General features: G+C 41.7%; 1 protein-coding gene across 4 annotated transcripts; it reads left to right on the top strand.

The window, feature by feature from the left end:
- Positions 1-15,314: 15,314 nt before the first annotated feature.
- On the top strand, positions 15,315-49,268 carry INIP (INTS3 and NABP interacting protein). 4 transcript variants are annotated; one of them, XM_032240375.1, is made up of 6 exons: positions 15,342-15,559; positions 16,119-16,273; positions 16,678-16,758; positions 38,523-38,625; positions 43,663-43,753; positions 45,608-49,268. In XM_032240375.1, exons 3-6 carry the CDS (start codon positions 16,734-16,736, stop codon positions 45,701-45,703), a joined length of 315 nt encoding a protein of 104 aa, XP_032096266.1. In that variant the 5' UTR covers positions 15,342-15,559; positions 16,119-16,273; positions 16,678-16,733; the 3' UTR covers positions 45,704-49,268. The 4 variants fall into 4 exon arrangements, with proteins under 4 accessions (XP_032096264.1, XP_032096266.1, XP_032096265.1 ...); XM_032240374.1 differs by having other exon boundaries at positions 16,087-16,273; XM_032240373.1 differs by lacking the exon at positions 16,119-16,273 and having other exon boundaries at positions 15,315-15,559.
- Positions 49,269-59,758: the final 10,490 nt, after the last annotated feature.

Genomic DNA, 59,758 nt, shown 5'->3' with positions numbered 1-59,758 from the left:
TTCCATTCCACTTGCGTTTACTGATGCGCCCACCGGCAGCCAGGCTTGGGGCTGGGGGCTTCGAGGACACGCACAGGAGTCAGGGTCTTCTGGCCTCTAAGGCACGCGCAGAAAGAACCCGAAATAGACGGAATTACGACCCATATCAGAAGACTAGCATAAAAGGCGACGAGGCTCAAAGGAGCTGGAGGACATCGGGTGGGGAACCTGGAACGGACTTCAAGGAGGCGGTGTGGGGAAGCTTCAGACTCACTCTGAGGTCTCCATTGTGTCTTGCTTCTGCAGCTGAGCTGGGTTTGTGTAAAGTCAAACCTCAGAACAAATGATATGCGACTCTTCAGCTCACACTTTCGCCAAATAGACTTTTGAAAGAACCATGAGGTTCGAGTTATTTTTCATGTATTTGTGCTTCCTTTCCAGGCCTTGGGCTGAGCTGATTCTCAGCCTTATTTGCTGGCGTGGTGCAAATAGTCAAGGTGTTACTTCTTTGGGGTGCAAGTTCACCTCCTTTTTCCGCCTTACCTGTGCTTATATCTTCTGTTTACAAGGCCAAGTCTTTAAAGGGGTCTCAGTCCCTTTAGCAAAGTAATGGGTAGGAAGACTCATTGTGAGGGACTACATTTTCCCTACCCATTCCAAACTCAAAGGTTTCCCTAGTTTTACCTGCTAAAAGGTGGTGACAGATGTTGACTCTGGAATTCGCTAAGGCCTCTACCACAGTTTTCACTAGAAACCAGTGGAAGAGAATTCAGAGAGTTGAAACCTACCCAAAATATCAATCAGAGACTCTGAGCTTCAAAGACCTTCCCCTATTTCCCCCAATGTAATTTATATAGGGTTGGACCCTTAGTCCTCAAGGGTCCAACCCTATATAAATTATCTCCTCCACATGAGTCTGCCTTGACTGGGAAAAATAGCATTCAAAGGGCACTGGGAACAATTTTAAATGCTGCATCTAAGGAATGCCAAGGTCTGGTCCTCTTGGAGTTGCATTAAAATTAACACTTTCACATTCAAGGGCTGCTTACAACTACTACAGATCCTATTACCTGTTCTTCTTAATTAGCACGAAAACAAATAGCACAATATAACTAGAAATGAGTGTCTATAGATGTATAACATAGGTTTTTCTTATTGAATGGTGCTGCTTATTTTAACAACCAGGCTGTCTTAGATATGATGGTGATCTGTATGAAGACCCCACACAAGCTTCTTCTTTTGGACACCTGGGAAAGTGAAAAAAGAACCACATTTCAGTTCTGCTTTGTCATTACAAGTGGGTGACCATGAGCAAGTTACCTCAGTGAACCTGTTGCTAACCTAAAAAGGAGAATGGAGAGCAGGTTAATACCTTATGAGATGGTTGTGTGAGTTAAACAGCATTCTTTATGTCATAGTCCTAGCAAAGTGCTGGTGTGGAATAGGTGCTCCCTAAATGTTAATTACTTTCCTTTCCCTTTCTGTCAGGTTTTCTCTACTACTCTTATGAAATAATAATCAAAGAGTTTTCATAATTAAATATGCTTTACTATTCTGAGTAGGATCTGGTTGAATTTTTATATATATATACACACATATATATATAAATATAGATATATTTATATATACATACATATGTATTTAAATCAACCGGATCCTACTCACAATAGTAAATATATATATATATATATATGTGCCAAGTAGGGTGGCTCACACCTGTAATCCCAGCACTTTGGGAGACCAAGGTAGAAGGATCACTTGGGCCTATAAGTTCAAGACCAGTTTAGGCAACATAGTGAGACCCTATCTCTACATAAAATGTAAAAATTAGTCCGGCATGGTGGCATGTACCTGTAGTCCCAGCTACTCAAGAAGCTGAGGTAGAAGGATTGTTTGAGCCTGGAAGGTTGAGGCTGCAATGAGCCGAGATTGTAGCACTATACTCCAGCCTGCGTAACAGAAGGAGACTCTGTCTCAAAATAAAATAAAAGTATCTATGTGTATGTATATATATATGCTGACCTCCAAAGTCCTCCATTTGCTCAATTTAGATTGGAGTACCACTTTTCTATGCTCACACCAAAACAAGGACCCAGACCCAGAGTTCCTAAAAGGCCATATGAAATCGTTTATTACAGTTTATTTATTTTCCAGTTTCCTGGTTGGTCAATGGCAGCTGGCCACAATTATCCAGTGGGTAGTCATCAAAACTAAAGAAAGTGAATTTGTATGGAAAGTATTTTGGTAGAAAGTTTCCACCACGAAATTTAGCCCAGCCCTGCCCGTTCATATTCACCATTTCCTGTTGTATTTCAGTGTTCCTTGTGGTGGGAAATTGTCGCTGAAATAACATAAGTGTCCCAGAGCATGTGACTTTGCTTCTACTAAAATGTTTTGTTTCGTTTTGTTTTGTTTTGTCTTGTTTTGAGACAGGGTCTCGCTCTGGAGTGCAGTGGCATGATCTCAGCCCACTGCAACCTCCGCCTCCTGGGTTCAAGCAATTCTCCTGCCTCTCAGCCTCCACAGTAGCTGGGATTACAGGCATGAGCAACCACACCTAGCTAACTTTTGTATTTTTAGTAGAGACGGGGTTTCACCATTTTGGACAGGCTGGTCTTGAACTCTTGACCTCAAGTGATCCGCTCACCTCGGCCTCCCAAAGTGCTGAGATTACAGGCTATTAAAACTTTTTAAAGCAGCATTGCGGTAAGGAGGAAACATGTAATGTTTCTGCATCAGAGCAGAAGGCTACGGTGTTTGTTGGAATTTATGGAGGGAAGCTTGGATTTCTAGAGTTGAGCTCTGAGGAAGACAGTAGATGTATGTGTGTGCATGAGGGGCAGGGGAGGTCCCCAATACCAACAGAACCCAAGAACACGGCATGGGGCCCTCCCAATCCTTAGGGAATCTTAGACACTTCGGCTGGCACCTTTCAGGAGACAGAGCTTTGGGCCCCAGAATTTAGTACGTTTACCAAACTGAAATCCTGTCAACCTCACTAGCAAGCCTATCAGGGCTGCATGTGAGTGCCCAAACCTCAGAAACAAAGCAGTCTCAATGCATCATTCGCTCATTCTCTCCCCTGGTACAGCGTGTGCTTAGGCCTTTTTCGTGTTTGTATTAGCCGCTTATCCTCTGGTGGTTTTTAGTACAATCATAGCTTTATTCTATATGGCATCCCAAGCCCTGCCTCAGAATAACACCACCACTTCTGAAGTGGACGGCTGGTGAGGACAAAGGACGTTTTCAGAGAGCATTCAGAGTGACATGTCGCAAGCCACAGAGGGCTGTCTCAAACAAGGGGGGCAAGTGAGAAGGCACAATCCCCAACAGAGACAAAATTGTGTAGACAATTTAATTCATCCAATGATGTCCCGGGAAAGAAACAAGGTCCACTTGAGTCCAGGATCTGAACAGTTTTACAAACAAGAAATTGGAACTTGCTACTGAACCAGCAGAGGGGTTTGTGGGTGAATGACAGGATCATTTTATCTCTCTGTGTAGCAAAGCTCCTGGCTTGCAAAGCATGGACACCTCGATGCAGTGAGTAATACAAGACAGTCATGCAGTCAGTGTTCTGAATCTCAAACTTTGGGTGCCTAACAATCACTTGTGAGCTTGTTAAAATGCAAACTTCCAGGCCCCACATCAAGAGATTCTGCTTCTGGAATGAGGCCTGGAATAATTTTTAATTAAAAAAAATGTTAATAATCTCCTAGGTGATGCTTATGCTGATGCTGGTCTATAGACTATATTTTGAGAAACACTGTTCTTTTAGCTCCTTCCATTTCTCTTGCTTGTTCTTTCTTTCTCTCTCTCTTTTAACCTCCTAGCATCAATCCACCAAGATCCTTCCTTTTTTTTTTTTTTTTTTTTTTTTTGAGACAGAATCTCACTCTGTCGCCCAGGCTAGAATGTAGTGGTGCAATCTGGGCTCACTGCAACCTCCACCTCCCGGGTTCAAGAGATTCTCCTGCCTCAGCCTCCTGAGTAGCTGGGATGCCCCACCATACCCAGCTAATTTTTGTATTTTTAGTAGAGATAGGGTTTCACCATGTTGGCCAGGCTGGTCTCAAACTCATGACCTCAAGTGATCTATCAGCTTCGGCCTCCCAAAGAGCCACCGCTCTCAGCCAACAGGTGCAGAGAATCAGCCTGGCAATCCTGGGCAGCATCTGGGTGGGCACTGTTGTAGTTAGGAACTATGGTGCTTGCTGGGGTGGGATGCATGGCGTGGCAAGGACAGCCCAAATGGAAGGCTTCTTTGGAAAGGCTTCTCTGAGCTAGCAGGAGGATTTGGACAGGGGAAATGACTTCTCACAACTCCTTCCTGACCACCCACATAATTGGTTCAAATTAAGCACTAGGTTGTAGAGGTACCAATTCTTTGTTTCTGGAGGCAGGACGCTTTCTTGGCATAGATATACTCCCAGAGGAAGGATGTGGCTAGCAATAATTGCCTTCTCTCCTTTTAATTTTAGAATAGTTTGGACTTCCAAAAAAGTTGCAAAGACAGTACAGAGCGTTTTTGCATACTCCTCACCCCGCGTTCTCCATTGTTAAGATCGTATATCATTCTGGTACATTTGTCACAACTAAAGAGTCAACATTGCTGTCTGTATACTTTATTCTTATTTCACTAGATTTTCCCCAAAGTTCTTTTTTTGTCCCAAAATCCCACCCAGGATACCACATTACATTTTGCAGTCATGTTTCATTAGCCTGCTCTGGACTGTGACAGTTTCTCAGACTTTGCTTGCTTATGATAGTCTTGACAGTCTTAGGAAAGTTATTCATCAGGTACGTTGTAGATTTCCCCTCAGTTTGTTTTTGTCTGATGTTGTCCTCATGGCTAAAGTGGAGTTCGGGGTTTTTGAGAGGAAGACCACCGAGGTAAGGTGCCATTCTTTTTTTTTTTTTTTCCTTGAGATGGAGTTTCGCTCTTATTACCCAGGCTGGAGTGCAATGGCTCAATCTCAGCTCAGTGCAACCTCCGCCTCCCAGGTTCAAGCAATTCTCCTGCTTCAGCCTCTGGAGTAGCTGGGATTATAGGCATGCACCACCACGCCCAGCTAATTTTTTGTATTTTTAGTAGAGACAGGGTTTCACTATGTTGGCCAGGCTGGTCTCAAACTCCTGGCCTCAGGTGATCCACCCACCTTGGCCTCCCAAAGTGCTGGGATTCCAGGCGTAAGCCACCACACCTGGCCAGTAAAGTGCCATTCTAATCACATCATGTGTGTTAATCTGTGTTGCATTGCTATAAAGGAATACCTGAGACTGGATAATTTATAAAGAAAAGAGGTTTATTTGGCTCATGGTTTGCAGGCTGTACAAGAAGCATAGTGCCAGCATCAGCTTTTGGTGAGGCTCAGGAAGCTTATAATCATGACAGAAGGCAAAGAAGAAGCCAGCATACCACATGGCAACAGAGGGAGCAAGAGAGAGGAGGAGGTCCCAGGCTCATTTAAACAACCAGCTCTCTTGCCAGGTATTTTGGCTCACGCCTGTTATTCCCAACACTTTGGGAGGCCAAGGTGGGTAGATCACCTGAGGCCAGGAGTTCAAGACCAGTTCTGACCAACATGGTGAAACCTTATCTTTACTAAAAATTCAAAAATTAGCTGGGCATGGCGGTGCATGCCTGTAATCCCAGCTACTCAGGAGGCTGAGGCATGAGAATCATTTGAACCCATGAGGTGGAGGTTGCAGTGAGCTGAGATCGTGCCACTGCATTCCAGCCTGGGTGACAGAGTGAGACCCTGTCTCAAAAACAACAACAAGCTCTCTCATGAATTAACAGAATGAGAACTCACTTATTACCATGGGGAAGGCACCAAACCACTCATGAGGGATCCACCCCCATGACCCAAACAGTAGGCCCCACTTTCAACACTGAGGATCACATTTCAATATGAGATTGGAGAAGATGGACATCCAAACTAGATCATCATATAAAGAGCTCATATCGTCAACATGGCTTATCACTGAGGGTGTTAAACTTAATTGCCTTGTTAAGGTAGTGTTTGCCAGGCTTCTCTACTGTAAAATTACTCCCCATCCCTACTTTCCAGATTGTAGTCTTTGGAATCACATCACTAAGCACAGTTTGGCTCATTTTTGACAAATGCTGTTCGGACCCATTTTCAACACTTTATTCAAAAAAGAAAGTCATGTGATTAAGGCAGGTCTCAAAGCATCATCTGAGCAAACAGGATACACCCGGCAGCAACCACACATGGGTTAATCAGGATTCTGCCTTCTGCTTTTTTTTTTGAGACAGGATCTCGCTTTGTCACCCAGGCTGGAGTGCAGTGGTGCAATCTCACTCACTGCTATATCCTCCTTCCAGACTCAAGCAATTCTCCTGCCTCAGCCTCCCAAGTAGCTGGGATTACAGGCGTACGCCACCATGCCAGGCTAATTTTTGTATTTTTAGTAGAGAGAGGGTTTCATCATATTGGTCAGGCTGGTCTCAAACTGTTGATCTCATGATCTGCCCTCCTTGGCCTCCCAAAGTGTTGGGTTTACAGGCATTAGCCACCGGGCCTTGTAGATTTTCTACAAGAATGAAAGAATATGCACCCAGACTTAAGGTTTTCAACTTGGTGAGGGTCAGGGAGCAGAGATTAGAGAAGGGGACAGACCAGATTAATGTTTCCTTTCTACAACTTTATGTTGTTTACTTTCACAGGGTACAATAAGCATTTATTTATTTTGTAATTTAAAAATTAAAATAAAAATTTTAAAAATTAAAACATATGAAACATTGGAGCTAAACATATTTACAGTGCCTCCCACTCTTTTTCCAAGGTTTAGCATATTCTTTGTAAAGCCAACCCTGTGCTTACCTTTCTCCACTCCTGAAGTAATAGAATTATATGAAGACTTTTGAGAAATCTCCATTGTACCCCATGGTATAAAAGTTCATGTCCATGATACATTTTTTTTCCTTCAGAGTCTCTCTCTTTCTTCCAGGCTAGAGTGCAATGGCACGATCTTGGCTCACTGCAACCTCTGCCTACCAGGTTCAAGCAATTCTCTGCCTCAACCTCCAGAGTAGCTAAGATTACAGGCACCTGCCACCACGCCCAGCTAATTTTTGTATTTTCAGTAGGGACAGGGTTTCACCATGTTGACCAGGCTGGTCTCAAACTCCTGACCTCTAATTCGCTCACCTCGGCCTCCCAAAGTGCTGGGATTATAGGCTTGAGCCACCACACATGGCCTCCTTTTTTTTTTTTTTTTTTTTTTGAGACAGAGTCAAGCTCTGTCATCCAGGCTGGAGTGCAGTGGTACGATCTCAGCTCACTGCAACCTCCACCTCCTAGGCTCAGGTGATCCTCTTACCTCAGCCTCCTGAGTGGCTGAGACCACAGGCACATGCCCCCACACCGGGCTAATTTTTTGTATTATTTGGTATAGATGGGGTTTTGCCACGTTGCCCAGGCTGGTCTCAAACTCCTAGGCTCAAGTGATCCTCCCGCCTTGGCCTCCCAAAGTGTTAAAACTATAAGTGTGGCTGCTAATGAAATTCTTAAAGCAATATTTAGATTCAGAAGTGAATCACGAATTTTACACACTGTATTAAAACACTGTCTTGGTCTGCTCAGGCTGCCAGAACAAAAGACCACAGACTTGGTGATTTAAACAACAGACATTTTTTCTTACAGTTCTGGAGACTGGGAAGGAAGGTCAAGGGACCAGTAAGGCAGATTTCATTCTGAGGCCTGTTCTCTTGGCTGACAGATAACCATCATCCAGCTATGTGCTGCTGTGACCTCTCGAGTGAGTTCTGGGAGAGAGAGCCAGCAAGCTCTCTGGTGTCTCTTCTTATGAGGCCACTAATCCTATCAAATCAAGACCCCACCCTTATGACCTCATTTAACTTTATTTCCTTGGAGACCTCCATCTCCAAATCCAGCCACACTGGAAGTTAGGACTTCCACACATGATCTTTGGAGGTGATGGCCGTGGCTGCTGCCATCACTCTGACAGCAGCAGGGAGGCGCAACTGGGGCTGCACATTCCTTGGAGCTGGTGGGAGCCCCGCCCTCCTGGGTGGGACTACAGCTGCCCAAACTGCGGCTGTAAGTCCTAACCTCCCTGTGCTCTTGGAAGGGGCTGGGAGCAGCAACCTAGAGGTTGCAGCCTGCCCTCCTGGGTGCAACTGCAACCACTTGACCCGTGGGTGCAGACCTGGGCCTCCCGCTTAGAGCAGGCAGAAGCTGAGGACAAGCAAGAACCCCAACCATTCCAAGTTGGCTGGGCGGGAGCTCTCTGGGTGCAGCTGTGGCTCCCCTCCCGGGCAAAGGACTTGGGCATCTCTGTAGCCTGCATCCTTGGGGCTTCGGAAGGGCCCCCCTTCCCCCTCCCCTTGAACCCCCTACCCCCTGTTTCAATCCCTGCTGGCTCGGGGATGTTTGTTCTCCCTGCCTGCCCTCTCCTCTCTCCTGGAGCCAGCTCCGATCTTGGTGCAGGTTTGGGGCTGAGCCCCAGGGCCTTGAATGGCAGTGGGAGGCAGAGTCCGGGGTGGAAGGGGGTGAGTCCTTGGTAAGGCCCCACCTTCAGGCCGAGCTGCCTGTCCAGCCAACCAGAGTGGGGACTCATGGTGCCTCTTCTGGGTGCCCATGGCTACCTGTGGACCAATCAGCATGCACTTCCTCTTCTCTGAGGTCTATAAAAGCCCTGAGCTCAGCCAGAGCAGGGCAGAGGTCCGCAGAGGACTAAAGAGGTCAGAGAGACTATGGACGACCAGCTGCAGAGAGGAGCTGCCTTCTCCACTGAGAGCTGCAGAGACAACCTGCCAGCAGAGAGGAGCCACCCTCTCCAGCGCCTCCTCTCTAGTGAGAACTGAATACTGGACACATGACCTGTGTATAGAGAGGAGCTGCCCACTGTGGGTCTCCTCTGAGCTGTTGTAACACTAAATAAAGCTCTTCTTCGTCTTGTTCACCCTTTACTTGTCTGTGTACCTCATTCTTCCTGGACACAGGACAAGAACTCGGGCAAAGATGCTGCACCCACAGACGCTTCTGGCCAGAAAATCAACACTCCAAAGATCCCATAACAGAGGGACACAGTTAGTCTATAATACACAAGATAAATTATCATCACAAACCAGTAGGATATTTTTTGTTTTGTCATAAATTACATGTATTGCATTTTATTATCTTAATACAATATCTTTGTTACTAGAGAATCAGTATCATGCTTCACTTATGTTACTTATAAACCTATATATATACAAATACAAATGTTTAATATTACAGAAATAATTATTTAGCCAGCAGTACAGCTGCTGTGAATACTGAACTAATTCTGACCAGCTACAGAATCACAAATGAGAATATGAAAGGCAGGAAAATGGGCACTCACTAAAGGGAAACCATTCTTGGTTGTGCACAATTCCACTGAATTCCTCTGATCTGAGAGGAGGTATTTAGAAGTTAATAATTTGCCTTTTCTCTTGCCTAAGTTCTGCAGCTCAGCGATTCCTGGCACTAGAACGCACTGTCCATTTCTGACCTCAACTGAGGCATAACCCGTAAACCTTCACAGCAGTCCAACCCAGCAGCCTTTTCTTTCAAGAACACGGGGCAAGAGGTGTTTCCCACAGGGTATAATGGTGTTAGTCACAGAAGCTGACATTCAAGGTTTCAGGTCGTTCTGCGCCAGGGCCAAATGCCAGATCCCAAGCACAGAGGTTCTCATCTGTCCTTTAAGAAATTTGTGTGTGTGCTGGATACTCTAAAATGTGGCGGGGGTATTGAGCCTAATAAAGGCCAAATGACTTTATACTATACTATATAAATAAAGAGTTTATAGTCTTTTGAATAGAGGAAACTGGTGGGAGAATTGAGTTACCCTGGGGTAACTCAGTGACATAGGCAAGCAAACCCAAAGGAATGCATGTCGTTGCTAAGGGCATCCTCTTTACACTGTGAATAGCAATTGCATTTGCCAAAACAACAATTGTCACATTAAATTTAATGTATTAGCTAGAATGTATCTGTTTTGTGGGTTTGGTTGTGTTTAAGTTGTAAACCTAAATTACAAACAATTCTTAATTTTGAGAAATATCATCTAGTTTATTTTGGAAATCTTATAAAGGTGAATAATCTTTATATCCAGACACAGGACTAGTGTTGACTGACAACTGTTAGAAATGGATGATAAAAAATTATCATTTATGTTGTCAATTATTAAAAGATTTTTCAGAATAAAGCTGGACATAGTGGCTCACACCTGTAATCCCAGCACTTTGGGAGGCTGAAGCAGGCAGATCACCTTAGGTTGAGAGTTCAAGGCCTGCCTGGCCAACATGGTGAAACCCCATCTCTACTGAAAATACAAAAATTAGCCAGATGTGGCACTGCACACCTATAATCCCAGCTACTCAAGAGGCTGAAGCAGAAGAATCGCTTGAACCCAGAAGGTGGAGGCTGCAGTGAGCCGAGATTGCACCACTGCATTCCAGCCTGGGCGACAGAGCAAGACCCTATCTCAAAAAAATAAAAAATAAAATAAAATAAAACATTTCTCAAAATGAGACGATTTATTTTTAAAATGTTCCAGAAAACAAGCCATATAAGTGGCAGCAAGAGAGACAGGCATGTTATTAAGTCAAAGCTACAGTCCCACATTTAAGCATTAGAAGGTATATACTGAGCAGGAAGCTTCCTTTCAAACAATGGCAGTGGGGACTCTCTGAACCTATTCTGATTCAGGGGCTTCCCAATACAAAATTAAAGAATTTTTTTAAATTTGAAAATAAAACAAAGGGAAAATACCTGTAAAAGACTACACTTTAAGCTCCTCTAAGAGGCAGCATTAGCAAAGGTCAGTGCAAAATTTTCTGAGATGGAGTTTTGCTCTTGTTGCCCAGGCTGGGGTGCAATGGAGCGATCTCCACCTCCTGGCTTCAAGCGATTCTCCTGTCTCAGCATCCTGAGTAGCTGGGATTACAGGCATCCGCCACCACCCTCGGCTAATTTTGTATTTTTTACTAGAAACAGGGTTTCTCCATGCTGGTCAGGCTGGTCTTGAATTCCTGACCTCAGGTGATCTGCCCGCCTTGGCTTCCCAAACTGCTGGGATTACAGGTATGAGCCACTGCACCCTGCTGTAGAGCTGTTAACAATGCCAGTGCAATAGTTTCAGAAGAGCAAACCCTTTGAACTTTGATAGCCCAGTAATGCTGATCAGCATATTAGTTGCACAGCGTGCTGTAGTTTGAATGTTTTTGTCCCCTTCAAAAATTCATGTTGAAAATGCAACAGTGTTAGGAGGTGGGACCTAAAAGGAGATGTTTAGGTCACAGGTGCACTGCCCTCATGAACAAATTAATGTCACTATATAAAGGGCTTGTGGGAGTGGGTTTACTCTCTTCTGCTCTTCTCCTACATGAGGCCACAGCAAGAAGGCCCTCACTCAACACCAGCTGTAGGTGCCCTGATTTTGAGCTTCCCAGCCTCCAGACTACGAAAAAAAAAAAAAAAAAACTTCTCTTCCTAATAAATTACCCAATCCTGGCCAGGCACGGTGGCTCATACCTGTAATCCCAGCACTATGGGAGGCTGAGGCAGGCAGATCACTTGAGGTCAGGTGTTCGAGACCAGTGTAGCCAACATGGCAAAACCCTCTCTCTACTAAAAATACAAAAAATTGGCTGGGTGTCATGGCACACGCCCATAGTCCCAGCTGCTTAGGAGGGTAAGGCACGAAAATTGGTTGAACCTGGTAGGCAGAGGTTGCAGTGAGCCAAGATCATGCCACTGTACTCTGGCCTGGGCAATGGAGCGAGACACAGTCTCCGAAAAAAAAAAAGAAAAAAAATTAGTGAGTCTCAGATATTCTGTTGTAGCAGCACAAAATGGACTAAGACAGAAACTGATACCAGAAGAGTGAGGTGTTGCTATAACAAAGACCTAAACATGTAAACATGTGGAAGTGGCTTTCAACAGTTGTGAAGTGAATGGTGAATAAAAAGCTTGTATTGGCTGGGCGAGGTGGGTCACGCCTGTAATCCCAGCACTTTGGGAGGCCGAGCTGGGCAGATCACGAGGTCAGGAGATCGAGACCATCCTGGCCAACACGGTGAAATCCTGTCTCTATAATAATTAAAAAAAAAAAAAAAAAAAAAAAAAAAAAAGAGCTTGTATTGCCATGAACAGAGCATTAAGGGTGACTGGTGAGGACTCAGAAGAAGAAGAGAGTTGTAGGAGAGTCTGAATCTTGTAAAAGATTATTCAAGTTGTTGTGAACAGAATGTTGGCAAGAATATAGATGTGAAAGCCATTCAGATGAAGTCTCAGATAGAAATGAGGAACAAGTATGGGAAACTGGAGGAAAGGTCATCTTTGTTATAATATGGCAAATAACTCGGCTGAATTATATTTGTGTCCCAAGGCTTCCTGGAAGGCAGAACTTAAGAGTGATGAGGCTGGAGCATGGTAACTCACGTCTGTAATCCCAGTACTTTGGAAGGTCAATGCGGGTGGATCACCTGAGGTCAGGAGTTTGAGACCAGCCTGGCCAACATGGTGAAACCACGTCTCTACTAAAATACAAAAAGTTAGCCAGGCATAGTGGTGTGCGTCTGCAGCCCCAGCTACTCAAGAGGCTGAGGCAGTAGATTCACTTGAACCCGGCTATTTGTGTGTGTGTATATATATATATGTGTGTGTGTGTGTGTGTGTGTGTATATATATATATGTGTGTATATACATATATATATATGTATATATGGAAGAAAACCAAGGATGTGGCCAAGCTACCTTTAGTAACAAGATTCGTAGGAATAGAAGGGAGCCAGGTGCTATTCATCAAGACAGTGGGAGAATCACCCTGAAGTTGCTAATAATTTTTTTTTTTTTTTCTTTTAGACAGAGTCTCGCTCTGTGGCCAGGCACCAGGCTGGAATACAGTGGTGTGATCTCGGTTCGCTGCAACCTCTGCCTCCCGGGTTTAAGCAATTCTCCTGCCTCAGCCTCCTGAGTAGCTGGGACTACAGGCATGTGCCACCACGCCCAGCTAATTTTTGTATTTTAGTAGTGACGGGGTTTTACCATGTTGGCCAGGATGGTGTCGATCTCTTGACCATGTGATCCACCCACCTCGGCCTCCCAAAGTGCTGGAATTACAGGCATAAGCCACTGTGCCTGGCCTATCGCTGATAATTTTTAAACTGCCCCTCCGAGTGCAAGCCCTGGCTGGAGTGCAGTGGCACAATCATAGCTTATCGTAGCCTTGACCTCCAAGACTTAAGCGATTCTCCTACCCCAGCCTCCCAAATAGCTGGGACCACAGGCATGCAGCAGCATGCCTGGCTAATTTTTAATTTTTTTCTAGAGATGAGGTCTCACTATATTGCCCAGGCTGGTCTCAAGCAATCCTCCTGCCTTGGCCTCCCGAAGTGCTGTGATTACAGGCATGAGCCACCACACCCAGCTCAGCTGACCTACTGACCACTTTTGAAGATACCCAGTAAAACAGATTGTCCATTGTCTATAATATAATTGCCAACATTTATTGAGTGCTTACTATGTACTAGGTGCTATTCTAAGTGATTTACATATACCCAATCATTTATTTTTATTTTCATTTTATAGATGACAGAACAGAGACACCAAAAGGTGAAACCAGGGCTCACCATCATTAAATATTAAAGCTGGGGTTTGCACTCAAGTAAACTGACCCACTATTAACCATGTGTTAGAGGCTAACACAGTGAGGCAGATGTTCCAAAAACTCTAAGAGAAGACAGAAGAGTTTCAAGGGTTATACCCTACCAAGTAAAAAGCAAAAGACTCAGCAGCAAGTTAAATTTATCTTTTTTCTGACAATGTTCTTTCAACTCTCGGAGGCTAAATTTGCTACGAAATTATAAAATATTGCTTAGGGTTAGAACTCTCTTTTCACCCCTTATAAATTAACTTTGTTCAGAATGTCCATTTGACACTTAGACTGGAATTTTCTGTGCCCTAGTTTCTATATTGTCTAGCTAGGCTACAAAAAAAAAAAAAAAAAAAAAAAATCCTAAGGTTCTATCAGCCATATAGAGCTCAGTCATCTTTTTAGTCATACTAGAACTCACAAAGTCCAAAGGGCTCTTGGCCGATCATCAAAATGCTAATGTGTTAGGCTTTCTATCTGGATTAAAGTCAAGTCAGCAAGAACTGGTCTCAGAGGAATTCCTTCCTCCAGAGCAGAGGCAATGTGTGAGATTTAAGAACCTGGGCCTTAACATCTGGCAGAACTTTCAATTTGAATCTCAGCTGGCTACTTGACATAGAGCAAGAAACACAAGTCTCAAATATAAATCAGGGAACAACAGAACCAGAGCTGATGCACAGGAAGCACCTCGCATTGTAGAAGGCACTCAACAGCTGCTTGGTATAGAGTAAATAAATGCTTGGTTTTGAGTAAATACTTGGTATTGAAACGATTATTTCAGTCATTGATCCATGCACGAGAAAATTGTGCATCATAAACATTTTACTCCTGAGCAAACATCGATTATTAAAAACATATGTTCAAATTCATTTTCCATTCTATTTAATTAAATGCTTGAGGCACTTGGGGAGCTTACGTTTGTGATTTAAGTCTGTGTGTTTTTCAAATGTATATTTCAGAAGAGATTAAGACACTGAAATTTTAAGCAGGGCAGGGTGGCTCACACCTGTAATCCTAGCACTTTGGGAGGCTGAGGTGGGCAGATCCCTTGAGGCCAGGAGTTTAAGACCAGTCTGGGCAACAAAGTGAGACAGTGTCTCTACCAAAAAAACCTTTTTTTTTTTTAATTAAAAAAGTGCAATTTGAACACATGTCGATATAAAATTACCCTTTAATGCAAATGTGTAGACACCTATTGTGCTAGAATTAGGCGGGGAGAAGGTGATCCCACTAATAGTATCTTGGTGTTCTGCGATCTGGCACACCCACTTCTTAAATATAGATTATTGCACTGTAATAAAATTCTCCATATTCATTGCTTTCATTGTGTGTAATTGTGTAAACCGTAGACAAAAAATATTCCTGGATGTGTGTGTGTGTGCAGATGCGAAATCCGAGATGGTTGTTAAAGCTCGAAAGCGACCGTAGCCTCTGGACTCTCTTCTCCGAGGCCGAGTTGGACTCGCACCGTCGCCAATCGGCCAGGCAGCGGCAATGAAGAAAAACGCAGCTTTGGTGCTAGGGACCCAGGTATTCTCCGTCCCGCCCCTGACTAGCAGCCCCGCCCCTACCCCGCCCCGGACCACGCCCCACACTGGTCCCGCCCCCAAAAGTACCGGTTACGTCTCCCGTGAGCCTCTTCGACTGTCATTCTTTGGGAAAAAAAGTGACGTCTGCATTGAGGTGGCAGCTAAAATGCGAATCACGACGGGCGGTGGCCGTTGGGTCCCGGCGGGAGGCGGGGTTTCCGCTCCCTGGGGCGCACGTCAGTCAGGAGGCGGAAGCGCAGCGGGGGCGGGAAGGTTGTAGTGCTGCGAGTTGAGCTCCTTTTGCCTAAGTGGTCGCGCCCCCTTTAAGAGCAGCTACTGGGAATCGAGGCGGTCCTGGCGTCCTAGCGTCCCAGGTAAGTACGACAGCCTGGCGGCACCGGAGAACAGAAAAGTGTGGCCCCGGTGCAGACCTGCCGCCGCTGTCTTTGTTGCTACAGGCAGCGGCCTCCCCTCCGACCTTGCCACCCAGCATTTCTCGCTCTTACTTGCTTCCTTCGTCTCGTTCACAGCCCAGGCTCAGCCGGCCTTGCACGCCTGCGGGCAGGGACCTTTCTGGCACGCCTGTCTAGCCCTGTCACAAGATGGCCCTATTGTCCTCCAGTCCTAACCCGGCATTGCTCGCTCTGTGCTTCAGCCGTAGGAGACATCTAACGATTCATTTATTAAAAACCAGTGTCTGTTTTCTATCCCTTGTGTCTTTCCCGGGCTCTCTAGACTAAGGCATCACCCTTTGCTCCCAATGGAATCAATTATTTGCCTCCAGCACTGTGCCCACCTTTTAAAGAGAGCGTTTGTTTAAGCTCTTTTAAAAATTATTAACAGTATGGATGGTTGAATAAGACTTTATTTTTCCATCAGGTTATATGTTCCTTGAGAGCAGGAGAGGGTCTTGCTCACCTTGGATCTCCCCAGGATTTAGTATGAAAGCACGAAGTTTGGAAACCAGCAGCCCAAAGAATTCTTATTAGCTTTATGACCCTGGGGATGGTCTTCTCATCTATAAAATGGTGATAAATAAATAAAGGAACTAATTTCGAGCATCTTACATAGTGTATGGTGCAGAGCAGGTACAGTACAGTACTCCTTTTCCTTTTTTAGCTTTCAGTATACACAGTAGTTGCTGGGTATGTGTTTTAGACGAATGAAGAGGCACCATAGATGAATGATTTTTCTTCCCAGCACCATGATTGTGTTGACTCTATCAATTGGTTGATATATTTGGTAAATACAACTTAATGATGTTTATTAAAGACAGTAATGCTAAATGGTATGAACATCTGCAAGAATAAACAATGCAGTATTAAATGCTTGAGGCACTAGCAGAGTTTAAATTTGTGATTTCAGTCCGTGTACATTTCAAATGTATCTTTCTGAGGAGATTACAACATTGCATTGTAACAAGGCTAGCTGTTCCTTTTAGTCTGTGATTAAAATATGGTACATTGTATATGTGTGTACACATATTTTACAGATGATTGTGAAGTGCTGACCAACTGCCACTGGACATAATTGAAACAAAATAGGAAAATGGCAGCAAACTCTTCAGGACAAGGTAATGAGTGGGAATTTCTTTCATTACTAGGAACATCCCCCTGCCCACCACCGTTCCCCCCCCCCCATAGTAAATGTATTTGAATAAGATAAAATTTAGCATAGGGTGGTTACTGTAGCCAGAATTTAAAAAATGAATAGCAGGCGGGGAGCAGTGGCTCACACCTGTGATCTCAGTACTTTGGGAGGCTGAGGTGTGTGGATTGCTTGAGATCAGAAGTTTGAGACCAGCCTGGCCAACACGGTGAAACCCTGTTTCTAGTAAAATATAAAAATTAGCTGGGTATGGTGATGGGTGCCTGTAATCCCAGCTACTAGGGAGGCTAAGGCAGGAGAATTTCTTGAACCCAGGAGGCAGAGGTTGCAGTGAGGTGAGATTGCACCAGTGCCTTCTAGCCTGGGCAACCGAGTGAGACTCCATCTCAGAAAAAAAAAAAAAAGAATAGCAAAGTAAAACTCTAAATCTGAAATACACTTATGTGCTGAATAATGATGTTTACATCAATGACAGACTGCTTATAGGATGGTGGTTCCCTAAGATTATAATGGAGCTGAAAAATTTCAATCACCTGGTGACATCTTGATAATCCTGAGCTTAATTTTTTAAGTTAAAACAATTTTTAAGAATAGAAAAAAAAACTTATAGAATAAGGCTATAAAGAAAATACTTTTTTTTGTAGAGACAGATTCTTATTCTGTTTTCTAGGCTAGAGTGCAATGGTGCGATCTTGGCTCATTGCAACCTCCGCCTCCCTGGTTCAAGGAATTCTCCTGCCTCAGCCTCCAGAGTAGCTGGGACCACAGGTGCATGCGCCACACCCGGCTAATTTCTTTTGTATTTTAGTAGAGACAGGGTTTCGCTGTGTTGCCCAAGCTGGTCTCGAACTCCTGAGCTCAGGCAGTCGCCTGCCTTGGCCTCCCAAAGTGCTAGGATTACAGGTGTGAGCCACCACGCCCAACAAAGAAAATACTTTTTTACAGCTGTACAGTGTTTTGTGTTTTAAGCTAAGCGTTATTACAAAAGTCAAAAAGTTAAAATGTAAAAGTTTATCAAATAAAGTTATAGTAAGCTAAGGTTAATGTATTATTGAAGAAAGAAAAATTTAATAAATTTAGTGGAGCCTAAGTGTAAAGTGTTTATAAGTATACAGTACTGTATGGTAATGTCCTAGATTTTCACATTCGCTGGCCACTCATTCACTGACTCACCCAGAGCGACTTCAGTCCTGAAAGTTTTATGCATGGTAAATGCCCTATACAGGTATACCCTTGCTTTTAAACTGTATGTGTGTGTCTGTGTGTACTTGAAGATCCCAATTGGCTTTGTGATTCTAGAATCAGGTAACACTTCATTTTATAAAATAGAATAAGTGTTCCCTAAACTACACACACACACACACACACACACACACACACACACACACACACATATTTTTAACGGAGTTTTCGCTCTTGTCGCCCAGGCTGGAGTGCAATGGCGTGATCTCGGCTCACTGCAACCTCTGCATCCCGGGTTCAAGCGATTCTCCTGCCTCAGCCTCCCAAGTAGCTGGGATTACAGGCATGTACCACCATACCCAGCTAATTTTGTATTTTTAGTAGAGATGGGGTTTCTCCATGTTGGTCAGGCTGATCTCAAACTCCTGACCTCAGGTGATCTGCTTGTCTCAGCCTCCCAAAGTGCTGCAATTAAAGGCATTAGCCACCATGCCCAACCTGAATCTGCATTTTACACGTGAAAGGAGGGGGTAAAGGAATAGTTAATTATGCATATTTTAACCATATTTTACTGTACCTTTTTGATGTTTAGGTACACAAATATTTAGCATTGTATTACAGTTACCTACACTATTCAGTACAATAACATGCTGTACATGTGTGTAGCCTTGGAACAATAGACTGTACTGTACAGCCTAGGTGTGTAGTAGGCTAAACCATCTGGGTTTGTGTAAGTATACTCTGATGTTTACACAACACAAAATCACCTAACATTGAATTTATCAGAATGTATCCCTGTTGTTAAGCAACATATGATAGTAGATCTGACATTGGATCAGATATACAACATCCTTTATGTTATTAATCCTATATTTTAATCTCTGTTAAGATTATTTATGTTCAAATTGTGTTCACATTATTCACCTTATGGCCTCTTCTGACATCTATATTCTCTTGTTCTTTTACTTGAAATCAGAACCACTTTTAAAGAAGTTTTATTTTCATCATGCATTATCCATGCCTTTATCTTCATTGCTGTAAAAACTTTTGTACACATTTCACCTGTGTTAAGATATCTCCAAAACAAATCAAGTTAGACACATTTGTTACTTTTAAGGAGTTTTCATTTTTAAAACATTTATAAAAGTAAAATTTACTCTCTATGTGGTATTGAATCACACTTGGCAAGTAGTTTCCTGCTTAACTACTTGAAGCAAGCCTCTATTGCCATTCTGTATCAAGTCTGAAGTTCTGTTTGACTCTATGTATGTTTGACCCATCTTCATATTTTTTAAGTACTCATTTTTTAAGTCTTTTTTTTTTTTAATCTTAAACTTATGGACTCTTAAAGTGTATATTCATTTGGTCCAGCTTCTTTCTTTCTTTCTTTATTTTTTTTTTTTGAGACAGAGTTTCGCTCTTGTTGCCCAGGCTGGAGTGCAATGGCACGATCTTGGCTCACCACAACTTCTGTCTCCCAGGTTCAAGCTATTCTCCTACCTCAGCCTCCCGAGTAGCTGGGATTGCAGGCATGTGCCACCCTGCCTGGCTAATTTTGTATTTTTAGTAGACATGGGGTTTCTCCATGTTGGTCAGGCTGGTCTCAAACTCCCAACCTCATGTGATCCTCCCGTCTCAGCCTCCCAAAGTGCTGGGATTACAGGCGTGAGCCACCACGCCCAGCTGGTCCAGCTTCTTTCATTCACCATATTGTCTGAGATTCATCCATATTGTACATGGATCAATAGTTCATTCCTTTTTATTGTGGAGTAGTAGTGGTATTCCACTGTACGACTATAAGTCTTTTTTAAGGTACTTTTTTTTTTTTTTGGAGACAGAGTTTGGCTCTCATTGCCCACGCTGGAGTGCAATGGCATGGTCTCAGCTCACTGCAACTTCCACCTCCTGGGTTCAAGCGATTCTCCTGCCTCAGCCTCCCGAGCAGCTGGGATTACAGGTGTGTGCCACCACGCCCAGCTAATTTTTTGCATTTTTAGTAGAAACGGGGTTTCACCATGTTAGCCAGGCTGGTCTTGAAGTCCTGACCTCAGGTGATCCATGATTTGCCTACCTTGGCCTCCCAAAGTGCTGGGATTACAGGTGTGAGCCACCGTTCCTGGCCACAGATACTTTTTTTTTTAAGAGACAGGGTCTTTTCTGTTGCCCAGGCTGGAGCTCTGAGGTGGATGATAGCTCCCTGCAGCCTCAAACACCTGGGCTCAAGCAATCCTCCTGCCTCTACCTTCCAGATTTCTGGGATTGCACACATGTATCACCATGCCTGGCTTTTTTTTTTTTTTTTTTTTTTTTTTAAGAGAGGGTCTTGCTTTGTTGTTTGGGCTGGTCTTGAACTCCTGGCCTCAAGCAGTCCTCCCACCTCAGCCTCCCAAAATGTTGGGATTATAGGCATGAGCCACTATCCTAGGCCAGTTGTGCCATTTTGTTATTTTAGTATATGTCCTGCCAAAGTGAGCTCTGGTTGTACTGTTTTATTCTCTCCAGCAATATGTGAACGTCTGGTTGGTTCACATTTACTGTTGTCAGTCTTTAATTTAGCCATTCTAGAATGTATGAAGTGACATCTCATTGTAGTATTAAAATGCATTTCCTTGATGACAAATGCTGAGCCTTTTCTTTGTACTTATTGGCCAATGTAAATCTTCCTTTATGAAGTGTTTGTTTTAATCTTTTACTCATTTTTTTAAAAAATTGGGTTATTTCTTTTGATTAGCAAGTTGTTTTACTTTCATTTTTCAGTCTGGAGACAAGTCCTTTGTCAGATATGTTTTGTAAATATTTCCTCCCAGTCTCACTTGCCTTTTCATTTTCTTAATAGTGTTTTTTTAATCCTATATGTAATGTATTATTTTTCTCTGGCTGCTTTTAAGATTTTCTCTTTGTATGCCAGTGGTCTGACTATGGTATGCCTAGAGGTAGTTTTCTTGTTTGGGGTTTGTTGAGCTTTTCAGATCTGTAGGTTGATGTCTTTCACTAAATTTGGGATGTTTTCATTCATATTCAAATACTCCAAGGCTTTGCTTATTTTTCCACAATACTTTTTTCTCTGTTTTTCAGATTGGATAATTTCTAATGCTCTAACTTTAATAACTGTTCTGCCATCTTCAATCTGCTGTTAATTCAATCCAGTGAACATTTTGTTTCAATTTACTTTTTAGCTATACAATTTCCATTTTTTTTCCATCATTCCTATTTCTTAGCTAAAACACCCCTTTTATTTATTAAGTGTCCTTTTTCCCTTAAGTCCTTGAACATATTTATAATGGCTGATTTTAAATCCTTGACTGCTAATTATATCATTGGGGTCATCTTGGAGTTGACAGCATTTTGGTGCATATGCCTCATGTTTTCCTTTTTCTTCCTGTAACTCGTGATTTGTTATTGGGTACTGGACATTGTGGAAACTCTGGATTCTGTTATATTCTTCTGAAATGTGATTTTTGTTCCAGCAGACAGCTTGGCTTAACTCACACTGGACTCCACACTCTTATCTCTCCTGTGTTGGGCAGCAGCTGAAATCCCGCAGTATTTTTCAGCTTCCACCTGCTGCTCTATTGATGGGCTGCCTGGGATCTCCCCTGTGTATGTGTAGTTCAGCAGTGAGAGAAAACTTTGAGTGGATTTTATATGCATGAATTGGGCTTTATTCCTTCTGCCTTTCCCTCAAGCCTTGCCCCTGATTTTTTGGCTACTCTGTCAGCCCTAAACTTGAGTTGTCCTCTGACACCTCCAGCTAGTTAGGTGACACTAACCATGCTGTTAGTGGATTGGGGAATGCTTCAGGCAAAAGGCCACAAGTTCCCAAATCTCACCAGTTGCAGTTTCTGCCTGATTTCGGTCAGACTGCAGTGCCTTTAAATAGTGAATTTTTTTTTTTTTTTTTGAGACGGAGTTTCACTCTTGTTACCCAGGCTGGAGTGCAATGGCGCGATCTCGGCTCACCGCAAACTCCGCCTCCTGGGTTCAGGCAATTCTCCTGCCTCAACCTACTGAGTAGCTGGGATTACAGGCACGTGCCACCATGCCCAGCTAATGTTTTGTATTTTTAGTAGAGACGGGGTTTCACCATGTTGACCAGGACGGTCTCGATCTCTTGACCTTGTGATCCACCCGCCTCGGCCTCCCAAAGTGCTGGGATTACAGGCGTAAGAATAGTGAATTTTTAATATTTTATTATTATATTTGTGGCAGGATTAGACCAACCAGACTACTCTGCTAGTACTGGAAGTTGAAAGCTTGCTGATTCTGCTTTAGTTTATTAGTTATATTTCGGACAAACTAAATGTTACATGAGTTTTGTAGAATTATAGTACTGTAAAAAGCAAGTTGTGGTAACAGTTTTACCAGCTGTAACCAGCTAATACCATTCTGTTCTTCTCTCAAATAGCCATGTGTGAAATGTGCGCTCTGTGGGCTAATCATAGGTCAACATTGCCTTATGGCTGTTGACCTCTTTTTTTTTCCATTAAGTTATAAGGGCCCATATTAAAAATAACTTAATTTGAGCAAAAATGAAAACTAAGAGAAGTCTATTTTGGAAAGATAATATGCTGCTAAAAACCCCACAGTACACTCCACATGAAAATAAATTTTAAATTATCCAACTGTTAGCACAAATAATTAAGACTTACAATATGGTGGTTACTCTTTTTTTTGTAGTTGTAGTAAAAACACAATGATTTTTAGTATTGCCTTTGATTGACCCATAGTCAGATCCACTATGAAACATCCCCTAATCTGAATAGAAATGAATGTAGATTAGCCCTTTGGTTTTTGTTGCTCTTTTGTCAGGGATTTTGTTGGTGTCTGGAACTGCTGCTACTAGAAACCAGCAGAGGGAGTCCACGTCATGTTCTAGAGACTCCCAGACTCCAGTGAAATTTTTAAATTCTTTTTTATTCTGATCTATTGTATTTCTCTCTGTTTTTAATTTAATTGTGTTTTTGTTTTTTTAAAGAGACAGGGTCTTGCTCTGCAGCCCGCGCTGGAGTACAGTGGTGTGACTGCAGCTCCCTGCAGCCTCCTGCTCCTGAGCTCAGCATCCCAAGTTGCTGAGACTGTAGACTCATGCTACTATGCCTGGCTAATTTTTTTTTTTTTTTTTTCCTGTAGAAACAGGGTCTTGCTTCAACTTCTACTGTAATTAAAAATAAAAAAAGAAACAACAACAACAAAAAAGAAACAGGGTCTCGCTTTATTGCCCAGGCTGGACTTGAACTCCTGTCCTCAGGCAGTTCTCCCACCTTGGCTTCCCAAAGCATTGGAATTACAAGTGTGAGCCACCATGCCTGGCTGTATTTTACTTTCTGTATTTAATCATTTTTGTACTATTCGTGTGTATAAGAATTACTTAATATGGAGATTAATGCCAAGGGCCTTAATTATCTTTAAATGATAAGTAAAAGAACCATGAATTAAAAAAAAAACTCTTGGCCGGGCACAGTGGCTCATGCCTGTAATCCCAGCATTTGGGAGGCCAAGGTGGGCAGACCACAAGGTCAGGAGTTCAAGACCCAGCCTGGCCAACGTGCTGAAACCTCATCTCTACTAAAAATATAAAAATTAGCTGGGCATGGTGGCCCGTGCCTGTATTTCCAGCTACTTGGGAGGCTGAGGCAGGAGAGTTGCTTAAACCAGGACTTGGGAGGCAGAGGTTGCAGTGAGCAGAGATCGCACCAATGCACTCCAGCCTGGGCTACAGAGTGAGACTCTGTCTGAAAAAAAAAAAAATCTTTATCTGTTGTTATTTATTAACATAAATAAATATATTTTATTTATTATGCCTGGTGTAGAGAACAATTCCACTGTGTTGGGGACTAAGCCCTGTTTCAGATTTAGCAGTCTTTCATGCTATCATAGCCATCAGGACTGCTAAATTTCATAAGCTCTTGACAGACACTGCAGTTACATGCTCTTGACAGTCACTGCAGTCTTATATTCTTCATACTATCCCATGTAGTGTGGAACATTTGGTAGCATTTCAACAATGAGAATTTCAGTATATAGAGGCAGATTGTCAACCTGGAGTTTGGACAAGGTACCAAAAGCAGCACAGAATCTTTCTTTATTGGTAAATGTCAAGGTCCTATGTTCATCTGTTGGCATTGGATTGGCTCAGTCTTATTTCAGAGAGACCTGGTGAAATACAGAGTAAGGAACGTGAATTCTTTTGTTTGATTTTTTTCAATTTTATAGATATCTGAAAATGCTTATAGTAGCAACCATAAGATCTGCAGATCTGGTAGTAGGAACTGTTGATTTTGGGCCAGTCCGGTGCTCTCAGCAGTGATTTCAGCATGCTGCATAGGAATGGAATGGCAAGGCTCCTGGGAGGTGTCTTGTTTGACCTCAGACCTAATACAAGTCTTCACTTAAACCATGTATGGTCCAGAAGAAAAGTAAGTTTTTCCTTCAGGTTTATACTAAAGTATCCTCCCTCCCAATTAAGAGTTTGTCCCAGTGATGCATAAAAAGCATCTGAAAATTCTTGTATTTGTACCTTTTTAAAGATGAGAGTACAGATGCAAAGACACAATTTGGAGTAGGTTTCTAAAGGCTACGTTTCTTTTTGTTGCATTTTTATTGCTACAGCAAAGAGAATAAATTAGATTTCTGATGCTAGACTTGACCTGTAGGCTGCAGATTGAAATTATAACTGGGAAGAATATTATGTAAAGTAACCTGAGATTTTATGGGATCCCCACGGGGACTCCGACTGGTCTGAAATGTGAATGTAATTAGAAAGCTTCATGCTAACTAGTTGTGGCCTATCTAATGAAAAACTATTCACTGACAGAGAATTGTCAAATGTGGGATGACAGGAATCTAGTGATGTTAACCTAATGACTAGGGAGAAAGAGAATGCTAGATAATAATAACAATAAAAGCTTGTATGTATTAAGCAGCCACCATGTGGCAGGCAGTGTTCTACGTTTTTACTTATATTTTCTGTATTTCCTGTAACCACCCTTCAAAGCTGCTACTGGTATCCCCATTGGTTCTGAGGCATGGTGAGGTAATTTTCCCAATATTCAATAGTAAGTGGTAGTGCTGAGATGAGAACCCAAGTTGATTCCATGTCCAAGTTCTTTGTTCATTCTGTTTTCCCATACTGCCCTTCAGTGGGAGGACTTACAGCATTCTGATGATAGCATCTGATAGGAAACCATTGGGAGCTGGAGACAAAGGGCAAAGGACCTCTTCTTAATCTTAATTGGGATTAATCTAATCTTCTCATTGATTATTAAGCAGAAAATCCTTTAAATGAAAAGGGCCTGTGAGTCTATATGTGAGGAAAAAAAGAAAAATGAGTGGGGAAGAAAGGTTGATTCAAGCAGAAGATACATCATTGTCTTAGAAACCTCAATGTGCAGGAAAAGTGGCAGTAGTTTAAGAGGAGTGAGTTTTTGAGTTTGGGTGAAAGAGAACATGAACACAGAGAGATCACCTGAGCAGACATTAGGGCTCAATTTCTTTTCTTTGTTACATATTTTTAGTAAACTCTGAAAGGTGGCTAATGATTAATTTTTTAATCTTACAAGATATAGGAAACATTTGTCATTAACTAGATTTAGGACAGAGCAAGAAAATGGATTCTTTCCTAGAGTCTGCAGAAAGAAATGCAGCAAAGGCAGGGTGTAGTGACTCACGCCTGTAATCCCAACACTTTGGGAAAAAGCCAAGGTGGGAGAATTGCTTGAGTCCAGGAGTTTGAGACCAGCTTGGGCAATATGGTGAGACCCTGTCTCTTTAAAAAAAAAAAAAAAAAAAAAATTAATAAGGCCGGGTGCAGTGACTGATGCCTGTAATCTCAGAACTTTGGGAGGCCGAGATGGGCGGATCATGAGGTCAAGAGATTGAGAGCATCCTGGCTAACATAGTTAAACCCTGTTTCTACTAAAAATATGAAATTAGTTGGGTGTGGTGGTGTGCACTTGTAGTCCCAGCTACTCAGGAGGCTGAGGCAGGAGAATTGCTTGAACCCAGGGGGGCAGAAGTTGTAGATGGCACCACTATACTCCAGCCTGGTGACAGAGCGAGACTCAGTCTCAAAAAAAAAAATTTAATAAAAAAATTAGCTGGACATGGTGGCACACACCTGTAGTCTCAGCTACTTGGGAGTCTGAGTTGGGAGGATCACTTGAGCCTGGGAGGTTGAGGCTGCTGTGAGTGAGCCCTGATCATACCACTGCACTCTAGCCTGGACAACAGAGTAAGACCTTGTCTCAGTCAACCAATCAATAAAGTCCTGCCAACACCTTGATTTTAGCCCAGTGAGACCTCTGACCTACAGATCCGTAGGACAATATATTTGTGTTGTTTTAGGCCACAAATTTTGGGTAATTTTTTACAGAAGCTAGAAAACCAATACATATCTAACTGCAAGAACCAAAAAAATCTAGGAACCATCCATGACACCTTCTTCCTCATTCCTTCATATTCAATCCATCACTCTCCTCTTGATTTAACTTCCTAAATAGCTATTGGATCTGTTTGTATCTCTTTATTTCCATCCACTAATAATTTTATTATCTCTAGTTCTTTCTACTGAGATAGTTTCCGATTTTCTCTTGTCTATTCTCAATATTGCAGTTAGAGTGATCTTTTTAGAGGGGGAGAGGTTATTTTGTTCCTCACCCCTAATTTTATGCCTTCGATTTCAGTTCAAGCATTACTTCCTTTGAAAGCCGTCTCTGACACTGCTCCCCTCACCTTCACTCTAGGTTGAGTTTATTTAGTACTCATTCCTACAATAATGATTTTTGTAAATGCTCATCAAATGGCTTCCTTATTTCAGACTAATGTTAGATTTTAATGACACATTCATTCATGTGATTATTTGATTGATCTCTATTTTCACTGGACAGTTTGAAAACCATGAGAGCTAGAATCATGTCAAGTTTTGGCTTATTATTGCATCCTTACAACCTAACTTTGTGCCTGTACGTGATGGATGTGCAATAAATACTTGTTGAATCAATAAATAACTGAAAACATGATAAACTACTAGTGCCACAGTCACATTCCCCTAATACTAAAAATAGGTGTCTCAAGTATGATACTTTAATATTCTATAGAGTTGTAAAGAGCATGTAGCTTGTTAGGATGACCACTCAACGGGATTTAAGTAATATTTTAAAGTATCTTTTAAAAATTATTGTTATGAAAGTATAGTAATTGCCCATAGGTGTATAATCAAAATAATTTTCACTTTTAGCTTTAGATTTTTTTTTACAATAAGAATTTCAGTCACTAAGTGTGATAGAGCTGTTAAAGGAAAATGAGTATCAGCTCTTAGATTTTAAATGAAATCTGATGTAATGCTAGTTACTTGAGAATGTTTTTAGTGACAAGTGTGTGTGTGAGGGGGAAGAAATGTGTGGGAGTCAAAATGTTTCTATGAATGAGAAAATGAGAACATCTGTGATTGTGAATGGGGATAGTGTTATAGTTCCAAAAGTAGAAATGTTTTTTCAAACAAAAACCACCCAGCAGAGCAGGACCCTGTCTCTTAAAAAAAAAAAAGTTTGAAACAGATTATTTTTAAAAAAGGTTAGCTATAAAGGGATATTAAATAATTCCAGCTGATTATTTAGAAACATGGCTTGGTTTAAAAAAAATAAAGAAATGGTTTTGGCTACGTTTGGTGGTTCACACCTGTAATCCTGGTACTTTGGGAAGCTGAGGTGGAAGGATCACTTGAGGCCATCAAAACCAGCCTGGGCAACATAGCAAGTACCCTGTCTCTGTACTGTTTTTAAAAATTAGAGTAATAGTTCTTGCCGTACATGAGATAATATATTAAACATCTTTGTGCTTCTGAGACTGAAAAGAGATGCATAAATTATATCAGGAGACTGTATAGATTAAAAAAAAAACCCTCATGTAGTGCATATAACATTGTTAAAAGTTATATATTGGTGTCCTACTTGGAGTAAGTTTGTTTGAACCCTGAAATTAAGAGAATCTTACCAAAGAAAATTATGGGCTGGGTGTGGTGGTTTATGCCTTTAATCCCACTACGTTGGGAGTCTGAGGCAGGAGGATTGCTTGAGGCCAAGTGTTTAAGATGAGCCTGGCCAACATAGGCCCTGTCTCTACAAAAAACTAGAAAAATATTAGCCAGGTGTGGTTGTGCACGCCTATAGTCTTAGCTACTTTGGAGGCTGAGGCAGGAGGATCTCTTGAGCCTAGGAAGTTGAGGCTTTAAGTGAGCTCTATTTTTAGTTTTTTGAGGAACCTCCAAACTGTTCTCCATAGTGGTTGTACTAATTTACATTCCCACTAACAGTGTACAAGGGTTCCCTGTTCTCCACATCCTTGCCAGTGTTTGTTACTGTCTGACATTTGGATGGATAAAAGCCATTTTAACTGGGGTGAGATATCTCACTGTGGTTTTGATTTGCATTTCTCTGATGATCAGTGATGTTCATCTCACTGCCTGTCTCCAATCCTGGATTAACATTTCCTTGCGGCAGGTCTCTTCTACCCTGTAATCTATTCTCTGTTACCACCAGAGGGTGTTTGAAACCGTGCCAAGATGGATCTGTGCCTTGTCCCTTTCTGAATACTCAGTAGCTCCCCATTGCCTATTTGATGAAACTAAAAATCTATAGCCCCCAAATATCTGGCTCCTTCTTAACCTTCCCAGCCGCTTCTTTCCAGTGCATTTTCCACACATAATTTGTACTAGAGTCACTTGTATTTATTTGCCAATCCTCAAGCATTCCGTCCAATTTCATTCTTTAATGTCTGAGATTTGGGGCATGGAGAAAAATACTCATCACTGCTCATAATTTAATACTTGGTTTAATAAACCTACTTATCTAACACACTAAAGTTCTAAAATAAAAGTTTTTCAACATTTAGGCTGGGTGTAGTGGCTCATGCCTATAATCTCAGCACTTTGGGAGACCAAGGTGGGAGAATCACTTGAGCCTAGGAGTTTGACCAGCATGGGTAACATAGGGGGACACCATTCAGGTGTGGTGGCACATCCCTGTGGTCCCAGCTACTTGGGAGGCTGAGGCAGGAGGATGCCTTGAATCAGGGAGGTCAAAGCTGTAGTGAGCCTTGATCACGCCACTTGCATTCCAGCCTGGGCAAAAGAGCAAGAACTTGTCTCAAAAAACAATTTTTTGAAAAACATTTAGACATTGTTTACAAGCTTATTTAGTTAAATTATGTTACAATTAGAATTAATTATAGTGTCTTTTAAATTTCACTTTATATAGTGGTCAAAAATTTACTTAAATGTATTTTAAAATATTAACCCTTTGGTTTATTCATTCTACACTTTTTTTTTTTTTTTTTTTTTTTTTTTAGACAGGGTCTCACTGTGTTGCCCAGGGTGGAATGCAATGGCACAATCATGGCTCACTGCAGCTTTGACCTCCCAGGTTCAAGCCATCCTCCTGCCTAAGCCTCCTGAGTAGCTGGGACCACAAGTGTGCACCACCACACCCAGCTAATTTTCCTTATTTTTAGTAGAAACAAGGTCTCACTATGTTTCCCAGGCTGGTCTTCAATTCCTGGGCTCAAGTGAACCTCCCGCCTTGGCCTCCCAGAGTGCTGAGATTACAGGCATGAACCAGTGCACTTGGCTGACATACTTGTATTTTTTATTTCCTTAGAGTTTCCTTCCAGATTTCTCTTTCTATACTTCTCCAGAATTACAGTAATTTTTCTATACCTTCCTAGGTTACAGTAATCTTACCACTACCGAAACAAAGCAAAATTTCAGATTGAGAGTTCCGAGTTGTTGATGGATTTAATTCTTAATTAAAACACAAGGTTTGGTTATGTCTAAAGCTTACCCAAAGGCTGTGTTGATGGGCAACCTAAAGTTGTATGGATGTGCATCAGCTCCCTTCTATAATTGAATATTACCCGCTCAGGAGAATTTTTAAGTTCATGCCTTTCTCATAGACTGTTAGTTTCTTGCAGCTTGGAGTTATTCTATGAATTGAAATATTCTTTATTTTTTTGTGTGTGATCAGTGTTTCATAGCTCAGTGTTCTGTTGGATTATAGCTTGCCCTTTTCTGGTAGCAGTAGTGCCAGGAATTATTGATGTTTCCTCTCCTGAGAGATCAGGGATCAGGTCTGTACTGTGAGCTCTCTAGGGTGTTTGACTAATTCACCAATTTTAGAACTCATAATGTCTACTGGGTCATTGTGTGTGACCATAGGCACTCATCAGCCACTGCATCTCCTTTAAATGGCTGTGTGTGTTAGGGCCTGTGCGGATCTGAATTTCTTGTTGTTGGTTCATGACCTGCTTTTTTTGGAACTGTTTGGCTTAGTCACACACAATTCCTTTTATCTATCCTACCCTCCTTGTACTGAAACAAAAAAGTACACAGCTATACATCATAAATAGACATATACTTAACAGTAGAAACAAAACACCTAAGTGTTAACACCAACCTAGTTATTAATATCATAAGACGTTAGATACCCTATTATTTTCACCCTTCTTTATAACCATCTTTTTATGTGTGTTAGCATTTCCTTTTGCATCTCATTATGAATTCATGGCTTATCACAGACTTATTCCATTTAGCTGTAATTATTATTCTCTTTTTAATGTTCAAATGTGACAGCCTGGCTAACCTCAAACTGGCTTCTTTGTTCTTTTAGCACTTAACCTTGGACCTTTTTAAAAAAATTCTCCTTGGCTGGGCACAGTGGCTCACGCCTGTAATCCCAGCATTTAGGAGGCTGAGGTGGAAGGATTGCTTGAGACCAGGAGTTCAGGATCAGTCTGGACAACATAGACCTTGTCTCTACAAAAAAACAAAAAAGTTAGTTAGGAGCATGAGCGGTGCTGTATACAGGTAGTCCTAACTAGTTGGGAGCCTGAGGTGGGAAGATGGGTTGAGGCCAGGAATTTGAGGCTGCAATGAGCCATAAGCCCACCACTGCACTGCAGCTCTGGGTGACAAAGCAAAACCTTGTCACTTAAAAAATAAATGGATAAGTAAAAATTTCAAAGTCTGCTTGCTTTCTGACAAGATAGCCCAATCCCATTTTGATATTTTTTTGTTGCAGTCAGACATGGAACTAGTACTCTCCCTAAAACTCTGTTTTTGTTTTTTGGTTTTTGTTGTTGTTTTGTTTTGTTTTGAAATACACAGGGTCTCACTGTGTTGCCCAGACTGGTCTCAAAATCCTAGCCTCAAAGGATCCTCCCACTTTGGCCTCCCAAAGTGCTGGGATTACAGGTGTGAGCCACCGTGCCTGGCCTCTTAATGGAGAATAGTATTAGAGACCAACATCTGTTCCACTGGAGTTACGGATAAGGAGGGAGGCATTTTTGCTGGCCATTGTAGAGACAGAGCAGGAGAACATGTTTCTTTTAGGGCATATGTTAATAATGGCAGTCCAGTTTAACATTACTCAATCTTTTTCTATCTTATCACTTTGCTTTATTATACGGTTGCATTGACCATGAACAATATCATATTGGCATATATCCTTCTGTATGAAGATCCCTCTGCCAGGAATGCTTCCTCTCACCTCTTTTGACTACTTGGCAAAGTTCTTGCCAAGTAAAATGAGAGGAGGAGGGGGTAGAATGAATTTTCATTTAAAGCTCAACCTAGTTCAGAAATGTTAAACAAAACCAGAGCAATTGAATATTCTTCTGATATCTCACAGTATTTTTATTGAATTCATTTTCTTCCACTAAAAAAAATAATACAAACCATATTGAATTCAGCTATCCTGTCAGCATGGTGTTACGTTTGAAAATCATTTGCAAATTATATTTACATCATGCTCTTAACATGTATAAATTTTTCAACCGGGGACAGTGGCTCATGCCTGTAATCCCAGCACTTTGGGAGGCCTGGGCAGATCCTTGAGGCCAGCAGTTCAAGACTAGCCTGGCTAACATAGTGAGACCCTGTCTTTACAAAAACAAATAAACAAACAAAACCCAAAGAAATTAGCTGGGTGCAGTCGCATGTTCCTATAGTCCTAGCTATTTGGGAGGCTGAAGTGGGAGGATTGCTTGAGCCCAGGAGTTCAAGGCTGCAGTGAGCTATGGTGGTGCCACTGCACTCCAGCCTGGGTGATGGAGCAAGACCCTTTTTCTAAAACTAACTAAATGGATAAATACTTTTTTAGCGCTTCGAGAAATTGCTCTTCAAATTCATAGTATTAGTTTTCAAGTGTTTTTAAAATTCTCACATTATCTGGAACATGAGCTTTTTGTACAACTTATTGTCGCTTTCCCATGACGCCTTCACTCTTACGTGCTTTGAAAACAAAAACATTTTTGTGAGATTGTAATTTTCAATGTTACTATCAGACTGTAGACTTTAAAAATTAATTTATATGTTTATATATGTTGAAGGGCATTGAAAAACTCAGCTGTGCTCCTATTGGTATGAGCATTATCAATCAGATTATCTTTATATAGGCTTTTTATTGCTTTTTCATTGTTGGCTGTACTTCATATGATTTTTATGTATGTATAATTACTGACAGTGACCCCTGACATTTCTTTCTTTTTTTTTTTTTTTAAGAGGGAGTTTCACTCTTTTTGCCCAGGCTGGAGTCTGATGGCACCATCTTGGCTCACTGAAAATTCCACCTCCCAGGTTCAAGTGATTCTCCTGCCTCAGCCTCCTAAGTAGCTGGGATTACAGGCACCTGCCACCATGCCCAGCTAATTTTTTTGTATTTTTAGTAAAGACAGGGTTTCACTATGTTGGTCAGACTAGTTTCGAACTCCTGACCTCAGGTGATCCACCGATCGCGGAATATTTTTGTGTGAACAAATTAATCTTGAGGGAAATTGATATTGCTGTATGACAAAATTTAGACATTATCAGGTTTTAAAATTTGCTTTTCGAGAATTGTGTGTGTGTGTGCGTCTGTATGTATGTGTGTGTATGTGTGTATATATTTTTTGAGACAGTTTCACTCTGTTGCCCAGGCTGTAGTGCAGTGGCACAGTCCAGTCATGGCTAACTGCAGCCTTGAACTCCTAGGTTCAAGCAATCCTCCTGCCTCAGCCTCCCAAGTAGCTGGGATTATAAGGCGCACACTATCATGCCCTGCTAAATTAAAAAAAAAGTTTTTTTTTTTTTTGGACAGACAAGGTCTCACTATGTTGCTCAGGCTGATCTTGAAGTCCTGGCCTCAGGTGATCTTCCAGCCTCAGCTTCCCAAAGCTCTAGGATTACAAATGTGAGCCACCATATTTGTGAGCCACTTGGCCCTATTTTATATTTACGGTATCTCTAAATAGCTAAAAAGATGGAGCCACATAATTATCTTCTAAGAATGCAGTAGCCTCTGCTGAGAAAAAACAAGTCTTGTCCTGTAATTGGAAATAAGCATGTACAATTGGTATATACAAATGAGAGAGCACCAATTTCCCTTGGAAAACATTCTTCACTTTACAAAGAACTCACTTTTGGATTCCTCTAAATGACACATTCCAGTATAATTAAACAAGTCTTTCCATAATTATCTTACCTTGATTTGCATTACATAACTTTTAGGGAAACGTCTGTTGTATAAAATCAATAATACCTGCATTTTACACCTTTCCGTTTGATTCACTGTAACGGCAGGATTTGTTTGCTTATTTGGATAACAGGTTCACTATGAAGTAGTAAATAGAGCAATATATGAGAACAGCATAGCTCTCCTTAGTGGGCTGCTTTTATTTTTATTTATTTATTTATTGAGACAGAGTTTTGCTTTGTTGTCCAGGCTGGAGTGCAGTGGCACTTTCTCGGCTCACTGCAACCTCCACCTCCCAGTTCAAGTAATTCTTGTGCCTCAGCCTCTTGAGTAGCTGGGATTGCAGGCACCCACCACCACACTCGGCTGATTTTTTGTATTTTAGAAGAGATAGGGTTTCATGATGTTGCCCAGGCTGGTCTTGAACTTCTGAGCTCAGGCAGTCTGCTTGTCCTGGCCTCCCAAAGTGCTAGGATTACAGGCTTGAGCCACCGTGGCCAGCCAGTGGGCTGCTTTTGTTAACTAGATTAATATATAATTGACTAACAGTCAAAGGAAATTTTATATGTATGTGTTTTCTTTTTTCTTTTTGAGACAGGGTCTCTCTCTTTCACCCAGGCTGGAATGCAGTGGTGTAATAAATAGCTCTCTGCATAGCTCCCCACTCCTGGCCAGAAACTATAGTAATGTTAGTTTAGAGCCTATAGTCACAGATTTTCACCTGTGATATCCGCGGTAACAAGAAGGTTACTATACCTACCTATGCTCTGATTGTCAAACATGCATAAAATTTTTAAAAGTGAGGCTCTTTCTTCTTGACCAAGCTAATCAAGACATACAAGTATGTAATTTTTTAAAAAGTTGATGAATCATATAAAATTGTTTTTGTAGGTAGAATAATTGTCAAATATAGACCGTTTTAACTTAATACATAAAAATCTCTTATAGTAGTTTTGTTTATAAAATATCCTTTATTATATAAACATGAGTTGAGACTTATGGTTTATGAGGGTCATTGTTATTAGAGAGAGGTCTCTGCATCTATAAAGAGGTTTTTTACTAGTTGGAAGATACTTTATTATATACTTTATTATATTATATTATATTATATTGTATTATATTATATTATATAGTACCTAATCTGTAAGTCTTTTTTGGAGATTGCCCTGATAAAATGGGAGAGAAATTGTCATTCAGTTGCTTTGGTAGTGGTTGAAGAAAAGATCTAAAGTCGTGGTTTGTGAACTATACACCATGGCGTCCTAAGACCCCATGAAGAAATCCCAGAGGCCTCATGGAAAATTGTTTCCAAAGCAAACACAATACTACCTATATTATTAGCTGGACACCACATGAAGTAGTTTGAGACAGATTACAGTTTCAACAGTGCACTCCATTCCTTTCAATGACATCATATCTTTGTGAAGTTAGGTTTTTAGCAATTGCTTTGATCGTCAGTAAGCAGTGTGTGATCCAAGGTTTGAAAAGTGATACAATGCCCAGGCACACATCCATTAGTAAGTAATTAATTGTGGTTATTTAAAAATGAAATTAAATATTTTTTATTTTACATTATATGTATTATTTTTTAAAACAGTTATAAGATGTTAGGACATAATTACTAGGTTGTTTGGACCTGACTACTTACTAAACAGAATGGTTATATATTTGTTGGCCTGGGGGTGTCATACAAAAAGCGCTGAGATACTAAGGTATATCAGCACTGTGAACTAAGAAATTGTAGGAACTTCTGGTTTAAAGTAATTAGAATACCCAAATAGAATTCACATAGGTGGCCAAGTAATTGATACCAAGTGGAAAGGTACATTTAATTTAAATTTCTCATGGATACAGTTTTTAGAGTTGCCACCCCATTCTACTTGTTAATATTATGTGACAAACATCTGTACAGTAATCGCCCCTTACCCAGGGGAATATGTTCCAGAAACCCCGGTAGATGCGTGAAATCACAGATGGTACTGAATTCTTTATATACTATGTATTTTTCCTATACATACATACCTATGATAAAGTTATTTATAAATTAAACACAGTAAGAGATTAACAACAATAACAACTTTCAGTCCCTACTGACCTCTGGGGAAAGAAGAGGGGCTGAGGTTGAGCTGATCACAAATGGCTAATGATTTAGTCAATCATGCCTATATAATGAAGCCTCCATAAAACCCAAAAGGACAAGGTTCTGGATAGCTGAATATGTGAAGGTGCTTGAAAGGTGGTGTGCCGGAGAGAGTATTGAAGCTCTGTGCCCCTTCCCACATGCCTGGCCCTGTGCATCGCTTTATCTCTAACCTTTGTAATGTCCTTTATTAATAAACTAGTGAATGTAAGTAAAGTATTTCCCTGAGTTCTGTAAGCCACTCTAGCAAATTAATGAAATCCAAGGAGTGGGTAATGGGGCCTCCAATTTATAGCCAGCTAGTCAGAGGCATAGGTGACAACCTACTGCCTACTTGCCATTGGCATCTGAAGTGGTGAGCAGTCTTGTAGAACTGAGCCCCCAGCTTGTGGGACTTGACACTATCTCCAGGTAGATGGTGTCAGAATTGAATTACAGAACACTCAGCTGGTGTCCACTGAAGAATTGCTTAGTGTCAGAAGTTTTGTGTTGAATGAGAGTATAGAATAGTTTGTTTTTTCTAAACACAGTTTGATTTTTCCTGTGTCTCTCAAAGCTGTATTAAATCTTTCCTTGAGTAGAAGACTTCTCCAGAGACATGCCTGTCTGTAACAGTGGGTGGAGCAGGTAGTATGTGCAACATGGAAAAAGCCCCACAGAGCTTCTTCCACTGGAAGATTAAGCTCTAACTAAGAAATTAGGCAGGAAAAGGTGATTGGAGTTAGGATGAGAACAGATGAACTATACACCATGGCATTCTAGGACTCTCTTCAGAAAGACCAGACTGGGCTGAGCACAGCTGCACATACCTGCAGTCTTAGCACTTTTGTGAGACTGAGATGGGAGGATCGCTTGAGCTCAGGAGTTCAAGACCAGCCTGGGCGATATGGTGAAATCCTATCTCTACAAAAATTACAAAAACTAGTAGGGCTTATTGACTCACACCTGTAGTCTTAGCAACTTGGGAGGCTGAGGCAGGAGGATCACTTGAGTCCAGGAGTTTGAGGCTGCAGTGAGATACGATCACACCACTGCACTCCATCCAGCCTGGGCTACAGAGCAAGACCCTGTCTCTCAATACATTCTGGCATGTCTTTTTTTTAAATAAATTACCTTATCCAAATGGAGGGAGTCTGCTATAACTAGAATTTGATGACATAGCATGAGTGGGCAGAGAGGGGAAAATGGGAGATGATAGAAATGAATGTGCCAGAGATATATTTTGCCCAGAATCCTGGCCACAGACAGTATGCTAATGCCTGATTTAAGAAAAGATTTAGCTGAAAATACTGCAAATCTCAGTACGAATACTCCTTATACAGCCTACACCATCCCTAGCCAGTCTTTCTCCCAAGGAGGGGAAGAAGTTTGCATCCTACCACATAATTCTTCCTCTTTGTAATCAGTATAAAATTCTTAGAATCCCTCATGTGGTTATCTGTAGGAGTGCCTAGGTCTGTTCTGCTTGAAAAATGTGCTTTCCTCCCATACTCATTCTTCTGGCCTAATGATTCCAGTCTTCTGAGACATAACTCTCCTTATCTTTTTTTTTTTTTCTGTAGTTCTGTGTTCCAGTCCTTTAATCTTTTTGTTTTTTTCTAAATTAGGGATGAGAAACTCACATGCTTACAGATAATGTAAACAAGGCTAATAAGGACTCTAATGAGCTGCAGAGTGCCCAGCTAAGGGGGACAACGATTTCTTAGTTCTGGTGAATTGTTGCCACGGGGCATATAGATCACTTGTTACCAGATCTTGAGATGTATTTCAAGAGAAGCTAGAAGTCTGAAAATTAGTGTACAGCTTCTCAATGTTTACATATTAGTATTTAATTCTGATTTTTAAAACATAGCTAGGTGTTACTCCTGGGGCATAACTTTGCAACCTCTACTCTAGATCTTATGTAAGTTTGAAGCTCTAAATCCAGCCCAGTATTATTCAATAAAAGCCATATCTCTTTGTGTCCTGTCAGTTATGCTTCATTTCTTTCTCAGAATTGCTTTCTGGTCAGTTGAAATTCTTTGACTATGTTCCTTGAAAAATTGTCCATCATATCTGAATGGAAGCAGTTGAGGAAAAGAAGTATTTTGATCTGAGTATGTTTAATGCTTTTTCCCCCATGAAAAAGGCATTCACAAAGAGGCCTCAAACTAAGGACTAAGAAAATCTGCCCTCTCAAAGATTGTGCAGGATAGAGACTGCACAGGCCTCTGCAGCATTTGGGGCCTCAAAGATTTTGTTAAAAAGCAAATTCTGGGGCCGGGCGCAGCGGCTCACGCCTGTAATCCCAGCACTTTGGGAGGCCGAGGCGGGTGGATCACGAGGTCAAGAGATCAAGACCATCCTGGTCAACATGGTGAAACCCCGTCTCTACTAAAAATACAAAAATTAGCTGGGCATGGTGGCGCATGCCTGTAATCCCAGCTACTCAGGAGGCTGAGGCAGGAGGATTGCCTGAACCCAGGAGGCGGAGGTTGCGGTGAGCTGAGATCGCGCCACTGCACTCCAGCCTGGGTAGCAAGGGTGAAACTCCGTCTAAAAAAAAAAAAAAAAAAAGCAAATTCTGTAACTTATACCTTGGTGATTAGAATTCTTTAGAACCAAGTCTTAAAAGTCCTCAGTTACACTTTAAACATAATATAATATGACATGATACTCTGCTTGAGTATTCATGAATTATGCTGTTATAAGTTGCTGGGAAGTTGGCAGGAAGGAAGAAGTAACCGTTTAGGGAAAGTACTTACTGGTGAATTCGTTATCATGTTAGAGAATAGGAATTTTGCTTTCTGGGTTCTAGATGGCTTCAGTTTATAAAAATAGGTCTAAAATGTTTCTTATTACTCTCTCTTTCTCTCTCCCCTTTCTCCTCTACCCCTCTTTTTTTTTTTTTTTTTTTTTTTTTTTTAGGTTTTCAAAACAAAAATAGAGTTGCAATCTTGGCAGAACTGGACAAAGAGAAAAGAAAACTACTTATGCAGAACCAGTCTTCAACAAATCATCCTGGAGCTAGGTATTGACACTATTATGTGGTTTTTTATTTTTTTGTTTTTTTGAGACAGAGTCTCGCTCTGTCTCCAGGCTGGAGTGCAGTGGTGTGAGCTCGGCTCACTGCAACCTCAACCTCCGCCTCCTGGGTTCAAGTGATTCTTCTTCCTCAGCCTGCCAAGTAGCTGTAACTAGAGGTACACACCACCACACCACACCACACCTGGCTAATTTTTGTATTTTTTGTAGAGACGAGGTTCTCCTGACCTCGTGATCCACCCACCTTAGCCTACCAAAGTGCTGGGATTAGAGGTGTGAGCTACCATGCCCAGCCTATAATATGGTTTTTATATTTAGTGATATAAAAATTTCTTGAACCAAATAACTCAATTGCTGACAATGATTTTTTCCTTTAACACTGTAACCTATACATTGTGTTTTATTTCTATAGGAGAGACTAAACTTTACCTGTGCACAACTTAGTTCTTATCGGGAGGCACCTCTGTACCAAAAGACAGATTAACAAAGAAAAACAAATTTGTGAATGCATGCAGCACACATCACAAGGGAGAAACCTTAATGAAAAGTAACTCAAAATTGTGGCTTAGAACTCTGCTTATATAGCATCTTCAACAAAGAATAATAAATTCGTAGAGAAATGTGGCACAAACGAAAGAGATTTTAGGCTTCCGGGCTGGGAAACTGAGAAGGTAAATATATGGAGAAAACTAATGGAGTAAGGCTTGTTGGCAGAGTCCTCTGCTGCTGTCCCTACGCTAAGTGTCTGGAGCTGTCTCCAGCACAGGAGAAGCTATATCCTGTCTTCAGGCAGAAAGTGGGGAGGGGAGAGAGACCTTTTCTTCAGTTTGCTGCTGTTTTTTATTTTTATTTCTTAGCAACCCTATTAACTGAGCTGCTGCTTAATTGCTTTCAGCTCAAAAATAACTTTTATATCAAAGAAGTGTATTTTAGGTGACATATTCTGGTTTCCTTTATTTCCTAGTCAGACTTTTAACAATTAAACTATTTAGCTGATTAAATTGTAAACATTCTAACTAGAATATTTAATTTCCCTATAGCCTTCATAGCCTTCAGACTTTTTTTGTGAGGGGTGTAACTCTGTCACCTGCACACCTATGGAGTGCAGTGGCACAATCATAGCTCACTACAGCCTCAGTCTCCTGGGCTCAGGTGATGCCCCCTGAATATCTCACACTACAAGCGCACCCCACCAGACCTGGCTAATTTTTTTTTGGTTTTTTAGTAGAGATAAGTGAGATCTTGTGTTGCCCAGACTGGTCTCAAACTCCTGGCCTCAAGTGATCCTCCTGCCTCAGCCTCCCAAAGTGCTGGGATTATAAGTGTTTAGCCACGGCACCTAGCCCTTATAGCCTTTTTTTTTTTTTTTTTAAGAGCTTTGTATGCTTTTTTATTACTGCAATTGCTGCTAGTGGCCCACTTTTTAATCATTCTGCAAAGTGGATAAAATTTAGGTGGCTTGATGATCTTTATTATGGGTATTCAGTCTCTGCCATATTTAGTATCTTTCCTCAGACCATTATCTCTTAGCACAGTGGCTCATACCTATAATCCTAGCACTTTGGGAGGCCAAGGTGGGGGGATCACTGGAGCCCAGGAGTTCGAGAGCAGCCTGGGCAATGTGGCAAGACCCATCTCTACAAGAAATACAAAAAATTAGCCAGGCATGGTGGTGCATGCCTGTGGAGGATCACCTGAGCCCAGGAGTTTGGGGCTGCAGTGAGCTGTGATTGTATCACTGCGCTCTAACCTGGATGATAGAATAAGACCTGTCTCAAAAAAAAAAAAAAAAGATCCATTATCTCATTCAGCTACCACCCTGTCTTTTTTCTCTTAAAGCAATTGCCTATACTCATCTTTACTTTCTCACTTATTCATGCCTCAACCCACTGCAGTCTGGCTTCCAGGCCCTCCATCAAAGAAAATGTTCTTGCCTAGGTCACTTGTAACCTTCCTGGGCTAAATCTAGCAGGCCAGAGTCTCTTTCTTATCAGACATCTTAGCGTTATTTGACACCACTGATCACTCTCTCCTTCTTAAAGTACTCTCGGTCCTTGGTTTCCATTTGCTCACTCTAAGAAAATTAAAAACAATAGGAGGAGACTACCTTGACTTCTTTTGCAGACATTTCTCCATTTGTCCCTTGAATGCTGACAGCCCTTCGGATTCTGTTCCAGAGAGGCTTCCCAGTCTGCCTCCTTTCACTGGGCAGTTGGTCTTTTCCCACAAGCTGTTATTTATGTGCTAATCACTTCCGCATTTGCAGCTATAGTCTGTCCTTTCTTCTAAGCACCACCTCTGCCTCCTGGACATCTCTACTTTGATGCCCACAGGCATTTTAAATGTAGTATGTCCCAAACTGAACTCATTCTCCCTTCCCACTCTCCAACAACTACTGAATATTCTTGTGTATCCTGTCTTAGTAAATGGTTCAGGCTACCATCTAGTAGTTACAAAGTCAGAAATGTGAGCTTCAATTGTTTACCATTCTCTTTCACTTTCAGCTGCAAGCATTTATCATTCTCTTGTGTTTATACTTTGAATGGTGTTTCACATCTGTCCATTTTCTTCATTGCTACTGATGCTTTCCTGATTCCTGGCCACTCTCATTTCTTGTCTCCATTATTATAACTGCTTCAAATTTCCTGTGGTCTTATGCTTCTTGAATACATTCATCAGTTGTGTCATTTAGGAAGCTTTAATCGGGAAGTAACAGAAATGTAACGAAATTGGCATAAACATTAGGGTATCTGTTAACCAGGAGTGTGAAGATAAGGTAGTTCCACAGTGGCTTAATTCAGTGGCCACAATATCATTAGAGATACAGCTTCATTCATCTTTCCTTTTTGTTTTACTCCATGGGTCAGTGGCTCCCTCAGGTCAGAATATGACTGCAGTGGCTTAGGTATCACCCTGCACTGAGCCCCCTGTAGAGGCAAAAGCCTGAAAGTTTCCTGTGATATGTCCCATTTGTAAAAGTGAGGCAAACACTCTCAGAAGCCTTCCTGTAGACACCCACGAAGTCTGGTTGCCCAGATTATGTACCTTTCTCTTGCCTAAAGCAGAAACCAGCTAGGGGAAATGACATTGTCTTATACCAATTAAGGTCTACCACCTGGGGCATAAGCCTGGCCTACCCTGAAGCACGTGACCACTGATCACTGAACCAAGTTTCGGTTCCATTAACAAGGAAGAAAGCAGATAAACAGCTGTTGAGGAGGTGGCCAGCACTGTCTGCCACAGTAGTGGTCTTTCTGAACTACAGGATGATAGTTCTTTTTTTTGAGACAGGGTCTTGCTCTGTCACTCAGGCTGGAGTACAGTGGCATAACCTCCTGACCTTCTGGGCTTAAGCAATCCTCCCATCTCAGCCTACCGAGTGGCTGGAATACCAGGCACATGCCGCCACACCTGGTTAATTTTATTTTTTAGAGACGGGATTGTCACTATATTGCCCAGGCTGATCTTGAACTCCTGGGCTCAAATGATCCTCCTGCTTCAGACTCCTAAAGTGCTGGGATTACAGGCAGGCATACTCCACGACGCCTGGCCAAGAGGGAGATACTTCTGATCGTGTCATTCCCCTGCCACTTAACATTGGAGGTCTCCTATTACTGCTACATTTTATAACATTTTTCAGACCACTATCCTTCCAGATATATTAAGTGTCCTTATTAATTCTCCTGTTATTAACATACATCACACCTCATCAGGATTGCTGTTATCTGTGAGCCTTGTCTTACATATACCCCTAGTGTTTAGTACAGAGCTACGCATCTAGTAGCTGCTTTAGAATCTGGTTAGTGTCTCTAAGTTTGATTATTTATTCATAATAGTTCTACCTATGTGGAACATGGTTATGATAATTTAAGTGTTAAATTGTTATTATTTTTGAGACAGAGTCTTGCTCTGTCGCTAGTCTGGAGTGCAGCGGCACTATCTCGGCTCACTGCAACCTCCATCTCCTGGGTTCAAGCAATTCTGCCTCAGCCTCCCAAGAAGCTGGGACTACAGGTGTGCGCCACCATGCCTGGCTAATTTTTGTATTTTTAGTAGAGACAGGGTTTCATCATGTTGGCTGGTCACAAACAAGTTTAATTATTATACAAACAAAAGAGTATGGTTTTATTGTTGATGAGTATCATGTGATTTAACTGTTTTTTAAAATAATGTTAATAGAGATCATGATAGATCATGGTATCTCAAATCTGTTTGAATGTAGGAGACCATAAATTATACATTTTAGGCTGGGCATGATGGCTCATGCCTGTAATCCCAGCACTTTGGGAGGCCTAGGTGGCAGATCACTTGAGGTCAGGAGTTCGAGACCAGCCTGGCCAATATGGTGAAACCCCATCTCTACTAAAAATACAAAAATCAAATACAGCTGGGTGTGGTTGTACACACCTGTAATCCCAGCTGCTCAGGAGGCTGAGGCATGACAATCATTTAAACCCGGAGGCAGAGGTTGCAGTGAGCTGAGATCACACCACTACACTCCAGCCTGGGTAACAGAGTGAGACTCTGTCTCCAAAAAAAAAAAAAAAGATAAAATTTTTTAAAACGATCATTTAAAATCTCAATAAATAATATAGACTTTCTTTATATAAATTAATGTAGATAGTGAGAGAAAAGGAAAAAAGATTTATTCTGGGTAGTCTTTTTCACCCCTATAAAGAATATATAATGAAAAGTTGTGATTCAGAAGTAAGGCCATCTCTTTAAGAGATTTATTGTATAGCATAGTGACTATAATTGATGATACATACTTGAAAATTGCTAAGAGAATAGATCTTAAATGTTCCACAACCAAAGTATGTGAGGTGATGGATATGTTAATTAGCTTGATTTAACCATTTCACAGCATATACAAATATTAAAACCTCACATTGTACACTGGAAGTAGATGCGGTTTTTGCCAAGGATACCTCAATTTAAAGAAAGAAGATAATTTACTACCATCCAAAAAAAAGTAAGGATGTTTCTGCCTTAAGCAGCCAAGTAACCAAGATTCCCATTTTAGCATTGCACTCTCGAGACCATCCCTTAATAAGGACTTCCGGGATCACGCTGAGCAGCAGCATATTGCAGCGCAACAGAAAGCAGCTTTGCAGGTGAGCAAAGTATACTGACATTCTTGCCTCAGTGGAGATTTCCTGGGTCTTAGAAGCCAGCACATAGTTATTGTCTATTTCAGTGGAGCAATATCAATAAAAATGTTCCACACATAATTGCAATGGTTTGCTGATGTTCAGTCATGCCCAGAGGACTTGAAGGACCGGTGCAGCGGTAATGAAAGTATCTTTTATGGTGCTGACTTGGTCATGATTGATTCTGTGCTGTACATGCCAAGGGATTGCTTGTGCACAAAAGAGTTTAGGATATTTCGATGGACAGGAATGATCTGAAAAATGGAACTGGCTAGTTTAATAGTACATGCATTTTTTCAAATCTATCATGTCATTACATCCTTTGATAGTTGTATTGGTTTATTGTTGTTGCTTGGAATTTTTTTTTTTTTTTTTTAATGCTCAGCACAACTGTTGCTATAGATGTTTAAAAGCTCACTCTTACTATAGGACTAGGAATGTGATGCTTCATCAGAATAAAAAAATATTCTTCAGAGTAATAAATAGTCTTAGTGTTACAGTCTCATCTTGAATAGTTTAAGATTTCCAGAGACTTTGGACAAGCCTTTTTTTTTTTTCCCCATCAGTATATTTTAATCACTTATATTTTTAAACCTGAGATTCTAAATCTCAGAATTGGAAGGAACATTATGAAGACCATCTCACTTTATTTTATTTTATCTATTTTTTAGAGATAGGGTCTCATACTCTGTCACCCAGACTGGAGTGCAGTGGTGCCATCATAGCTTACTATAACCTCAAACTCCTGGGTTCAAGTAATCTTCTTGCCTCAGCCTCCTAAATAGCTGACACTACAGGCACGTGCCACTATGCCTAGCTAATTTTTAATTCTTTTAGAGTTGGGGTCTCACTGTGTTGTCCAGGCTGGTCTCAAACTGCTGGCCTCAAGTGATCCTCCCACCTCAGTCACCCAAAGTGTTGGGATTACAGGTATGAGCCACCATTGCCCAGCCCTCCATTCACTTTAGATGACCTAAAAACGTCTTTTTTTTTTTTTTTGAGACAGAGTTTTGCTCTCGTTACCCAGGCTGGAGTGCAATGGCGCGATCTCGGCTCACCGCAGCCTCCGCCTCCCGGGTTCAGGCAATTCTCCTGCCTCAGCCTCCTGAGTAGCTGGGATTACAGGCACGTGCCACCATGCCCAGCTGATTTTTTGTATTTTTAGTAGAGACGGGTTTTCACCATGTTGACCAGGATGGTCTCGATCTCTTGACCTTGTGATCCACCTGCCTCAGCCTCCCAAAGTGCTGGGATTACAGGCGTGCGCCACCGCGCCCGGCCCTTTTTTTTTTTAATGATGGAAGTTACTGGTGGTTTTCTGTTATTTACATTCCAACATTCTCTACAAAATGTTGGTATTTTAATTGCCAGTAATCTCAGTGCCTTTTCCCTCCTCTCCTTCTAACTACTGTACTGCCCCTTCTTTCTCAAGTTCCTGATTTGTTGACGAAGATCAGAGTATTTGGGGATCTTTGATACTTGTTTTCCTCACATGAAGGAACAAAACAATTCATGTCTGACTCATTTATTGACTGAGGAGGGTCACAGGGTAGATAGAGAGGATGGTAATTGGGCACCTGTTATTTGTTAGTCCAGATTCTGTATGACTGTCCATTTCTTGTATATTTAAACATAACCAGCAGCATAAGAACTGATTTTAAGATAAATTCCATCTCACCCATAACAATTAAAAATAAATGAATAAACAAATAAATTTGGTCTCAAGCATTCAGAAAGAATAAGTAATTTTAATGCCTTCGTGAAGAATTGTGACTCTATTTAATAGGTTAATTGCCTTTTTTAAAAAAATCTTTTCAGCATGCTCATGCACATTCTTCTGGATACTTCATAACTCAAGACTCTGCATTTGGGAACCTTATTCTTCCTGTTTTACCTCGCCTTGACCCAGAATGAAGAAAATATTTGTGATGGAAAAGTGACTTTGTAATATCAAATGCCAAAGCTACTGTCATTCAGTGCTAGATGAACTGTGACTTTCAGAATTTTGGTGAACTCTGATATTTTTTGTTTGTTTAAAAGAAAGGAATGTGGAAGTGAAAGCAGAAAAAAGGATAACCAGGATGATGAGAGCTGTGGAAGCTGTGTTGTCCAAGGAATCGATTATGTACCGTGACTGTAACTTTTTTTGTAATGCTGTTTAACTCTCAATCAGACTCTGAATTGGATGGTCACAAAATCAGTCCCCAACCCCTAGCAAGTTTGACTGAATATATCATGTCCACAGTAGATTTTCAAGAATCATTTATAGTACTTAACTTTAAAGAAACAAGGGTGCTTTTAAAAAATGAACCAATAGGCTTAAATCAGTTACATCCATATTTGCTATTTCTAGGATTGCTGTCAGTGTACCTTTTGAGTTTCTAGTCAACATGTATCATCCTGAAATATTCTTTCTGAATCATAACTACTTCCCCCTTTCTCACTTTAAAGCATACCCCAAGAATCAATTACTAACCAGTCTTAACCATCTTTTATAAACATATGCCCTTATAAATGATGTGACTAAATGCAATTAAAACTACATAATAGGAAATGTGGTGGTTTTTGTACATCCTCTTAGTGTCACCACATAAATGGTGAGTTTGCGTGGTTCTAGTGTCCATTTTTGTTCGAACTGAAAACGTAATGGCCGGGCACGGTGGCTCACGCCTGTAATCCCAGCACTTTGGGAGGCTGAGGCAGATCATTGGAGGTCAGGAGTTTGAAACCAGGCTGGCCAACATAGTGAAACCCTGTCTCTACTAAAAATACAAAAATTAGCCAGGTGTGGTGGCGCTCGCCTGTAGTCCCAGCTACTTGGGAGGCTGAGGCAGGAGAATCACTTGAACCCAGGAGGCAGGGGTTGCAGTGAACCAAGATGGAGTCACTGCACTCCAGCCTGGGTGACAGTGAGACTTCATCTCAAAAAAAGAAAAAGAAAGAAAAGAAAAAACTTATCATGCAAGTTGAGCTCCTTTTTAATTACTTTAAGTAGGAAGGAGTTAGGTTAAGAAAGTCTCTCAACATGACCCATCTTTAGCAGTATCCAGGGTGCTTATTTAAATATGCAGTCTCACTACCCTACCCTAGTCCTACAGAATTAGAATCTGATTCAAAATAAAGACTGAAAACCAGGAAACAGAGAATTTTATGAAATATCTTGTATAAATTTTCATGATATATTTATACAGGCCTGGGTTTGTAGATCCCTGAAACTTAGAGGTCATTTAGCTAAAATCTACATTTCTTTTTAACTTTTAATAGGATTGAAATGATATTTTACACTGTATCATAGAGTATTTTATATAACTTTTTGTAACTGACCTCATCTTGGCTCAAGTCCCATCCTCGCTGGTGGTAGGGTAAAACTGAAAATTCCAGATTGGGTCAATATTTAGTGAAAGTTCTACTTTCTTTTCAGAGAGTTTCTTCTACCCCTTCTTCCTTAGATATTTTCACCAAACACACAGCCCCATCCTACTCAAACCAAGGGAAGCAAGGGTGGACAATTCTAGAATTGGCTGTGCCATGTAGGTTTTTTTGAGAATTTGAACTGATTTTCTTCATTTTGATGAGGTGGCAACTGTCCCCATTGTAATGGTCACCATTACAGCAAGGACAGCCTTACTTCTGCAGCTGCAGAGCTCCTCAGGGGGCCTCTGGCTCCTGTCCTTCCTCAGGTCCATCCAGCTACTCCTTGGGCCTCCTTATGGTAGCCCTCTTGAATTAATTTCACTAGGCTTCTGCTCTCTGTGATCTACAACATAACTGACATGGTTCTAAATCTGTCTCTAGGGACATAACAGATTAGTATATTTTCTACACTATTGAAGACTCTACCTAATGTATGACTTTTGTAGCTCAGGTAAAGAGACCTTTTTACCAGTGGTATCCTTTCTAGTCTGTTAGCCTTTTAAATAGATGTGGTCTAAATCCTGGCTAGGAAGCACTTCTCTCCGCCCCTCTGCTTTGAGTCACAAATTCAATTCAATTTCCTATGTATTTATTAATACCTACAGATAAGCACTGTGCTTCGGGGGACACAAAGGTGACTGGCACCTGCTCTTTTAGGAGGTCACAGGGCAGAGGATCCTATTCTGGTATAGCAATAGTGTGTCCAAGCCACAGCCTGGGCAACATAGCAAGACCCCTGTCTCTACTAAAAATTAAAAAAAAAAAAAAAAGATTGGCTAAGTGTGCTGGTGCATGTGTATAGTCCCAGCCACTTTGGAGGCTGAGGTGGGAGGATTGCTTGAGCCTGGGAGGTCGAAGCTGCAGTGAGCCATGATTGCACAACTGCACTCCAGCCTCAGCAACAGAGTGAGACCCTGTCTCTAAATCAATCAGGCAAGCCAGAATGCAGTAGTGGCCTGAGAGACATCCTGGAATGTAGTGCGGTCTGGCTAGGCTTAGACATGTTCATGTGATTTTACCTGGCAAGGGAAGGAAGAGCTGCAGAGCAAGGTTTCAGAATGAGAAGTGCAGGCACCACAGAGGGCAGGGGAAAGGGCAGCAGTGGACTGGGGAGCCCTCAGGCAGAGTTCAGCATTGCTTCCCTCATTGGGGATAAGCTTCAGGAATTCTTATCTCCGCATGTTCCTCCCTCTGTAAGATGAGAACAGCACATGCTCTGCCTGTGTCAGAAATTGTCTAGTATTTTTCAAAGTGCAAGCCTCAACCCATTACTGAGTCGAGAAGCCAACTTAATGGTTTAACAGGATGTGACCAGTATTTTAAAAAATTAAAAAACATCTTGAGTGTACTGCATGTAGAAATAGGTGGTTTTGCCTCTTGAATCTTCTGTTTCTGTGTGTTCATGTATGTGTATATTTTACTTTGTATTGTTGGTTTTTTAAGAGGCAGAGTCTTGCTCTGTCACCCAGGCTGGAGTGCAATGGCAGAGTCATAGCTCACTGTCAGACTCCTCAAATCCCTGGGCTCAAACTATCCTCCACCCTTAGCCTCCCAAGTAGCTGGGACTACAGGCACATGCCACCATACCCAACAAATTTTTTTATTTTTGTAGAGACAGCATCTTGCTATGTTACCCAGGCTGGCCTTGAACTCTTGGCCTCAAGCAGTCCTCTGGATCCTTCCACCTTGGCCTCCTAAAGTGCTGAGATTACAGGTGTGAGCCACTGCACCTGGCTTACTTACTTTGTCTATTATCTGTTCCACTAGAATGTAAAGTCTTGGCAAGAATTTTTGTTTATTTCCTTCTCTTCCTCCTTTTCTTTCTTCCTCTTTTACCTTGTTCACTACTGTATTCCACATATAATATATTTGGCATATAGTAGGTGCTCAATATGTTAAAGGAAGGAATGAAAGAATTTATATGACTTGAGTTGCAATATAAAATGTATATTTTTTTTTACTGTGAGTTATGACCGAAAAAAAAAAAGCTTTGAAAGCACTTCTAAATAATGCAGATGTCAGTGCTTTGTATGACCCTGGAATAAAAACTGAAATGACTCAGTAATTTCAAAGGCATATTTTTTTTCCTCAACAATCTATAAGCCGTTTCATTAAGTTGTCTCAGTTACTTGCTTCATGTCGGCAATAGAAGCTCAGCCTTTATATGTATTTAAAAATCTTGACGCAAGGGATTTGGCAAATGTGGTTACATAGAGAACAGAAGATAACAGAGAATCAATTCATTAGTGCAGCTGAAGCCCCTACTGGAATCCCATCAGCGAGCACAAATCCCATTTCAGCAGCATTAAATGCAACAAGTATTTGCTGAGTGCTTTTCTTTTTCTTTCTTTCTTCTTTTTTTTTTTTTTTTTTTTTTTTGAGACAGAGTTTTACTGTTGTTGCCCAGGCTGGAGTGCAATGGTGTGATCTTGGCTCACCACAATCTCCACCTCCTGGGTTCAAGAGATTCTCCTGCCTCAGCCTCCCAACTAGCTGGGATTACAGGCATGTGCCACCACGCCCAGCTAATTTTTTGTATTTTTAGTAGAGACTGAGTTTTGTCATGTCAGCCAGGCTGGTCTCGAACTCCTGGCCTTAGGGGATCCTGCCTCGGCCTCAAGTGATCCACCTGCCTCAGCCTCCCAAAGTGCTGGGATTACAGGTGTGAGCCACTGCACCTGGCTGGTCACAGGCTTTTAAAAATGTGCAAATAATGAACATGGACGATGAGGAAGAGAAGAAGAGCAGTCACTGTCCTCAAGAGTCTGACAATCTAGAGTGGATGAGACAAGCACACTAAAAACTAATCCTGGGAGCTACCTGGAGAGGAGAGAATGGGGATGGGAGCCCGAAAGGACCAATAAAAGCTACATCAGAGCAAGCACTGGAACTTGGCTTTCAAGATGAGAAGGTTTCAGCCAGGAGAGATTGAGCAACATTCAAAGCAAAGGAAACACCTGCACAGAGGCAGGAGGAAAGCAGGTTTGGGACAATTTTACCAAAAGCCCGATTTGGCTGGAGCACAGAGAGACTTGTATAGGCAGATAAGTGGAAATAAGGCCAACCAGGGGCTAGATTCATTCCAGAGTGTCTGGAATCCCACAGTGCGCCTCGGTCCACAGCTGGGAGATATTGAACATTTTTGGGCATAGGCAGGTACAGAGATGAACCCATCCGGCCCTCATCAGCTCTTGGGAAAGGGGAACGTGTGAGGTACTAAAAGAATATTACTCTTCATGTCTGCAAATTCAGAGACAGGTGTGTTCTGTTTACATCTGCCTTTCAACTCCAGCCCCGTCTGGCTTTGCTATCTCTTGCATTTAGTTGTTGGGTCCTTCCCCATATTTCTCTCTGCCCACCTCCCTCCCCTATCTACCTTTCTTTCCTCCAGTTTTCTTCTATATCTCTACTTCCAAAAGCCTTTTAAGAAGGAAAAAGTGACTGGGCGTGGTGGCTCATGCCTGTAATCCCAGCACTTTAGGAGGCCGAGGTGGGCAGATCACGAGGTCAGGAGATCAAGACCATCCTGGTTAACACAGTGAAACCTCGTCTCTACTAAAAATACAAAAAATTAGCTGAGCTTGGTGGCACGTGCCTGTAGTCCCAGCTACTCAGGAGGCTGAGGCAGGAGAATTGCTTGAACCCAGGAAGCAGAGATTGCAGTGAGCCAAGATGGTGCCATTGCACTCTAGCCTAGGCGACAGAGCAAGACTCAGTCTCAAAAAAAAAAAAATGTATCTTTTCAATGATGCCTTCTTTGACCACCCTAGTTAAAATTTCATCTCCTTTTCCCAGTACACCCTTGCTTAATTTTTCTCTGTGGCACTTAGACCCTTTAACATATAATGTAATTTATTTTATCCTCCTTCTCCATCTAGAATAAAAGTGCTATGCGTGCCGACATTTTTGTGTTTTCTGATACATTTCTCTATTGCACAGAACAGTGCCTGGCACATCATAGCAAGTGTTCAAATTTTTTTTTTTTCTTTGAGACAGAGTTTTGCTTTTGTTGCCCAGGCTGGAGTGCGATGGTGTAATCTCGGCTGACTGCAACCTCTGCCTCCTGGGTTCAAGCGATTCTCCTGCCTCAGCCTCCCAAGTAGCTGGGATTACAGGCATGTGCCACCATGCCCGGCTAATTTTTTTTGTATTTTTAGTAGAGACGGAGTTTCTCCATGTTGGTCGGGCTGGTCTAGAACTCTTGACCTCAGGTGATCTGCCCACCTTGGCCTCCCAAAGTGCTGAGATTACAGGCATGAGCCACTTCACCCAGCCTGGTGTTCAAATATTTTAATGAATAGATGAAATCAGTCAGGTGTCCAAAGGGAAAACTGGCATCCTGGTCCCCTGTTGGACAGTAGACCCTCTCCCCACATGCACATAGACAAAAACTATGCCTGTAATTGTAGGTGTCCTTGGACCCCTTGAAGCCAGCCATGGGTCTGGGATTAAAATCTTTTGATCAAAAGGAGGTTAGCTGCTACCTTGGTAGATGCTTCTCCAATGCAGTGTTTTGGAAATCTCAATGCCACCGACATTACTGAGTCTCTTGGAGGATTTGGAAGCTTGCAATATTGTAGCAAATATAGTGAGCTGGCAGCATAGTTCTGTTAAGAAAACATGGGTTGTGCCAGCACCTTGGTCTTCATTGCTGAGCCTATTAATTCAAGTTCTCTGAGGGAAACACTGACCATTGAAAATACAGCCTCTGGGCAGCCATTGGCTGAGACAGACCTCTATGCTGGGAGGTCCTGATGTTTATTAGAAAAATGAGTTCTTTTCCTAATTTAGCCACTCCATGAGTCAGTTCTCACTGATGTAAAGCTACTCTATTTGAATACACGTGGCTCCTTGAGAATGGCAGATGCCTTACAGGTGATGACCCTGGTTGGTTTGTAGGTTTGTTCAACACTGCTGTCCTCTGAGGCAGCAGAATCCAAGAGGCCGAGCCTGCCTCTCAGGAGGAGCTCTCATAGATCGTGTGCCAGATGAGAACTGAAGAAGAAGCATGAGTTTTACGAGAGCAGGGTGTGTCAGGAGAGGAGAAGGTGGGAGGGAAGGGCAGGAGAGAGGAAGGGCATGGTGTAAATACAAGATCCAGCAGTCCACGTGGCCAGTGTGGAGCTTTAGCAGAAAGGCTTTGGTGAGCCAGGAAGGGGGAAATGATAGAATAAGACTTGTGTGTAGGGAGGCTTTTCTAGGAAGCAGTTGGGGAGGGACTGGTGGAGGCAAGAGGCAAGGAGGCCACTCAGGTGGCTTCTGAATAATCACTGGGCAAAATGGTGTGGGCCGACCAAGTTGGTGGCACTGAGGAGAATGAGAAGGAAGAAGATTCAAGGGTAGGTAGAATGATTAGATAATGGAAATTGATTATGGAGGAAGGAGGAGAGGAAAGAGGGAGGTGCTAGAATGAACTGTCAGGTTTCTGGCTTGGGCAACAAGGTGGGTACAGGTGCCATTTCCTTAGGAAGGAAAGACAGGGTGGGTGGGACCTGGAGTTGGGGAGCCTATTTCAACTGCGGTTCCACTGGAGAAGTCAGCCCAAAAGCCCCAAGGCTTCACAGTCTGGAATGAATGTCTCTCCCCTGCATCTGAAATGGTATTAGTTATGTACCTCAGCTCTCCTTGAAGAACTGAGAAACTAGGCCTTGAGTCTTTCTGCATTCTGTGGTTCAGCTGAAGAAGCCCAGTTGAGAAAGGTTTAGAAAATCTAGGTCTATAATGGAACAGAATAGAGAACTCAGAGACCACACACATACAACCATCTGATCTTTGACAAACTTGACAAAAACAAGCCATGGGGAAAGGACTCTATTTAATAAATGGTGATGGGAGTGCTGGCTCGCCATATGCAAAACATTGAAACTGGATCCCTTCCTTATACCACAGAGAGAAATTAACTCAAGATGGATTAAAGACTTAAATGTAAAACCCAAAACTATAAAAACCCTAGAAGAAAATCTAGACAATATCATTCAAGACATAGACACGGGCAAAGATTTCATGACAAAAATGCAAAAAGCAATTGCAACAAAAGCAAAAATTGACCAATGCGATCTGATTAAACTAAAGAAATTCTGTACAGCAAAATAAAGTTTCATCAGAATGAACAACCTATAGAATGGGAGAAAATTTTTGCAATCTATCCATCTGACAAAAGTCTAATATCCACAATCTACAAGGAACTTAAACAAGTTTACAAGAAAAAAATCAACCCCATTAAAAAGTGGGCAAAGGACATGAACAGACACTTCTTAAAAGAAGGCATACATGCAGCCAATAAACATATGAAAAAAAGCTCAACATCACTATCACTAGAGAAATGCAAATCAAAACCACAATGAGGTACCATCTCAGCCAGTCAGGATGGCTGTTATTAAAAAGTCAAACAACAGAGGCTAGCGAGGTTGTGGAGAAAAAGGAACACGTTTACACTGTTGGTGGGAGCGTAAATTAGTTCAACCATTGTGGAAGCCAGTGTGGTGATTCCTCAAAGACCGAGAGGCAGAAATACCATTTGGCCCAGCAATCTCATTACTGGTTATATACCCAAAGGAATATAAATCATTCTGTTATAAAGATACATGCACTCGTATGCCCACTTCAGCACTATTCACAATAGCCAAGACATGGAATAATCCTAAAGGCCCATCAATGATGGACTGGATAAAGAAAATGTGGGACCTATACACCATGTATAGGAATACTATGTAGCCATAAAAAGGAACAAGATCATGTCTTTTGCAGGGACATGGATGGAGCTGGAAGCCATTATCCTCAGCAAACTAACACAAGAACAGAAAAACCAAACACGGCATGTTCTCACTCATAAGTGGGAGCTGAATGACGACAACACATAGACACACGGTGGGGAACAACACACTCTGGGGCCTATCAGCAGTGGGGTGGAGGGAGAGAGAGCATCAGGAAGAACAGCTAATGGATGCTGGGCTTACTATCCAGGTGATGGGATGATCTGTGCAGCAAACCACCATGGCACACATCTACCTGTGCAACAAACCTGCACATCCTGCACATGTACCCTGGAACTTAAAAGTTGAAGGTAAAAAAAAAAAAAGAGAAATCTAGGTCTACTTATGCTAAGGCCATGGAAGTGGATGAAACTGTCCTGGGAAAGTAAATGAAAGCGTCAAAGGATGAGGAGCCAGAGAGTATCCAGAGACGCTGCAGAAAAACCTGGCGACAAAGTAGCTCTCATGGAAACCATGATCATTGCAGGGGCAGGGGAGCTATTTCCCAAAGTGTGGTTATCGTGCCACTGGTGATGCTAAGAAGAAACTCTTGGGGTACGTATGGGCAAACACTTTGAATAGTTATGTATTTATATTTATTGCAAGTAATATAGCATTTATATAGTAATAGAAATAATAACCATAGCTAATAGTTACTATTTTTTCTTTCTTTTCTTTTTTTTTGAGGCAGGATCTCACTCTGTCACCCAGGCTGGAGTGAATCGGTACGATCTCAGTTCACTGCAGCCTCAACCTCCCCAGCTCAAGCGATCCTCCCACCTCAGCCTCCTGAGTAGCTAGGACTACACACGCATGACCCGGCTCATTTTTAATTTTCTGTGGAGATTGGGTCTCACAATGACCAGCTGAGGCTGGTCTCAAATTCCTGCCCTCAAGCGATCCTCCTACCTCAACCTCCCGTGTTGGGATTGCAGGCATGAATATTAGGCACCCAGTCTAGTTACTGTTTTTTTCTAGACAGTTACTCTGTACCAGTCGTTGCTTTAAGTGCTTTGTATGTATTAATATTCTTATTCTTTGCTTTGATATAAATTCAAGTAAAAATGAATCAATTTAAAGAAAATACCAAAAAATAATAGGACAAGTGGACTCAGTTATCGCAAACATTGTAAAGGTGCTACATAAATGACTGACACTTGGGTGACAGTGCCCTGGCTGGACAGTATATACTGAGAAGTAGTGAGAAAGCAAGAGGAATCCGGCTGGGCGTGGTGGCTCAAGCCTGTAATCCCAGCACTTTGGGAAGCCGAGGCAGGCAGATCACCTGAGGTCAGGAGTTGGAGACCAGACTGGCCAACGTGGCAAAACGCTGTGTCTACTAAAAATACAAAAAATTAGCTGGGTGTGGTGGCGGGTGCCTGTAATCGCAGCTATTTGGGAGGCTGAGGCAGGAGAATGACTTGAACCCTGGAGGTAGACGCTGCAGTGACCTGAGATGGCGCCATTGCACTCCTGCCTGGGCAACAAGAATGAAACTCCATCTTTGAAAAAAAAAAAACGGAATCCATGGTACTGATCTCTACCTAGTAGTCTACACATGTACTGAGAATACAGAACAAAAGGAAACATCTGAAGCATAGTTTTCCCTGCCTAGGGGGGAGGTCAAATCACATCCTTTCAATTCTGGGCCATTATTCAAGGACATGTTGACAACAAAGCACAGATACTTATTAACTAGTAACAAAAATATATTTGTTATCACTGGGCTTTAGAGTCTTTAGTAATGTCCTAAAAGATTCACTGTATTCTTTGAATCTGGCCAAACTCTTCAACATGATTGCCATAGTTAAATATATTAGAAACGTGCTAAATTACTTCCTTGATTGCATTTTGAACATTTCAGCAGCTGAGTACACTGTAAATACCCCAGCAGGAATTTTTATTTCTCATCCTTATTTCTTTGGGATCCCCTGAGAAATACAAGAATGTTGTTTATTGCTGAAATACATCTTGTTTAATGCTTTCATGTTTGTCCCTGGTGTCTAACCAGAAAAGATGGTGATGGAAACTCTCCTAGGCAGAGGAAGGAATAAAACAGGGAAACCGAAAGGAAGAGAAGGAAAAGGAAATGTACTGGGGAAGGATGGGAAGATGGGGACATGGGGACACACACCTTCTAAAATAAGCCAGGACGTACTGGCATGAGACCCCTTCGGGCCCAGGGAGGCAATGTTGTGACGTATCAATGAGGGTGAGGACCCCAGGGTCCCTGAGGGATCTAACCCCCTGCCCCACTAGTGCTCCCCAGGAGTGTTTGTCCCCAAGGCAGAGGAGAAGGCCATGTGGCATTCCAGGCCCTTGGACCTCCTGGCTCAGTTTGCCAACTTCACAGTGTGACTGGATCCCATCTCAGTCTCGACGTCATAACTACAGTTCTCTTAGGGCTGCTGGGATCAACCCCAATACTTCCACAAATCTGCTTATGGTCTGCATTAAAGGGAGAGAACAAAATGTGTTCCCAGGCTCCGTCGTGTGGTAGGTACAAACGAGGCCAAGTTCAAAGCAACGGCTTCAACTCCACTGGCTCCTATCATCCCCGCCAGCACCCAGCGCGCTCACCTGGAAGATCTACCTGCGATCTGCTCTTGTCAGCATTATGTTCTCAGGTCTCTCCTTTCAGCTAGAAGATTCTGTGGTTCTGCGAGACCAAGGAGGAGGCTTGTGGAATCTCTAGTGCAGGAGCTTTTTGTGTTTTGTTGTTTTTTTTACATTTTCCTTCATGGAAAATTTTAAACATATAGGAAAGAACAGGGAAGAGGGTAATGAGCCCTCACACACTCATCACAGGTAATTTCACAAGTATCTGCTCAAGGCCAATTTGTATTCCACCTATGCCTCCTTGTACTCTACCCTCTGGATTATTTTGAAGGAAATGCTTAAGTAATTTAGAATTTACCTCAAAAAAAAAAATAAACTCTATCTTTAAAGACATTGAGTACAAGAGTTTTAAAAAGTGGATTTCTTACTTTGGGAGGCCTAGGTAGGCAGATCACTTGAGGTCAAGAGTTCAAGACCAGCCTGGCCAACACGGTGAAACCCCGTCTCTACTAAAAATACAAAAATTAGCTGGACATGGTGGCAGGTACCTGTAGTCCCAGCTACTTGGGAGCTAAGGCAGGAGAATCGCTTGAATCCTGGAGGCGGAGGTTACAGCGAGCTGAGATTGCGCCATTGCACTCCACCTAGCCTGGACAACAAGAGCGAAACTGCATCTAGAAAAAAAAAAAAAAAAAAAAAAAACAAGGAAGTATTTTTCAGAAAATTGTTTCTTAGAAATTACTTTTAACTGCTCTATATACAGAACAGCAAATTTCTACGTTAAAAGTTTACAAATTAAATGTAGTCTCCAAAAGCCATACATAATCATTTGAAGAGCAGAAAAACGTTAATTAGCATGTACACAATGGTCAATATTCAGTCACCGGGATATCATCCCAAATGAGACCTCACGCCTCCCCAGTGAGGCAAATCTAAGTCAGAAAACAAGAGGGAACTCCACTGGAACAACTACTCTACCCAGGGGATTGGCTCAGAGGCACAGGATATGGGTGGAATTCTCCTCAAGTCCTAACATCGCAAACTACAAAGACAAACATTACCTCCAGGAATGCGACACTAAAAAAACTCTTCAGACACCAGACACGCTGCTGATTAAGTGAAAATAACTAAGTTAAGAAAATGGGCAAAGTATACATTAAATTTTTTTATTGTTCAAAAGTCTGGGTTGAACAGTCAAGCTGCATATACATAAGTGAACCCAAAAACCACGACGATAACAACTTTTAAAAAATAACCCCGCCCCTTACAAATTGTTAACAGACTATTGGACTATCAACTGGAGGCCTGGACGGGATGAACAAGAAAATTCCTTCCAATGCTGACACTCTAGGACAGAAAATAGGAGTGACACCCGCTTTCCCGCTCATGTGCCCCCACATCCACAGGGATGTATGCACAGGTGTGGCCATCTGGGGGAAGAAAGAAAAAGTTGGGAGATGGTACAATAACATCATTCACGTTACTGACCATTCCTACATCGTTCACAATGATGTTTCCAGCGTTAAGTAATCACGGGTATCCTCCTGTATGTTAAAACAAAATTACTGAGCAGCGAAAACATTAGGACAGTTTTGTTGCTATTATTTGGAAAATACAGCCGCATAGAAAATATTGAAATTTTAAATAAAAGCATTGCGCTTCTTATCTAAATAGTTAAACTGAACAGACTTTTGTCAGTTACAGCTAAGCAAGAGGACCCTGGGACAGGCTGTACTTGGAATCTACCCAGAAGAAATTCTCTCCATCTCTTTGGGAAGAGGTTTTGCTCTGTTTCAGAATGAAAAACTAAGGAAGCATAAAGCAATCCATTGCCTAATCCACAGCTAAATTTAAAGCTTACGTGCTGGTGTCGTTGAATATTTAGAGTTTAAATTGGCAAAACAACTTGGGGCACAGATAAAACCGCTCTGTTATTGCCAGGAAGGAACTGAGCATTGGAACTGACGATACTCTACACTCCTGTGTGTTTTCAGGGCCTTCCATTGCATGGAAATGAAAAAAAAAACAAAACAAAATAACCCAGCTTTAGTTCTAACACTGACATTGTAGACTCCAGAAGTAATTCGGATTTTTAAAACTGCGTCATTCCCTTAATATCCGAAGTTAAACAGTGTTCCATAAAACTTCAAGTACAGCTAAGGAAAGCACCTCACTGCCCCAGGCCATCTTTCTGCTGTTGAAATTGAACTTTTCTTTGCATTTGTATTCTAAAACAAGCTTTGCTGTTTTCCTGATTGCTTTTTGAAACACACAGGATATTCTGCAAGTTTCTGATTTTGTTCTGCGTTTGAGGAGCATGGAGAAGCATGTGGGCTTCAATCAACAAGCTCTAGTCTGGGCTATCAGACCCCAAGTGGTGGGGACGCCTTGGCTTTTCTCATGTGGAAGCAAAGGACTCTTTCAGGATAGAGTGTTTTAAATGGTGGAGGGGAAAATCGAGAGCAATTTATATTTTATTTGTAAAAGACATACCTGATTTTCTATTTATATCATAATGATCATGCATCATTTCAGTAATAAAAATGAAGAAGCATGATGCTGTGGTATGGCAATGATTACACCTTCTTGTATTAATTTAGCCCATTCATATGAGAACTTTGGGTGCTTTTAGATATGTAGCTTCTAGCCATATTAACTATTTAAAAGCATACATACCCTTCCTTTAGTGGATAATGTCCCGGTATTTAATAGTCCCATGAAATTATGATACTAAGCAAATATCGTTTTATTTAAATCAAACTTTGTAGGCTGCTGTACAACTTATTATCTTTGTAATTACATAGCTCATATATTTCCTGGATGGCTATCATAACTAAAAATTCTATATCTTAACATATGAAACATGTATAAAATTCTAAAGTCACAACTTTTCCCCCTCACAATTCCCTGTTGTTTCCTGGCATTTGGTGCTATAGAGTAGAAGTCTGAAGCCAGATGCTCTTTGGTTTTCTTACAGGCAATTTGTTAACTTTTTTTTTTTTTTTTTTTTTTTTGAGACAGAGTCTCACTCTGTTGCCCAGGCTGGAGTATAGTGGCATGATCTCGGCTCACTGCACCTCTGCCTTCTGGGTCCAAGTGATTCTCCTGCCTCCGCTTCTTGAGTAGCTGGGATTATAGGCTCCTGCCCCAACACTGGCTAATTTTTGCATTTTTAGTAGAGACAGCGTTTCACCATGTTGGGCAGCCTGGTCTCAAACTCCTGACCTCAGGTGATCTGGCCTCC

The sequence above is a fragment of the Sapajus apella genome, unplaced genomic scaffold, assembly GCF_009761245.1.
Source record: "Sapajus apella isolate SASKATOON/1434 unplaced genomic scaffold, GSC_monkey_1.0 scaffold46, whole genome shotgun sequence".
NCBI classification, from domain to species: Eukaryota; Metazoa; Chordata; class Mammalia; order Primates; family Cebidae; genus Sapajus; species Sapajus apella.
Note: the sequence above shows the minus strand (reverse complement) of the source record. Positions and strands in the feature narration are given on the sequence as shown.

Bases quoted from the DNA above. Each gene is read 5' to 3' on its own strand.
- INIP (XM_032240373.1), top strand. From the start codon at position 16,734: ATGGCAGCAAACTCTTCAGGACAAG. The intron at 38,626-43,662 runs GTATTGACACTA...TTCCCATTTTAG, and splicing joins ACAAATCATCCTGGAGCTAG to CATTGCACTCTCGAGACCAT. The intron at 43,754-45,607 runs GTGAGCAAAGTA...AAATCTTTTCAG, and splicing joins AACAGAAAGCAGCTTTGCAG to CATGCTCATGCACATTCTTC.